The sequence below is a fragment of the Pleurodeles waltl genome, chromosome 11 (genome assembly GCF_031143425.1).
Source record: "Pleurodeles waltl isolate 20211129_DDA chromosome 11, aPleWal1.hap1.20221129, whole genome shotgun sequence".
In the NCBI taxonomy this organism is placed as follows: Eukaryota; Metazoa; Chordata; class Amphibia; order Caudata; family Salamandridae; genus Pleurodeles; species Pleurodeles waltl.
The window spans coordinates 434,682,552-434,754,640 of NC_090450.1; positions in this window are offsets into that span (position 1 = coordinate 434,682,552).

Below are 72,089 nucleotides of genomic sequence, written 5' to 3' on the forward strand. Positions count from 1 at the left end.
TAGAATGATCGAGCACACTACTTCTGGTACGAAGTGGAGTGACATACTGTATGATCAAGGCAACAGAAGCACGACTTGGGGATGCCTGAAGAGTGCTCAATGATGATTTGCATATATATATGTTTGACCTGTTGTACCTCCTTTGAGACAAGGTGGTTGGATATTAGAAGGAGGTAAGAAGATGGTGATAGAGGGTATACCCAGCATCAAGTGCAACTAATACATTTCATATTTGCTTTACTATGGCTCCCTTGATAATGCTGCAGGCATTCCATACATACATACAATCAATGTTATTCTCATAATTGTGTATTGTGATGTGGTGAAGTTAAGAGTGGCTTTGTTTGCTAGTTATACATTCAGTCCCAGGTTGAGTTAAGCAAACTTACCTAGTAGCCACCTGTCACCAAAGTCCCCAACTATCTACTGACCTGCAAGAGCAGACTGTCATAAAATCTAATTTTCTTGTATGCACCTGGAAAAGGCAGCGTACAAATCAGTGCAGACTCTTGCATTGCAGACAGTTTGCATGCTGATGGAGTGCCAGTCGTGTCTGTTGTGAAAATGGTGTTCCTGTGGTTAAAGTCACATCTGGGTGCAATCAATAGAACCTCACTCCCAAGGGAAGTAGGCAATGAAACAGAATTCTCATGTCAGATATTGCCTTTACATCAGTGACTGTTGCATGGTGAAAAACTGGTGACTTCACTAGCGCTGCATCTCAGTAACTTGTGCAGGCACCATGGTTTGCTTGCTTTGCTTGTGCAGGCACCATCATGTCTCCAGAGATCCTCTGGAACGATCCAGTTGCCAAGAAGTGGAGCACAGGTAGTATTTGGACATGTGGAGGGATGGCCTAGGAGATAACTACAACTATGTTAAGAATGACATCATGAAAGAAGCATTACCTACCAACTACTGTTTCCCTCAACATACCAAAACAGTTGATTCTCTGACTGCAAACCTTTTTCCTCTTTCTCAAGTAATTTTTCCTACAAATGAAGGGCACTTCAGCAAAGACATTCTCTGACTTGGTGAAAAAAAATGTTTGACTATGGTTTGCTTTCTTACATGATCTGGCTGTGTAGGGAGGTTCTCTCCTACTGATGAATATATCTATATAGGGAGAGAGACAGAGAGAGAGAGAGCGAAAGAGAGAGAGCGATACATATATCTGTAGTCATTTTTCTTACAAATACATCTAAATAGCTAAATATATTGTAATAATCTTATGGCCACCTTCCCTTTAATTGTATTTACAACCTGTGACACAGAAAGAAACATAAAGCTACATACACACACTCTTCCACTTATATATGCATTTTAAATAAGATTAATTTATTATGTACTATGACATTGTGAGAGGGCTGGGCGGATATAAGGCTTTAGAGGCATGTTTGATGTGCAAATGATGTGGTTTTAGTACTACTTTTTTGAAGTAACTGCAATATTTAATCATGCTGATGATGGTCTTCAGGTGAACTACCGATCTGATGTCTTTTCTCCTTCCCACCAAGTAGGGTGTGGGGATGGACTGCCCTCTCCTTTGAGATGTCTCTCTCAGATGACTGGTGTTCGTAATAGAGTTTTGGGATGGACTAACCTCTCCTTTCAGACCTCTCTCTAATAAATGGGTGTGTGTAGTAGGGTGTGGGGATGGACTGGCCTCTCCTTTTAGATCTCTCTCTCAGATGATAGGTGTGCATTGTAGTGTGTGAGGAGGGACTGGCATGACCTTTTAGATCTCTCTCTCAGATGATGGGTGTGCATACTAGGCTGTATGGGGAGTGACTGGCCTCTCCATTGAGACCTCTCTCCCAATAGTAGGCTCTGATAAGCACCATCGCCATTAACACTTCTTTCTACAGTGTGTACCAGAGTGTATTAAAAGATCAACATCACAAAACAAAATAAAATGATGGACGGAGTGTTGAAACTTTTCAAACACTCACCCCCAGTCACAGATCTGGGTTTAATCCATTGTTATTTTGCTTGCCACGTCACCCCAGTTTGGACCCAGCCATATGTAAATAAGTCTTGACCCTGTTCCCCATAGGAACAGTCCAGCCCGAACTGCTAGGCCAGGTCCTCCCTGGACAGGAAACAAGCATCCTGGGACCAGTATCAGGGTGTCACCCTTCATCAACCAGGCTAGCTTGAATCCAGTGGCGCAGCGAGCAAGGGACCCACGTCTGGGCATACCCCTGCCACTTAGGGCACTCAAAGCAACATCACAAAACAAAATAAAATGATGGTTGGAGTGTTGAAACTGTATTAAAAGATCACCTACTCCTTCCAACTTTTCAAGATCCGCGAGAATCTTGCAAAGTCGTAACAACTTTTAGAAAAAGAATTAACAATCTATTCATCACAGCACTTTTACTTCACACATTTCCTCTGACTAATGAGGTACACAATATCCATTTCTCCTCATAGAGTGCGAGAGTCCCTTGGGATCATAAACATTTTTTTAAACAATATAGATTTACTTTCAACACAGCACGTATACTATGCAGTCCTCCTCTGAAAATTTAAGAGTACATGATGCCTTTATGAAGCCCCCTTAAACAGCTTTTTTCTTCATTTCCACAACACCTGCAATTTTTCATAGGAAACAGTAATGGTGGCCATTTCTTTTCTAAAACTCCAACACCCAGCCAATCAGACTGCTCCCTCTTGGAAGACTTACAGGAGTGAGTGATCTAAGACCACTACCAAAAATATCTAAGGAGGTAAAAAAAAACTCAGAATTACCATGCTCATCAAACTGTCAATAAGTGCCTAAGTGGATGAGATAACTGAATCAAGCTTTCCTACAATGAAAACTCTGTGAGGCATCTTCCTGCACCTAGGCTTCTCCCACTGGGGTCCTGGCAAGAAACTCTTTCATCCTATCAAAACTTGATCACAATAATGGTCTATATTATGTCTCACCTTTAACTATGAGAAGATTGGAGAGAGTTCAGAACTTTGCTGCTAGACTACAACCACACGTACATGTAAAATCACAAGCACACATCACCCCTATTCTGGTTATCAATTGCCAGAAGATCTTCCTTCAAGCTGCTTTGTATCACCCACAAAGCAACAGATGGCAAAGGGGCCACTTTTCATATGTAAGAAAATAATCAATACATACAATAAAGGAACCTGGGCTCTAGGAATGGCACCCTGCCTCAAAATTACAGCATGTAAAAAAAAACACAAGGATGGAACATCTTTCTCTGCTGATGCAGCCAAACTATGGAATTTCGCTGGGACACCAGCACAGGCTCACCAGCAACCTGGAGCTGCTTACATGCTAAACATAACATGTAAGCAGTGTCAAGATTGGCAGTCACTGGCAGTCCGACACAAGCATGGGCTCTGTGCCGTTTCTCCAGCCCGGCTGTGTGTACAGCAAGGTTGGAGAAACCTAATTGTGAATGTGTGGTTATCCGGCCTCAGATGGCCGGCCAAACACACATGCGCACTTCTTGCACTCTCCTCTCTGCCCACTTTCCCATGGCCCAGCCTTGCCCCTCCCTGCACCTGCTGGGTGAGCCAGCAGATGTAAAATTATGAAAAATGAAACAATAGCAAGCTATCATTTTATTTTTCATCTGCTGGCTCAGCCAGGTGGGTGACGCCCCTCCGCCATTGCGGAGGAGCTGCCCCTGGGGCACATTACTCCAAGTCTTGGCTGGAGTAGATTTCAGTCATTTTCGTTGTTACACTACTGGTGCAGATGTGGGTGTAACTTCGGTAAATAGAGACTGGCTTATTTTTTTGTAATTGGTGTGTTTTTTTATTTGATGCTCTTCCCTGTGCCCTTCCTTATTTTTCATCTTCCTTCTCCAATTTTGTAGTAAGTATTGCCAATTTGTATACCACCCCTGACACACCAAAAAGAATCCCTCTGCATGTAGAGTTCATCGCACTTCTAACAGAGAGCTCCTCACAGAAGAGATAGAGCAGTCGTAGGTGGAGATCTCCCTCACACGTTAGTGAATACCTTTTTTGAGTATACAAAGTAGTGCTAGTGAAGTACTACTACAAATACTCGAAAAAGCTTTATTGATTAGACTGTTTAATGAGCTTAAATCTTTGTGCTTATTGCCTGCGACAAAATACATGGGCTTAAAAGTAGTCAACATATACTTAAGGTTTCGGAAACTCAATTACAATCTACTCAGATGTCCCGCGGGATAGGTAAAATCCATTACCTCCTCCGCCGACCAAAGATTTATTTGAACCAGTATGCAGCAGCACATCAAAACACCGTAGGTCATGTCCTTCGCAGAACACTGGCACCAAGCATCTAGAGCAGTGCTCAGGAATAAGAGCAATCTGAGTGCTCTTTGTCTCTCAGTTCAATAGCATTGATTTGTTGTTTAGGTCTGAACAGATCTTACAAAAACCACAAAAACATCACAGTCGCGTGAATTCCACGTGACCCACCTCACCATTAATACTAATTCGTTGTCCGATAAAGGAGAATAATCACGCAATTACCTTTTAAATTATTATAGAAACTGAATGATTAAACTAACAAACTGCTCACAACAAATACAAGACAAAGATATTTTGTTCCATTTCATACTTTTCGTCCTGTCTCTCCAGATAAAATCAACTATATTAATTTGTATTTCATGAGGTTGAAAACAACAATCGGAATAACCTTTTTTTTTAAAGAAAATAATCTGTTTTCGAAAACAAAATCTCAAAAATGCAGGTAAGCACATACTCTATATTATACCACCCACAAGTTAACCAATTGAGTTCGAAATTAACCAATTTCTTCTCACTACTTTGTCACCCTGTCTCCAACCCAGATGTGAGCTGGAAACCTGATCCTGTCAATAAACCCGCCATTAACCATCACACAAATAGTAGCCCTAATCTGTTTTCTTTAAATGGCATTTCATAAGAAGACAAGCACCGCATGTAAGACACAGCAGGCAGCACATAGATAGTATGAAACATTGTTAGAGGGAATTAGTATGAAGGAGAATCACCGCTAGTCAACATTTTAAGTAGGAGGGCCTACCCTACCTCAAACTCATCACTACCAGTGACTCTGGACCTAACTAATCATACCTAATACTGATTCTATCCCAGTCCCAAACATCACATAATCCTAGTGCTTACCGAATGGGAACCAATTAGCAACCATGAACACTAACCTCCCAATTAAGTTGACTTAAAATGACTTATTTTTCAACCTTTTTCCAATACGTATTCTCCAAACCTTTTTCCCAAACTAAAATATTCAGTTACACCAAACACAGCATATACATGTATTAGTTATGGTGTAGGTATAGTTTAATAAGATAAACATAAAAAAATGCTCACCATGCAACTAGAAAAAGTGCAATCAACTGTGTGCTGTTTAGATCCGACTGTGTGACGTTTGTAAGCAGCAACATGTTCTTCACCACTAAAAATAACAAGTCGAAAAACTATGACCATAGAGCAAAGAATCAGACACGAAAGTACAGGCGAAATTCCAGAGATACCTTTCGCACCATGAAATCCCAGCAATCGCCGTAGAAAAACATACCTGCGAGTGAGCTCCCATGATATATTATCAAAAACACATAACATGCCTTTCTCTTAAACACTGATATAGACAGTGGCCCTGCTTCAACACTTTGGCTTACGGTACCAAACGATCTAAAACAATGAACTAACTACGAAATACAAAACCCTCCATTCTGGAACACACACTAAAAAAATCTGTGCATCCCAACAATAGAATTACACTGCCTTCAGCAGTGGCACCAATAAACTCGGAAGTAGATCAGCGGAATGAACCATTCGCCACTTGCAATGGGAGTATTTGCCATGATTGCAAGATACACTTTCACACTCAAACATAATAACATGAGAACGTATCTGGCAACATAGCACCCAAAACACAGGGGTACAGCCGCAAGGGGTCATGGCGAAGACCAAACACAAAGCTGAAAAACAAAGATACATAATAAGCACCAGAAGCATAAACAGAGAGACAATATTAGAAACAGACTGCCAGCAACAGGGACAGAGTAAACATTGGTCATATACATTTTCCAGTGATAAGTTTCAGCAAAATCGATACGACCTATCTTCTACATTTAAACATACAATAAGATTGAAACAATTACCATTTACCTGCCACTCATCATATTGTCACTGTCCGGCAAGGTGTGCCTCCTGCTGATACCATCAGCTCTACACTGGGATCACAGATGACAGAGATGCCACAGCAGAATGTAGCATCCTGACAATGATACCTGCAAACATCTATTTTAGGGATTTCGACAGATGTCCAGGAAGGTGGACCAACACTTGATTTTCTGTTTGAGTTAATTTATCTTACTTGAATGTAAGTGGGCTTTATGTAAGCACCCTGAAAGAATAACATGTTTCTGGCCCTCCAGATTCTACGGTGAATACATCTCTTCCGGCAGCATCAGCCCATTGTTGCAGACAATATAAGTGCTTAAGTACCAGAAGCATTGACTCAAAAGGAGCATGCTAGCCCATAATCCATTCAACACTACATCAGGTCCCAATCCCACACCATTTCAAATTCTTTCATTTGTATTTATTTGTTTATTAAACATATTCATATAGTACTGACCTAGACTCACAGGAAGAGGAATACTTCCACATGGTTAAGCAGATGTGCAAGACAGAGTAATAAAGTGATAGAAACATAGAGGGTGGTACATTTGGATAAGAGTATCCCAAGGCGAACATTTAAGAAGTCATTTTGCGTTTGGCAGATGAAGGAACAAAAAAATGACTGATCCCCACCAAACTAACAATTTCTCATACCTCATTTAAAGTTGGGGAATCATAGAGTTTCTGACAGGAGAGATCTATTTGGCTCTACCTGTGGAAACTCATGACCTGACGACAGCCCATCCACCACTGGACTGGCAGGTCACAGTGAAGGTCTCCCCATCCTATTTACAGTGGAATTAATGTTGTTGCCAGTCAAGAACATCAATAAAGGCCTCCAGGTGGAAGAAGAACACTCCCTGTGCACCAGGGGTCAAAACACATGGTTCCTGCTTGTCAAACTGTGGTACCTTCACTGCATCTGCTGTACAAGTAGATATACTGTAGCCAGTGACATCCTGCCAGGAGGGTTAGGCTCTGAAAATATGGTGGACTTCCCAGTGAAGAGGAACAGAGGCTTTGGTGGGACACCTCCCGATGTCTAAAGGACCTCGTTCGCAGGGCTGGACTGAAAACTTAAAACAGCCCTGGCAAAAATTATAAATTCAATCCCCATGTGCAGACATGCTAATGAGAGCAACTGTTTCAAGTTGCCAACTGGATTGTGTGACATGCACCACCGCTCCTAGAGGCCAAAACTGACTTCCAAGTGAGTGTCAAAACCGGCCTCCTGGGGCTCCTGCCTCCCGGGGGATTGCCCACTTGCTAGTCTGGCCATGCTCATTAGTCATACAGATAATATTTGAATAGGCAGGTCTTCAGGTTTTCCTCAATGTTAGCAAGTTGTCCTTGAGGGACTGATTTAGAGTTAGGGGACGTTGAAGCTTCATGGTAAATCAGTAGTGCTCTTGCACCACCACATTTACAGTTACTGATGGTCATTTATTGGTGTGGGAAGCACAGGGATTCTGGTAGTGAAGCATCAACTGACTCTGTTATTGAATATCTTTGACTGGTGACGAATCCTATAGAAGACTGAAGATGTCTGAAGGAAAGATCTATTTTGACTGCCTTTATTAAGACTTACCTTCTGCCCTAAATTGACCTACGAGAGAAAGGGTATCATTTCTGGGCAGTAAACAATAATAATGGCGACTTACTGGAAGAAAACTCTCATAACATCAGTGTCGTATGTCTTTTGTTTTTTAGACAACCTCCCCTGTTATGGTGGTTTGTTTCTGAAAAAACATTTTGGTGTCCACTTGGTAGACATTTCTGCCTTTTATGCATCTGCTGCAGTGCTGTTTGCTCAGAAGACAGTGCAAGTTCAGCCAGGGAGGTTGAGGTCTCATAATCTGGTTGGTGGTTCTCTGCCCAGGAAGTGGAGGTCAAGACTTTTGATGAACTGGTGGACTGCCATGCCTAACAGTTAATCAGGGCCTACATTTCATATTCTTAGGAAGCCTAAAGTTTAAAGTCTTGGCACCAGGCAAAATAGATCTGTTTCATTGTTTTGTTTTTTCTTACTGTTTGAATTTCTAGGATTAACATGATTTGCTTCTGGTACTTCTCTTCTCTTCATCATCAATTGAATAGAGGTTGTTTTCCATTTAGCTGTGTTGGTCTTAGGATAGAGCTTTTTAGGTGATGTGTGCCATCTTGAATTTAATATTAGCCTCTAATGGGAGCATATTGGGTTTTTTCCTTAAGGAGAGTGAAAAGGTGTGATTTGTTGCCACCTTTGCAAGAACAGCCACATGTAGGATGGTTCTGAGAGGGGTTAGCTCTGTTTTGGGAAGAGATGCAAGTAAAGCATTGATGTAATCAACGTGTGAATGGACCAAGGCCTTTAGAGTGAAGTCTTCATGTGAGCTGATGCATCTGGACTAAGGATGACTAGATCTGTTTTTACTGGAATTAGAGTGTTTCTGGGAGTTGGTGCTCCCTTTTGACTTTTGCAAGGAGGAGCAGCAGTAGAGAGTTGTATGTAATACAGCTTCTTATAGGCAACAAAGTCAGTGCAATACACCCCTTGCCTAGTGACACTTGAGAAAAGAAAATTAGTCACTTCAGTATTGTTGACCAAAAACCTGAAATGCCACCCTGGTTTAATACAATTTTGTCAAGCTTCAATGCCTCGTCATGGGTAGTATGTGCTATATAAATGCAATTTTGTTTAAGTAATTCGCAAAAAAAGACAAGTAATTCAGATAAAATAACTCCATATAATGAGCAAATCGACCCATGATGCTCACCAAACCTATGGCTAACATGAGACTAGCATGCATTATTTTCTGATCCTACAGTTGAGGAGTACTCATGATTAGCCCTCACACTGCGTAGAGATTTGTTTGATTATGTGGGGAGACTTGGATCTGCCAACTCCAGCACCGGCTGCCCACACCTTGGCCCTGTGCAATAAGGTGAGGGACCCAAGACAGGCCATAACTTAATCCTCTGGCAATAGGGATTGTAAGGTGCTCAGTTAGGACAGCAATCTAATCCCGGCCCATGAAACAGGCCAGAGCTTCACATTTACAGTACATCTGAAATACATCAACCAAGATACATATAAATACAGTGGTTGGTAGTCACAATTTAGGAAGCCTTTCTCCACAGTGTATGATTTGGTATGCTTCCCAAGAGTAGATTTTAGGGGTGCAATAATGTGAGGTGGATGAAAACCTAGGTCCATTCAGGGACCCATATAGTCCTCTCAAATCCAGGTAAGATTTTAGGATCTAGATGGAATTGATTTGGATGCCAAGGTGAACTGTTTTTGAGGGACTTTCCATCTGGGACTATCGTTGTTTTATTACCATGAACTGTTCATATTAAACTCCATTTGTGTAGTCAGATTAGTAATGGATAAGAGTTAATGCTTGGTGTTGAGCCCCAGGTTTTTAGCTCTAATCCCTTCTTGTTGTATTTTGCCATCTCACCACTGAGCCTGCAGCCAACCCCTGAATTACCATCACTTGGAGTACGGGCCATTTGTTCATAGCTGTTGCCTGGTACTGAAGTCCATTTTTATCAGCAGAAGTGACTAGCTGGCTTTGTTCTCTGTCTAGTGTCCCCTAGTCTAGTGACAGATTCATCACATTGCACACCATTCACTGCCTTTGCTGTCCTTCAATGCCTTTCATATCTTGTGTCTGTGGCTACAGCCTTTTAATACTGCACCAACACACATTCATAAAGGGTGCCAGAGGGCCTCATTCTTTTGACTTTTTTAGAGTTCACTGTCTTGTTGTGCTCGGGGGAATATTTAAAATGGTTGTAGTACCGAATATAAAGTAGGAAATATTGAAATATTACCCTGCATCAATGTCATAAGCAAAATATAGAGGATGAAAATAGTGAGCCAATAAGTACAAGTACGTACAGATTCACTGTACTTTACATTTGAATAACTTGAAGATATATATCATCATGATACAAATATGTGAGGTTAGTAGACCTATACATACTTACCTGGTTGATGTTTTCAACCTCAGTATTTTACCACAATGTTATGATGGGCTATATTTTCTACTCAATATTATATACCTCCACCTTTACAATGACATCTTTAAAGCAGATACTTCACTATTGTTCGTGCAGCAATAACATATATATGTGTACATTGTTTAAGGCAAGTTGTCCGCTAGTAGGTAAGATAATAAATCATTTTAAAGAATTTTCACTGATTACCTCTTCAGTATTGTCCATGGTTCCTTGCGGTGCAATGTACTAGAAAGATGAATTGTAATCTCTCCTACAGAGCCCCAGCGCAGTTCTCAGCCAAACTGCTCTGCCCTCCTCTCTCAGTTCTAGCTGCAGCCTCTGTGTAGGGCATACCTACCACCTAGGAACATGTCCCTATTTTCAAAATTCCCTTGAAGGCATATTTGTTCTATGCATGTATTCCCAGAATCTTAGCTCAAAACCATAATGAGGGCACTAGAAATTGGACAGGTATGCTACACCTTGCCATCGGAGATACCGATTGTAGTTTCATGTGAGTAGTAATGACAGGACCCCTTTGGTTCCTGAAGGACTCTGTAGAACTGTGATGTGAGTGTTTGGGTGTGGTGACTGGATTTCAGCTGTAGAATGTTGAGTATGTGCTTGCATGCAGCAGAATAAAGACATGTAAGACAAAGCTCTGTGTGTGGTGTGTTCAATTAAGAGTGCCCAGACTAGGGAGGATGCTACAACTGGTAACAAGATATGGGATATGTAACCTGAAGAACCAACAGTGCTCTCACAGAGAGTTTTTCTAGGCCCAGCAAACTGCTCATGTGTGTCAAATGCTCCTCAGTCACAGTGAATATTGATGTTTGGCATATGTGGAGTCAAAGCACCACTTCAGCCAGTGCTGAGCTTTCGAAGAAGATGAAGGCCTTACAGAAAAACGTATGTAATATTGGCCAGGAACCTGTTGGTACAACCGTAAAAGAGATACTGCACCACAACACAACACAACACAAAGCTATAAGATATACAGAATGATAATGCTAAAGGCAGCGATCACCAGGTACAGAAAAGCACCAGGCCAGCAATCTTTGAATGCAAATAAGTGCTAAAATCAGTGATAGCGCGATATAACGAAAGGAAGTGTAAACCAGGTACATTACATCCAATGCAACGAGGCAAGAAGGGTGAAGAGCCCTTGCAAGAAACAAAGCAACTACTCACTGTTAAAGAAGAAGGCAGTTCCTCACAGACGAGGAGCAGGCACGATGATCCTGACGCTAGCACATCACAGGGCCTGGCCAATGGTATGAATGGAACAGGTCCTGGTGGACAGCAGGTGATACTGGGAGAACTCCGATATCAATGTCAGTAAGTTCCACAAATGTCTATAATGCTGCTTCCTTCTTAAAAGCTCCACTTCTTTTTGATGCTGTCAAAAAGCAAAATATTGGTGACAGATGGACTGCCTGGATAGAGACTTTTGATGATTTCATTATTGCACTGGAAAAAACAGATGACAAACGATTGTTAACCCGTTTGCTGCCAGGCTTTTTCCCTCTCAGGTGCCAGGCCTTTTTTTGGCTATTTGGGGAGGTTTGACTTAGGCCCTCATAACGTTTTGCCCACATAAGCTACCCATGCCAAATTTTCATCCTTTTTTCCCAACATCCTAGGAATTATAGAGGTACCCAGAGTTTGCGGGTTCCCCTGAAGAAGACCAAGAAATTTGCTAAAAAGTTTTTAAATGGGAAAAAAGGGCTGCAGAAGAAACCTTGTGTTTTTTTCCCCTGAAAATGGCATCAACAAAGGGTTTGCGTTACTACAATCACCATCTTCCCAGCCTTCAGGAACAGGCAGAATTGAATCAGAAAACCACATTTTTTAATCAAAATGTTGGTATTTTAATGGGACATACCCCATTTTTGTTATTTTTCCTGCTTTCAGCCTTCCAGTTAGTGACAGAAATGAGTGTGAAACCAATGCTGTATCTCAGACAGCTAAATATTTCTAAAAAGTAGAAATAAATCTGAATTCAGCAAGGGGTCATTTGTATGGATCCTTCAAGGTTTGCCTACAGAAAATAACAGCTGAAATAAAAAAATATTGAAATTGAGTTGAAAAAACAGCCATTTCTCTCCACGTTTTACTCGGTAACTTTTCCTGCAATGTCGGATTTTCAAAAGCAATATACCGTTATATCTGCTGGACTCTTCTGGTTGCGGGGATATATAGGGCTTGTAGGTTCATCAAGAACCCTAGGTATCCAGAGCCAATAAATGAGGTGCACCTTGCAATGGGTTTTCATTGTATACTGGGTATACAGCAATTTATTTGGTAAAATATAAAGTCAAAAATAGGTATCAAGGAAACCTTTGTATTTCCAAAATGGGCACAAGATAAGGTGTTGATAAGCAGTGGTTATTTGTACATCTCTGAATTCTGAGTCCCCATACTAGCATGTGAATTACAGGGCATTTTTCAAACAGCCGTCTTTTTTACACACTGTCTTACATTTGGAAGGAAAAAATGTAGCTAAAGACAAGGGGCAATAACACTTTTTCTTCTATTCTGTATTCCTCTAGGTTCCCTGATAAAATAGGTACTTCACCTGTGTGGGTAGGCCTAATGCTCACAACAGGAAATGCAATATGGACACAACACATTTTTACTTTGAAATCAGAAAGTGACTAGCTGTGGATTTTGGCCTCTGGCTCAGTTGGTACCTAGGGAAACATAACAGACCTGCACATTTTTCAAAACTAGACACCTAGGGGAATTCAGAATGGGGTGACTTGTGGGGCTCTCATCACGTTCTGTTACCCAGAATCCTATGCAAACCTCACAATTTGGCAAAAAAACATTTTTTCCTCACATTTAGGTGATGGAAAGTTCTGGAATCTGAGGGAAGCCACAAACTTCCTTCTACCCAGCGTTCCCCCATGACTCCCGATAAAAATGGTACCTCACTTGTGTGGGTAGACCCAGTGTCCACACAGGAAATGCCCCAAAACAGAACATGGACTCATCACATTTTCCCAAAGAAAACTGAACTGGTTTTTTGCAAAGTGCCTAGCTGTGGATTTGGGCCTCTAGCTCAGCTGGCACATAGGGAACCCTAGAAAACCTATACATTTCTGAAAACTTGACACCTGGGGCAATTCAGAATGGAGTGACTTGTGGGGCTCTCACCAGGTTCTGTTACCCAGAATCCTATGCAAACCTCAAAATTTGGCAAAAAAACACTTTTTCCTCACATTTCGGTGATGGAAAGACCTGGAATCTAAGGGAAGCCACAAACTTCCTTCTACCCAGCCTTCCCCCAGGCCTCCTGATAAAAATGGTACCTCACTTGTGTGAGTAGACCCAGTGTCCGCATTAGGAAGTCCCCCCAAACACAACGTGGACACATCACATTTTCCCAAAGAAAATTGACCCGTTTTTTGCAAAGTGCCTAGCTGTGGATTTTGGCATCTTGCTCAGCCGGCACCTAGGGAAACCTAGCAAGCCTATACATTTATTAAAACAAGACAGCTAGGGGAATTCAGAATGGGGTGGCTTGTGGCGCTATCGCCAGGTTCTGTTACTTAGAATCTTTTGCAAATCTCAACATTTGGCAAAAAAAACACTTATTCCTCATATTTTGGTGATGGAAAGTTCTGGAATCTAGGAGGAGCCACAACGTTCTTTCCACCCAGCATTCCCTGAAGTCTCCCGATAAAAATGGTGCCTCACTTGTGTGGGTAGGCCTAGTGCCTGCAGCAGGAAATGCCCCAAAACACAACATGGGCACATCACATTTTCCAAAGAAAACTGACCTGTTTTTTGCAAAGTGCCTAGCTGTGGATTTTGGCCTCTAGCTCAGCCAGCACGTAGGAAAACCCAGCAAACCTGGACATTTCTGAAAACATGACACCTAGGGGAATTCAGAATATGGTGACCTATGGGGCTCTCACCAGGTTCTGTTACCTAGAATCCTTTGCAAACCTCGAAATTTGTGCCTGCGCAGTGATCGTACAAAGAAAAGTGAGAAAAGCCACACCTCCCTGGACTCCACCAGGTGTCTAGTTTTCAAAAATGTCTGGGCTTTGTAGGTTTTTCTAGATGACCGCCGCACCCAGGACCAAAAACACACGTGTCCCCCTCCCGGAAAAAGATGTCGTTTTCTAATAGATCATTTTGATGTATACACTTCCTTCTATGATGTTCCAGACACTAAAATTGTGAAAAGAGATGCCCTTGGGTTATTTTAAAAGAACCCTCACCCAGCAACCAAGTTTGTGGCATGCTTCATCACCGGGGAGACACCTAGCATGTCACAGATGTGCTTTGACACCTAGTTACAGCGGAGCAGGTTTTGTCATTTTTACCACACATACTGGTTGGATTTGGCACGAGGGTGAATGATGGTTCAGTAGATCAAATTTTATTAACAAGAGATTTAAAAAAATGAAATGCACTGTTAATAACTGAAAGGCCAAAAAATTGAACCAATGACTCATAGCTCATGAGCTGTGAAGCCACGTCAATGCACCATTCAGACACCTTTCATACATGACATGCACAAGACCCAGGCACGGGCCCAGCACATTCCAACACTTGCATCAACAGACAGCCCACGTGCCTGATGCAGCAATCACACCAGCTGATGCGAGTGTATGGACTGGCGTTTGGCTAGCAGTGTGTTGTAGTGGCCAACAGCATGTCACTATTTACACCACCAGCCAAGTGCCACTCCACACACACTGCCAGCCAAGTGCCACTCCACGCACACCGCCAGCCAAGCGCCACTCCACGCACACCGCCAGCCAAGCGCCACACCATGCACACCGCCAGCCAAGCGCCACTCCATGCACACCGCCATCCCTTTTATTTATTTTTTAACAACAAAGAAACCACTAACTAATTATAAATAAGTACAAAACTACAAAGACAAAAGCTCAAACCAAATACAGGACAGTAATGGCAACCGTGAAACTTTATACATGAAAATATAAAACAGGCAGTTTACGCTCATGGTAGTGCCCAGTATTTCTTCTGGGTGTGGTAAATCCTGAAACAGCCAGCCACACACAGCCCAGGCTTTGAAGGACAATCTGAGCAGTACATCCGGTTCTCCCTCCAGATACCTCGTCGGGAACAGACTCTACATTTCTTAGTGGGTAAGTATTTTTTGGGAGTGGGAGGAATGTGATCAGGAAAGTGGCGATCTTTCAATCTAGCCACATCCACCACCATTGCTTCTCTAGCAACTCTTGCATGTTCCACCACAATAAGGCCCACTATCATTGACTCCTGAAATTGAACACATTTCTTCCTTGACTCAGGGGAACAATCCTTGAACACAATAAAAGCATTAAAAGTTGCTAAATTAAACAAATTGATGGCCAACTTTTTATACCACACATAAAACATATGAACAGCAGTGTAAGGTTCCAACCTCTGATCTGCTCTATCAACACCACCCATGTGCTTATTGTGTCGCAAAATGCATGCAGGTTTGCACACTTCCACAACCTGACCCCAAACAGTCACAGGGGAAGTACTCTCATCATGGATGGTAGTTACCATGTACACATTCCTCCTGTCTGCGAATTTCAGAGCTAGCAGCTCATTATCAAGCAATACACTGCACTGTCCCCTCTTAAGTTTTTTACAGAAAAGCTCCCTTGGATAGCCTTTCTGGTTGGAAGGGATTGTGCCACAAGCAACAGTGTCTCTGAGCAATTCCTTGAACAACTGCACTCCAGTGTAGAAGTTATCTATGTACAAATGGTGACCTTTGTTAAACAGTCATTTACCAAGTTCCCACACAATTTTCTCACTCCAAAACTGGGCGGACAACCAGGGGGGGTCAATACTGGAATCCCTACCAGTACAGACCCGGAAATTATACACATATCCTGTACTACGTTCAGACAGCATATACATCTTAATTCCATACCGTGCCCTCTTGCTAGGAATGTACTGCTTAGAAACCAAACGCCCCTTGAACAGGACCAAAGACTCATCTAAGATATTTCTTTCCCTGGAACATAGACCTCTGAAAATCGATCTACAAAATGATCAAGGACAGGCCTAACCTTAAAAAGATGGGCACAATCAGGGTGATCTTGTGGCAAGGCGAAAGCATTGGCAACAAAATGCAAATACTGATTATGAGTAATGGTTGCAGGAAATATAGCTGTTTGATCAAGGGACTAGCAGACAAATATGAAGCCAGTGACGGCTTCCTTATCAACCCCATCAAAAAAGTCAAACTCAGGAACTTTTTCAACTCTTCCAGATTTGTGGGAATGCACTGGGTAGCTCTAGACTGTGGCCTAAGTCTGGCAGCTTTGTCCCTCAAGTAGTATTCCGCATACAAATTAGTCTGCTCAACAATCTCTTCCAAAAATACTTCATCCATAAACGAATGAAAGAAATTGACAGGCAAAACGTTTTCTGTATTCACTCTACACCCTGGGAGACCAGTAAAGGCAGGCAACTGTAGCTGCACCATGTTTGGGGCAACCCAGAGTTCAGGTCTTCCAATAGGAAACGTTTCAGCCCCCCGGCTTCTGCACTATTGGCACATCAGTGTCCTCCTCTAAAACAGGCCCTTCATCTGCACTGAGAGTGGCTTCCTCATAAGAAGATTCCTCTCAGACAGAAAATTCACTGCCAGAATCTCATACTTTACCGTCTGCCTCAGATGCAGAGTCAGTCTCATAATCATGGTCAGAAGACAACTCAAAAAGCATGCCAACAACCTGCTGAGCAGTCACTCTGCTGCTAGCCATGATCCTTTCTAAGAAGTGTAACTAGACAAATGTGCCAACAACAACCAGCACTGTCTAAAATAAGTAATAAACAAAGTGTGGCTTTATCACAAAGACTTATGTACTCAAAAACTATACCACTCACTTGCCTGAAAAAGCTAGACTCACTAGCAACTACTCTGCACAGACACAGCAATCACCAATGAAATCCCACTAAAAAGAAAAAAGAAAAGCAAATAAGACATACGACAACACAAATATCACTGTGCACAAATCTAAGGACAATTTCATACACAATCCTGCATTTAGTACACCACTACCTGCAAACATGTCATTCATGCATGGCAACAATACTGTTTTGGAGTAAATTGTTTTTACATACCTAAAACATGCAACTATGCAAACTGCAGGTCAACCACTGCCAAAACCGCAAGGAGCAACAGCAAATAAAGCAAAAGCTTTGAACTAGAACAAAAAGGAGAAATTAACTGTTATAAGCACAAATGCAAATACTTTGCCAGTTGACAAACACCCCTCCACCACGCATTTAGAAATTTTCTCTGTTGCCTAAGTGGATTCTGCCTCCCTTGGGGGCAGATGGGCCTACAGAAAATAGGCTGATCTGCCCCCATGGGGGGCAAAAATGGCCAACAGTTCTATTCCCCACTTTGGGGGCAAAAGTTACCCAAGGGGCTGCCCCTCCACACAAAAAAAACAAAACTTTAAAGAAACCTTATGTCTTGATGGCTTCTGCCCCTGTTGGTGGCAGATGGGCCCCCAAAAAATAGGCTGGTCTGCCCCCAAGGGGGGAAGAAATGGCCATCAGTAATGTGCCCCCTTTGGGGGGGTGACCCTTGCCAAATGTGCTGCCCCCCCACACAAAACACAGACACAGACACACACAAGATCCCTGGTGCCTAAGTGGATTCTACCTCCTTTGGCGGCAGAGGGCCCAAAAAACATAGGCTGATCTGCCCCCAAGGGCGGTCAGAAATGACCAACAGCTTGGTGCCCCCTTTTGGGGGGTGACCCTTGCCAAAGGGGGTGTCCCCAACACAAAAAAAAATTGGCCAATCTGCCACCAAGGGGGGCAGAAATGGTCATCAGTAATTCCCCTTCCAACCCTGATAGGGGTGTGGGGGTGAGGCCCACGGGGAGCGCTAGCTGGTCTCATCCTCTGGTACACGGCAACCGTGGCCGAGGACTAGACCAGCTCGTACCAGTTATCCGAGGGGTTAAATATCTTAAGAATTGTGCAGCTGAAGGAGTAAAAGAAGTAATAAAGAAAATACCACATGCTGATTGAGGGGGTCATTCTGACCCCGGCGGGCGGCGGGAGCCGCCCACCTGGAGGGAACCGCCAGAATACCTCTGCGCGGTCAAAAGACCGCCGCGGGTATTCTGGGTTTCCCACTGGGCTGGCGGGCGACCGCCAAAAGGCCGCCCGCCAGGCCAGTGGGAAACACCCCTCCATGAGGATGCCGGCTCCGAATGGAGCCGGCGGAGTGGAGGATGTGCGACGGGTGCAGTGGCACCCGTCGCGAATTTCAGTGTCTGCTAAGCAGACCCTGAAATTCAGGGTGGGGCCCTCTTACGGGCACTGCAGGGGCCTCCAGGGGCCCCACGACACCCCATACCGCCATCCTGTTCACAGGATGGCGGTATGGGGGTCAGAATCCCCATGGCGGCGCAGCAAGCTGCGCCGCCATGGAGGATTCTACAGGGCAGCGGAAAACCTGCGGTCAGAATACCCTGGGGAGCACCGCCAGCCTGTTGGCGGTGCTCCCGCCGACCCCGGCCCCTGTCGGAATGACCCCTTAAGTCTCCTACCATCACATCAAAAAAGCATTGAATGTTAAATTCAATGCAATGCTGAATGTTGATTATGAAAGATATATTTTCAGTCAAGAAAGGCAAAGAGGTGGTGAAACAATTGAGAGTTTATACGCTCACCAAACATTATAAGTTCAGCAAATTCAATGATGAAGAAGCCATAGATCTTAGGGTCATAGATGGTTTGTTTGTCAGATTCTGTCAGGTGACGGATGCTGAGAGAAACTCTTAGGGTCTGGTTTAGAAGTTGGTGGAGAGGAATACTATGTCACAAATGTGCCAGTCCATTTTTACAATCCATTTCTATCCTATGGGGATCGTAATATGGGAGATGGGATATCTGACACGTTTGTGATGGAGTATTCCCTCTGCTGAATTCGAAATCAGGCCCTCAGTCTGGAGCGAGTACTCATAGCTACCAGCACTGAGGAACATGCAGAATGACAAGCTGCTAACATCGAGGCTCGAGGTGCCCAAAGTGAGTCCGTCATGAACATGAAAAGTAAACAGAAGCACAAGGCTGAAGGACACAAACTGATGTCCCTGAAAAAAAAAGAAACTGTGATTTAGATGTAGATTTTCGTTTTCCACATGAAGGTAAATGTCCCACTATTGGACAAATATGGAAGGATTGTGGGGCAGAGAATCATTTTGTAATAGTTTGCAAGGGGGATGAAAAACTAAGTGTGTCAAGCTGAGGGAAAAAAACGAATGCCAAACCTTCCAGAAGCGATGTTCTGTGCGCGCCCACAAGGCCAAACAGTCGGTCATCATCTAAGAGTTTTTCAGTTTCAGTATCAAGTGATAGTGAAGAAGATGGATGTGTGATGCCAATATTTACTTCAGAAAAACATGCACGTCAGGCTAGATGCATTTGAAGAAAAATACGAGCTGAAGAAAAGTTGACAAAATCACAAAAGTCAGTAATGCCTTGTCCAAAAATCACACTGAAGACAAGTGGATAGTGGTGTGTTGATAAACATTATGCCTGAGGAGAACTACAATGATTTGTCTCCATTACCCTGTTTCACACCAGTGAAAACTAAAGTACATACATAGGCTGCCTCAATATCAATAAAGAGTCAAGGTTCATTCATAGCAACTCTGAAACATAAAAAGAGAAAGGTACAAGCACCCATTCATGTACTTCAAGCTACTGTGACAAGTTTGTGTTTACTCAGTTTCAATACTGCTGACATGCGTCCCGGGCTCACTATGCCACTGGATTCAAGCTAGCCGTGCTGATGAAGGGTGAAACCCTGAAACTGGTCCCAGGATGCTTGTTTCCAGACTAGGGAGGTCCTGGCCTGGCAGTTCGGGCTGAACTGTTCCCATGAGGAACAGGGTCAAGACTCATTTGCATATGGCTGGGTTCAAACTGGGGTGGCATGGTGAGCAAAAGAATTGATGGATTAAACCCAGATCTGTGACTGGGGGTGAATGTTTGATTGGTTCCACATTCAGTCCATCATTTTTGTTTTGCTTTGCTTTTGCCGCCATAAGTGTGCCGGGTATGCCGAGACGTGGGTCCCGGGCTCACTATGCGACTGAATTCAAGGTAGCCTGGCTGATGAAGGGTGAAACCCTGAAAACGGTCCCAGGATGCTTGTTTTTGGTCCATGGAGGTCCTGACCTGGCAGTATGGGCTGGACTGTTCCCATGAGGAACAGGGTCAAGACTGATTTGCATATAGCTGGGTTCAAACTGGGGTGGCATAGTGAGCAAAATAATTGATGGATTAAATCCAGATCTCTGCCTGGGGTAAATGTTTGATTGGTTCTGCATTCCGTCCATCATTTTTGTTTTGCTTTGCTTTTGCTGCCATAAGTGCTTTGGGTATGCCCAGACGTGTGTTCCGGGCTCACTATGCCACTGGATTCAAGCTAGCCTGACTGATTAAGGGTGAAACCCTAAAACCGGTCCCAGGATGCTTGTTTCCAGTCCAGAAAGGTCCTGGCCTGGCAGTTCGGGCTGGACTGTTCCCATGAGGAACAGGGTCAAGACTTATTTGCATATGGCTGAGTTCAAACTGGGGTGGCAGGGTGAGCAAAATAATTTATGGATTAAACCCAGATCTGTGACTGGGGTGAATGTTTGATTGGTTCTGCATTCCGTCCATCATTTTTGTTTTGCTTAACCCTCTCACTCTTGTAACTGACCATCAAGCATTGCTTACTATCATTGGCAATCCAAAAGCCAAGATGCCTCCTAGAGTTGAACGTTGGGATTTGCGACTACAGGAATATGACTACACTATCGTGCAATGACCAGAGAAGGATCAAAACCCTGCTGACTACTTTTAATGAATGCCAGTACAGCGTCATGATACCCCTTCTAAAGCAGCTGAAATCTACATTACCTTAATTGTAAAATCAAATACCTCTGCTGCTATTTCTTTGGAGCAAATTATTCCTCCAGTGAGCAAAGATAGTGACATAGTGATACTAAAAGATATCATTACACACCAATGCTGCAGACAGCACACTCGACCTCCCACATGTGACTGTGAATATAATTTCAAGAATGTAAAAGATGAACTCAAGAAGGCATTGTTTTGTAAGGTTCAAGAATTGTCATACCAGAGAGACTGGGACAACAGGTGATTGAAGTGGCCCACAAAGGGCATTGTAGAACAGTTCCTACCAAATGAGCTCTTTGGGGGTCGAGAGAGAATTGAAAGCCTGTCATTTGTTTAGTTGCTTATCTCCCAAAGTCACTCCACATCCCTTGATTATGTCAGTCTTGCCAAAACATGTATGGAAGAGAGTTGCTGTGGACTTTTTTAGTCCTCTTGACAATAAACATCACTTGATGATGATTATCAATGAGTGTTCTTGTTTTTCACTTGTCATAGATCTTTCATCGATTACTCAAGAGAAAGTAATTGAAAGATTGAATGGAATCATTGCATTAAGGGGTGTCCCCGCAATTATGAAATCTGACATTGGTCCACCTTTCAACAGTCGAGAATTCAGAGACCTTGTTACACAACTCACTGTGAAGCATCAGAAAATCACACCTCTTTGGCCACAAGCAAATGGTATTGTCGAACGCTTTATGAGCACCTTGAAAAAGACTCTCCAACATACAAAATTAGAGAAACTTAGTTTGACGTCAGCTCTTCATGCTCTTCTAGCAAACAGATCGACTCTTCGTTCAATGGCACGTAAAAGTCCTGCCACAATGACGTTTGGGAGAGCCATGTTAACCAAGTTACCACAGTGGACCAACAGGAGATCTACCACTGATGGTGAACTTCGTCAGAAAGACTTGGGTCGTAAACAAAAGATAAAAGTGTAGGCTGACAAGCATAGAGGTGCCAGGAACATTACTTTGTGAAGGAGATTGAGTGATGGTGCGACAAAAAAGAAAATGTAAATTTGATGCTCCCTTTGATGCTAAATCGTTTGAAGTCGTAACTAGTTAGAGACACATGGTAACTGCTCACTGTCCTGGGAAGTCCATTACATGACACTCTTTGAAAATCAGACCTCTGCCTTGACCTTCACCAGTTCCTAATGTCCTAGCTGATACTGGTTCAAGTGAGATGGCAGAGCAGCTTCTGACTGCAGCTGTCCAGATGTCACCTGTGTCATTCCTGGACACTACTCGTGTCTCTTCCCATTTTCAAAGGACCTGATCTGGGAATTTGGTAAAAGCTCCAAAGAAACTCATGGAACAGTTCGTGTGAGTAGTAATGATGGGACCCTTTTGATTCCTGAAGGACACTGACGAACTAGGACGTGAGTGAGTGATGTGAGTGTTTGTGGTAATTTTAGCTTTAGAATGTACAGTTTATGCTTGCACACAGAAGAATAAAGACAAATAAGACCAAGGGCCAGATGTATCAAAGACCTCTTTTGCATTGCTTAAATAGTGAATTTTAAGAAATCGCTGTTTGAGAAATGCAAAATGGAATGTAAGAAAATAGCGAATCCCTAGTAGCGATTTCTTAAAATCCGTAATCGCTGTTAGGGAATCGCTATTAGGGAATTGCTATTAGGGAATGGGACTCCCTTCATCCCTATGGGCCTGAAGACCCGTAGGTGCAAATGGTTTTGCATTTCCTAATTTGTGAATTCCTGTTAGGAATGTGCAGCTTAGGTAATGCAAATCCAAGGGTGCTGGGGGCCTAAAGCCCCGTTTGATGGACCCTCCCAAAAAAAAAAATGGTGCACATGTAAAGCACACACATGCCCTACAGGCATGTGTGCACTGCACAGCACTTAAACAATGCATTCATTAATGCATTTTAAAAAATTGCACATGGTTACAACCAAATTTGTGGTAATTGCATTTCCTAAATGCCCAGTTCGCATTTAGGAAATGCATCATACATGTGCATAGGTAAACGCAAATAGGTATTCCCTAGTTGCGATTACCTATTTAGGGAATCGCAAGTTGCAATTCGCTAAATAGAGTCACAATTTTAAGGAATCACTATTTTAGCGATTCCTTAAAATTGCACTGTGAATGCCTTTCATAAATCCTGAAATGCTATTTTGCATTTGCAAACGGTGGAATTTTGCGATTCGCACCGTTTGCAAATGCAAAATATTTTTATACATCTGGCCCCAAGTTCCATGTGTGGTATGTTCATTTAAGAGTACCCAGGCTGGGGAGGATGCTACACTGATACCATGGGTATTGTTAATTCCCAGGAGGAGAGTTATCCACTTTTACAAGTTGGACCCTCAAGGATCACTTAAGAAATGGGAAATTACTGGAGAAATCATGAACTACGCACCTGATTCCCATGGTAATTTCCATTTTTTTCCTGGAGTTTTGTGAGGACATTTTTAGGAGCAGAAATATCTGGTTGAAAAACATTGAAGCAGCGGAGTTCCCAAAATTCTTGAAATCCCAGTGGTCCTGGTAACTCCCATTTACCAGGTCCAAATGAAATATTGTGGGATTTGTAAAGAGGCTTCAAGCATGGATGTCCTTGCCTTTTGCAAACCCTTGCAGTGCCCCAGTGACCTCTGGTTTTTAGTTCAGCAGCCAGGATCGGAAAGGGCTTGCTTGCTGAGTAATGTTTGATTTCTGAAAAGAAAACGTGTGGGACAGCTTGTTTTTAAATTATTTAATTTAGTTTTCACTTTTTTCTGTTGACAGCAGGGGTGTATTTTCTGGCAGAAGAGGAGTCTGAAGTGGAACACCCTCCCAATGCCTTTGCAGTCTGGTCACATGCTCTGGGAGGGTCGGCCCGGTTCTATCATTCTTGTTTTTCTATTTTGAAGGCGAATGTTCAACCTGTTATCAGCAAGTCTGTTTTATGCAGACAGTGCCAGGGAAACCCAGGAAACTACTGAATTTTAAATGACTGATTTGCCACCTCTCTATTACATAACGTCTGCCACTTTTACCCAGTGATCTATCGTTTGAACTGTTCACCTTGTTCCTGGACCACGTTGGTGGTCAGGAATTGAAACACTACACTGTAGCAAAGTCAAGTTGAGAGTTTCAGAGTGTTTCTCCTCTTTCAGACATTGGCGCCTGGGAGACATCAGATCTTTGCAGTGGTGACATCGTTCAGGCCAGAGAGTGAGGCACAGACACCAAGTAGTTAGGTCTATGAGTCATTGAAGCAATGGCAGCTCAGGTTCAGTGTGTTTAATCACCACTTGTATGTCCCTACACATATTGTTCTCACATGGTCACAGGGGCTGGTTAATGCGGGGCCTGCCTTTCCCAGGCATCTTGAGATTGATTTCCACATTATAAACAAGCTAAAGTACACCCTGCAATACATTATATGGATATTGCAAGTCATCGAGGAGTGTCATAACCATATAGAGGAACAAGGCCAAAGGCTGAATTCCTTTATAAGGTTATGCAACTCTGAGGTGACTTGCAATATTCTTATCATGTATTCCTTGGGGTCCTTTAAGCCATAAAATACATGGTCACACCATCACTTTGCTCACAACCCACTAAAACCTGAATGCGTAGCTCTTTAACATGAAAAAGCAAGCATGTTTGTAAACATGAAGAAGAAAAATAAAACCTTTAGTGCAAAATTAAATACATCAAAAACTGTTAGATATTTGTGGCAAACAGATATTAGCAACTGTCCAATACAAATCAGTGTTTAAAGAAAAAAGCTGCAGTAGCTCGGAATGTGTAGAAACATGCAGAAATAATTTTAGATTTTCTGTACCTAAGGAGTGCAAAACAATATTCTCGCTGCTTGTCATTGTAAGCTATTTAAATAGAGCCGAAGAAAGAAAAGCAATGCTCCCTTTTCGTTGCTTTCAACAGCTACTTCAGTTATGCTCCATAATCTGATTTGCCTTTCACCTCAGCTGCTGGCTATGGCAGCAGGCATTGTGACATCAGAACTTGGCTATAATTACTTACAATCGAGGTCTGATGTGTTTTCTTCATAATCTGTCACTGAGTGTGTCACAAGTCCCCAATTATAAAGAAATCAGAGACCATGGCCATTTATACAGGATTACAGAATCCCATGTACTATAAAATACTGTGTTGTTTCTGTAGTAGCACTTCAGGCCACAGTATGATTATAAAGCTCTGTAAATAATGGGTGTTTATAGTGTCCAATGATGCATAGTTTGGAAGGTTAATGTGCCTACTTTTGAGTACTGTATGTAACATAAGGTCACAATTTGGTATTGTTTTTTTAACTTAATTTTTATTGTAATTACAAATAGACGTTAATATAAAAGTAAAGGAAGAGTTTCAAAATCAGTCACCTACTCTGCTGCATTACACCCCTAATACAAATATGTTTATCTTTAATCTGTAGCTCTTCAGTTGATTCCCAGCCCTAGTTGTAGTCTTGGAATGTGATTGCCTAAGTAGTACAGACCGCCCTCTCACTTCAACCTACTTGTATACAATGTGGTGTCACTAAAGAGCCTTAGACTTTGAAAGAGTATTCATTAACTAAATTGGGGAGGAAAGAAGGAGTAAAAGTTGAAGGGTGAGAAGGAAGGTTTAGCTAAGTATGGATTATAGGGGAGGATGAAGAAAGAGGATAGTTACACTCCTTCCCTAGAAGTAGAAATAAGGATGGGGAAGGTGTGGTGGCTGGGCTAGTCAGTGCTTCCCTTTGCAGAAACAACTTAACAGAGTACTTTGAACGTTCCCTCTATTAGACCACTCCTAGGTCCTTAAAATTAAGTTGCAAGACCCTCACCCCTTTTTGGCCCTTTTTAGGAGCTGGGTAATGCATAGGGTAGTGCAAGAAATTACAAGGTCAAGAATTACCAGCACACTTTGTGCCAGCAAGATACAAGCACAGTGTTCTTGTGATAATGCGCCCTGTGCTTTAATTTGCCTATGGAACATGGCAGGTTTGGATTTCATTCTACTGAAAAAATACATCTTCATGCCAAATTCAACAGGCTTTATTTCTGGAAGAAAATAGTTTGTGTATGTTTTCCTAGTGCATCTATTGCATGGTGTCCTGAAACCCTACATAGATTACTGAAACACTGCTTAACTGCTCTTGCCAAGGAACATGTCAAAAGAAACCATTATACTTTTTAGCATGTCCTGATAGTTAATACTGATAATACAGTTGTGAAAAAGTGAGGTTTGACATACATTTGAGGATACCCCTGTGCAAGAGAAGGTATAATTGGGCACTTGTCATCTAAAACAGTGACTGTGCATAATAAGGACATACCACTGTATGGGCTTGTCTTGATTGAAAGGGGCCTATGATGCCTGTAACTAGTATTTGAAACCAGTCTCTGTGTCTAGACATATGCTGCTTTTATGATGATGTTTGGCTTGTTCCCTGAGAACTTGCTGTGAATGAGCATTTGTTGCAGTGCCCTTTTGTACTTGGCCATCTTCCTGTTTATTAGTACTGTGCCTGGGCATTAAAAGCTGTATCTAAGAACTTGAAGTAGTGCTTTTGTAAAAGATGCTTGTGCTTTGACATTTGTACTTTATCAATGCTATCATTTCCTGTGATGTGTCGCTTCTTATACCCCCTGAAAGTTGGTGAGTTGATCTCCATGGCTTCAAGAGTCCTCTTGGCCTGTCACATTGAAGTGTCACTGTTGAATGCCAACCACCCACAAGAAACACAATGGGCCTCATTTACAAGAATCTGATGTATTGGCTCTGATGCGTCATATTTCTTGCGCTCCCCTAGGACCCTCTAAGGGTGCCATGGATGCACTGTATTTGCAATACAGTGCAACACAGAACACGTTTTCATGGATGCATCTGAAATTCTGATGCATCTGTGTGGCTAAACTGACACATTGCTAAACTGACACATTGCTGGACTAGACCTGTGTCAGTTTAACGCACCCTCCAGAAAGGAGATATTTAATACATTTTGAAAGTGCTGACAGTTTGCTACCTGCACAGTGAAACATGGGAAGACTTTAAAGCAGCCGCTCCGTATTTCACTTAAATGCACTGCCACCAAAGCAGAACAAGTTGTCGGCTGCCCTGAGGACAGCGCAGTCAACATGCTAGGGTGCACTTTTCCCGTTTGTGCACAACAAACATGTTAGAAGGTGCATTGTGGCGCAAACAGGGAAAGTGCCTTCTTGTTATAAATTGGATCCTTTTCTACCTTGTGCTTCTCTGGTGCTTCATGGCTCGATCTCCCTTAGCCACTCCCCTCAGTCCAGCACATTTGATCTCCATTCCCACAATCCATTGGGCATCATAAGCTTTCAAATCTGATCATGCTCATATCACAGAAGCATATGGTACCAGATAGCACCATAAGTTGCAGAATAGTAAATAGCACACTATACATCACATTTTCCTTGATTACGTACACTCAACAGCACACAACATGATGCACCGCGACTTTTTTTTTATAAAAGCACAACAGAACATGCTATGGCACTCTCACTCATGGAAAACACACTAACGCAAGATATAACCAATCTCCCTGCTATAAAAAACATAGAACTCCAAAAGATGCAACACATCACCACAGCATTAGATCCAACAGATCTTTCTTTTTGAAAGATTAGTCAATAGCATAGGATACAGCACATCGTAAGCTTTCTTCTAGCACAGAACAACACGATATGCAATATATCGGTAATTTTTATGTGATACATACACAACAATACAAAAGGCAACACCTCTACTGACAATGTAGAGCACACTGTAGCACAAGATACAACACATCTCCTTCTTTTATGGACCACTCTACGGCACAGGATACAAGCCCTGTGACCGATGATTCACAATAGCAATGCCCACGAAGACATACATACACACAAAGAAATACAAGTCCTCCAGGTTCCCTGCATCTGCAAGATACTTATTCCAGCTTTGGATTTGCCTGGCACCCCGTTATCTATTGTCCTTCCTTTTTAATAGGAAAGAATTAAACCACAAATACCAGGAGGCAAAATAAAAACCCAGAGTGGAACGATCTAGAAGTTGTGTTTACATTTAATGACAATCAAGATCCAGATAAACAAACTCTCAGTCTTCTGTGTTGAAGTGGAGTGTCGAATCTCCATTTATTGCTCCCTAAAGCTCACCCTTCTGATCGAGGAGGATGGCAATAAAATTTCCTAGTTGTGCTTGACAATGTCTATTTACACCTACTAATGCATTTATTGTTTCTTTATACGTATTAATGTGATTTTAATTAATCATCAATTAAAACGTCTTTCTTTTAGGTCATTTCAACTGCAAATCTGTCAAGGGCCAAGTGTCCAACCAGTAATCAAAAACACTGTTCATAGAGATTAAAGAAGGCTTAAATACATTATGGGGCATATTTATGAAAAAGTGGCACACCATTCATAATGTGCCACTTTACTAGCGCCCCATTGCGTCCCCCTAATCCATGTGTGCGCTGTATTTACAAAACGGCACCCCATGACTGTCGTGTCCAGAATAGCGTCATAATTTATGTCGCTAATGTGGCACTTTACTTGATTAGTGCCATAAATGATGGGGCTAATGCAATAAATCACAGTGAGGCCCATTGTTTTCTTTGGGCAGGCATTAATAATGACGCTAAAAATGGTGCAGTGAAATCTAGTAAATTTCACTGCACCATTTTTCTTGGCCTCTCTAAGTCAGAACACCCCTCTTGTATACATTATGTCTGACGCAGGCATAATGTGGTGCAAGGGCTAACAAAGTGGTGCAGTGCTTGCATTGCGCCACTTTGTAAATATAGCGTGTGGGAAATGCAACCATAATGCCACATTTGCATAAAAACATTTCGCAAATGTGGCGTAAAACAGCACTAGGGGCATCATAAATATGCCCCTAAATGTTTGAGGAGTCTGGCATGAGTCTTTTGCATCTTCCAAAAAAACTTTAACATGTTTTACAAGATGTTTGTTGTATAATTTACGTAGCAAATATTTACAGGACTCGGATCGTGCACAGGCTCTAAGATTAAGATATGAGCCAGACCCTTGGCTTGACTGTGGCGTGGCTCACCTTGTTAATTTGTTGGCTCGACCCAGCTCTACTTTGTGCTAGTATTTGATATGAACATTTACAGACTGAAGAAGGAATCATGCATCTCTTGGCCTCTATTTTTCTCAAAGAAAATCCTCCTCCTTTGGTAAGCCCTATCAACATACCATCACTGATTGAATTCATTTGAAGGTCTCCCTTTGTTCCCTTTCCTATTCATAAACACTGCACTGCAATATGGGAAGATATTGCAAACAATTGAAAACATATAAAGGTGGTGGTGAGGAGATAATTGTTAATGGGTGCAACAGGCATTAATAGCACAATAAAAAAAATGTACATGCTATGCATATGTGTACGTGGAGGTGACGATGTGGTGGGCAAGAGGCCAGGGCACTTTCCGGACTGAGCGTGAAATGGCATGATGGTGTAGATTATCAGTGGTGGTTGGTCTTTAGTCAGGAAAAGACGGGTTTTGAAAGCAGCTTTGAGGTAAAGAGTGGTGGAGTGTCCCTTAGTTCACTAGTTTGACACTGAGTTTAAGTTGAGAGGTTCTGGATCAAAGCAGGACTGGGAAACCAAAAGAGGCCATGGTAAAAATGCTCAAACCAGCCCTGCTCCCTTCTGTCTCTCTCTTTCCATCTACCTATTCTGTTGCTCTCCTCTCTCTTATGCCTCTCAGACCTTTTTCTCTCTACCATCTACCATGCCCACTCCCTCCCACCTTGCGTGGCTCTGCGTGCCATAGTACATTTGGAGGAAATCAAGACAGTGGAAGTCACTGCCTTGCTTTACTCTGCCCTGGAAAGGCATTCTATGGGTGGAGCATGGGTGCTCCCACGCATCCACCCTTCAGTTTTTGCACATTTCAAGAGTTACCAACACTGGCAAACATGAGAATGAGTCAAAATGCTAGGCCTTGCCAGGGGAGGCTGACGAGGAGATACTTATTTATTTCTCCTAGTTTATTCCTGTTTTTAAGTGTGCTGTATTCTGCAATATACAGCAAAAGAGGGGAATGTCTTTCAGATTTGTCTTTGTGCACGAAGGTGTCTCTTCCTGCACAAAAAACAATCCTACCTGCAATGCAGGCATCCTTGCACCATATCCTATTAGACATGGCACATTCGTGCTCTCTCTATTTGATGTAGCGCAGCAAGTTGTTTTGCTGAGTTGCGTTGTGTCAAATGTTGGTAAATCTGCTCCTTCGTTTTGAGGATTCATCTGCAGACCCAAGTGTGAATCAGCTTGTAATCATGCGCGATAGGTGTTGCCTTCCTTATTAGTAACCAAGGGAGCATAAAGTTGACAGACTCGATTTCAATCTGGTTTAATAACATTATTGTTTTTATACTCTTCCGTGTATAATTTCACCAATGGCGCTTCCAGTGAAATGATCACAGTTGAAGCGAATGGAACATCACTTCGTGTAGCTCACTGCAGCACATCTGATATATCATTCGTGTGGCTCACTGCAGCACATCTGATATATCATTCCTATGACATCATCGGGTCTCAAAGTTTCCGTGGTGGCCCTTTTACTATCTCTAGTAGTTTGGTAAATTGTGTTATAAAAGGTATCTTTAATAGCGCTTGAATGTCTGGCGGTCTAGGAACTGTAGAGGTATTATTTATTTGCAGAGCACACATCCACATCTCATACATGCCAATAGACCCGATTCCGGGGGACTCCCGGTTTTAAAGCCAAAAATGACTTTATTAAGGCTGTAAATCCTGCCTGAAATATCCTATCCTTCAATAGAAGTGAAAGGGTGAAATACATTCTCCCGATTATGCTTTTTAAAATCTCCCACTTCCCACTTCTAAAATGTTGGCATGTATGATATCTTTCTTCACGTAAAACACTTTCCTTTCCCTCTGTGGTTTGTTCTCCGTTTTTAAGGCGGCGTATTTTTTATTTGTAGCTATTTAGTCTTTTGTGAAAAACGACTACCCTTTCCGGTAGGGAATTGATATTCAAAGTGATATCTGTGTGCCTCTGTCGTGATAACTTCCTGGGTGTGCGTTTTTGGCTCCAAACCCGCCCCCACTCCTAATAATGTTGGGATTGTACTCTGAGCATAACTGAGCACCAGGTGTGTTTGCAAAAAGCTTGAATTCTTGAGCTGCTTTGGAATTGAGGACAAGATAGGGCTTGTTGCCTGGGTGCTCTATGAGGAGAATGACAGCTTTGTTTTGCTGCTCTCTGGTGGTCGTTTACATACTTACAGCTTTTTTTCTCAGCTCAAAATCTCCTTTCTGTTTTCAAGCCGGTATCCAAAAGTCGATTTTTGTTTTTCAGTATTCCCTTATAAGCATGATTTCCGTTATAACAATATAAATGTCCTATTCTTGAGTTGGTGCAGTCGGTTCATGTCAGATCAATACCCTTTTTGCGCACAGTATCCTTTTTTTTAATTGGTACAACCAGTTCCCCATACGTTTTCTTATTAAGATATTTATATTTGTATACTATATACATTGTGTTCTGTGTAATTTATACTTGTAAAATAGTTTAAATAAAATCAAATTCGACCTTTACATAGCCAACCCTCAAATTCCTTAAATATCGTCCGCTATAAACGTTTCTGTTTTTCATATGCTTTCATTTAATAAACAACAGCTTGTGCATTAGTGCAAAAGCATCATTTGCAGCTCGTGAAGGAAAAATGGCGAAAGAGATTTTTGCCTTTGGATGTATAAAAAATGTAGGCCCAGATTTAAGAGATTCTAGAGCCTCCTTGTGTCACGTTAGCATCATTTTTTATGACGCTAATTCGTTGAGCCACATTCGCTCCTCCATATTTACAAAGTGGTGCAATACATGCATTGCGCCACTTTCTAACCCCTTGCGCCACATTGTACCTGCGCCAGCCATAATCTATGCAAGAGGGGCATTCCCCCTTTGGGGGAACACAAAAATGGCACGGTGGAATTTATGAGATTCCATTGCGGCATTGTTTAACGCCTGCACAGACCAGGCATTAAAAGGAGGCACACCATTAATTTATAATGGTTCTACATGTACTTTGCAGGTTTAGCGCCAACATTTTTGGTGCTAATCCTGCAAAGTACAACAATAGCGTAAAAAATGTTGACGCTATTGTCCCTAACCTGCGCCATTGTGCACCATCGCATGTTTAATACGGCACACACATGGTGGCGTTAGGGGAGCGCTAAGTGGCGCAAGAAAAGTGGTGCTACATATAATGTTGTGCCACTTTTCATAAACGTGGGCCTTAACCCCAGTTTCTCTCAAATCTGAGGCAAATATTAAGAATTTAGAGCAGCCATGGCTCGTCCTTTGGGGCTGAGGAGCCACATACCCCACCTTTTGCCCCTGAGGAAGAGTGTCTGTCCGGCTGAGCAAAAGTCAGCCTGACAGACACTCTTCATTTTCAGGTCAGACATCCAGGAGCTAGACATGCGCTATTTACGCAGCCTCCTGGCTGCCTGAGCTGAACCTTGCTGGACTGAATAAGTCAGAGCCCTGTGGGAGTGACCTCTTCAGCCTAGCAAAGGCGCCTCAAGGCCCTCCCCCTCATGACAAAGGGGAATGTCACTGATTGCTTCAGACCTGAGCTCTTCCATTTGAAATCCTGAAGCGCCCAGGACCGAATATCAATCAGTGACACCTTTTCACAGAGTGGGGTGGGGTGGGGTCAGCATTCTCACTGACCCCTCCCTACTCTATGATGAGTTAGATGCTGCTGCCTTCCCTTATTGGCTGACCTTAGGCAACAGTCCCAACCCTCCTGTGACCTCCGAGGCAGGTAAGTGTGTATGTGTGTTTTTTTAAAATGACTGTTTGGTGCATGCATGCATACATGTATTTTTAGTTATTTGATAATGATTGTTGTGAATGGATGTGTGTGTGCACGCGTGTGTGAATGAATGAGTGTGGGAGTGCATGTGTACCTGTGTGTCCGCCCGCCCCCCTCCCTCCTAAAATTGCAGGCTGCCATGGATTTAGAGGATATACCAGTTGCTGGCTGCACAAAAAGACCCATTCTTATTGCTATCAAATGGACTCCTGTCTTTTTTGCAACTGTCTGGCAGTTCAGGATGGACTGTTCCCATGACTACTGATTTGCACGAGGTGGGCCATCATCTAGAGTGTCATGGTGGGTGAATAATGATGGAATGGAATAAGGTCCGGAACGATTGCCGGTGGCTAAACTTATTTTAGGTATTTCAGTAATCACCTTGAGGATGGTGCAGTTTTCGTCAAAAGTGCAACAGGTACTCCGAGATGTGGGTTCTGTGCTCACTGTGCCACAGGACTCAAGCTACAGCTCATTGATGAGATCGAAGTGAATTGAAACTGAGGTGGGGTTGCTTGTGGTCCCTTTTGAGAGGTTCAATACCCTGTTTATAAGCATGGGCTGTAAAAGACTATCATTCAAAGTGTTTTGTTGCACTTGTAAGTTTATAGGTAGGAATATGATCAGTTTATTGCTTCGTGTTCCAAGGAGATTGCCCAGTAGGACTTCCAGTGTGGCACATGAAGAAAACACCAGCAATGAATGATCAATTCACACAAGGTGTGATCAGCTTCAGATCTTTGTGATTGGTCAATTGGAAATTCGTGGAACTTTTCAAGTGGTCTATGTCCCTGTAACTAACACAGGCCTGGTACAGGGTCACTAAAATGCCAGACATATGCCTGACAAGTCTATTTCATTTCAAGAGTCAGTTTCCCAAAGGAGAACAATATTTTTCCTCAACAAATCTGAGACCCTCCAATGAATTTTTTTTAAAGGGGTGTTCGAAAATAGCACAATAAAATGGCTAAGGTTCAAAAGTCAGAGGAATGATGGAGGGGGAGGAGAAGAGTTACTAGGGGATACTCTGAGTAGAGGGTGTACGATTTATGGCAGTGTAGATACTGGATTATAGACAGAGATAGTGGTTGTAGGGTACAGGCATGGATTAAGGTGCTGAGGTATATATAGATGTAAAGGTAGAGGTATAGGTTGTAAGCATGGTGCAGGCAGGAGCAAAAGTATTAGGATATAGGTATAGGTATTAGGGTACAGAGGTAGATGTGCTAGGATATAGGTATTGCTAGATGTCACTCCAGGTTGTAGAAAAAGAGGAGATACTAGGCATAGGCAGAAGCAGCGATACTAGGGTACAGTAGAGGAGTTAGAGGACCTGGGCTATAGGTAGAGACAGTGGTACTATAGTGTAGGCGGGGGTACTAGGATAGAGTAGGGGCTAAAGGTACCAGGCAAGGATTCTAGATTGCAGTCAGGGGTTAGATGCCTTGGTTATAGGTAGGGGTAGAGCACAGACCCTAGCTTAAAGGTAGGAACATAGGTGCTACGGTGTAGTTAGGTTGAGAGATAGGTGAATATCTTCAGGGGCCGAGATACTGGGTTAAAGACAGTGAAAGAGGACAGGGTAAAGAAATGTGCATTAAGAGATGAGGAACAAACACAAGCATAGGTGGAGGTAAAGAAAGGTGGAGAAGAAAGATGGGAATCAAGTAAAAGAGGTCTGGAAGAAAGTGAGGTACAGGGAAAATCCCTCTTAACAAAAAAAACAGGAATGTCCATAAGCCTGAAAAAATGAAACTCAGGAAGTTTTTTCCATGTGAAAAAAACTCACCAAGATGAATTTCACATATTTGGACAGCCATTTGTTTGAAAAAAAATGAGCAAACATGGTAGTGGAGAAAAATTCTCTTGAACAGGCTTCCATTATCTATCCTCTTCTCCAGAATCACATACAAAGGTGGTCAACTCAACACCCGCTTTACTTTCCTTTGATAGGCAGTGGTCGGCACACAAATCCCAGAGTTTTCTTATAGAGTCAGTCGGTCTTTGAACGACTTGCTGAAAACACCAAAATGAAAATACCCTTATCTGACATGGTAATAAAGACATTTCTTACTGACAACCTTTATGAGGGCTAGGCTGAGAGCCATAAAGTCATGTAAAATGTTTTTTTCTGTTCAAATATTTTTATTTAACCTCTTGTAAATACACCAAAAGAGGGAAAAACTATATACCGTATCATTATATATGCCAAAGTATAAAAATACTGTTAAGCATATTAACAATTAATCTTGCTATAAGAAAATGAGTTAACATAAAAATGGAATAAAAAGACGTGGGCTAATAATATTAATGAAAGGCAGATATATAAAGAATGGTATATGTTGATTATGATTTAGGACTCGAGTGCATGAGAAGGGAAAAAACTTGAATTAGAATATTCTTTAATGCATTTAAATATTATTTGAAATATAATCATCTACAGGTTTTCAGAACAATTAATGAGAGCTAGCTACGAGGTTTCATTAATTTGGATAAATATACTTTAAAAGATTCTATAAAAAAAGACCCATGACCACCATACGTTTACAGATACATTAGCAGCCTGTTTCCAATTGCAGGCTGTTAAAATAGTTTTAACAGCCACAGAATAAGGAAATTCAACATTTTAGAATGAGAAATAAAGAAGCAATTGGTACTTATAGGTGCCTTGCATATTACTAGGATGTGGGAGATATAGGAAATATGTAAATATCTTAAAATTATTGCCCAACCCTTGTCCCAGAATTGTATTATAAGGGAGCAATTTCAATAAGATACGAGCTAATGAACCACTGGCGTTAGAACAATGCCAACATAATGACGATTCAATTAATTTAGCTTTATAAAGTTTTTGGAGGCCCAGAAGCATTTACATAAAATCTAAATATTGGTGTGATAGAGACCCACAGGGTCCTGAAGTATTGTCTAAACCACATTTTTACCAGGTTTCCAGAGAGAGATGTATTGATAACTTTTAAGTCATTTTATGAAATTCGCTTTGTAATAGTAGTTAATTAAGGGAACTACATTTTTTTAAATTTTAGATGTTAGGTATTCCGAATTATGGGAAGGAGCTAGAAAAACTATGGAATCTGGACAGTTATGCTTGGGTACCCTCAAAGGAAATACATTTAATACGACATCGTAAAAAGTTTATATTTACATAAAACATGGGAGGATAGGTGATAACATGTTTAAAGTTCTTCAAACTAACTTAAAAAAAACATAATTATGGTAACTACCATGAGGGCAAATATACCTGCTTTCGTCCATGCATTCCAAAGGTATTTAATCACATTAGGGACAAAGAACAAAGCTGATAATGGAAGAAGGTTAAAATATTTCTGTCTATAGTAAAACATTATGTTCCACCCAAAACCACTATCACCTAACCAAAATGTGCCCGTAGCAATCAAGAAAGATATATGATATTTTGAAAAATCTAGCAATCACAGCTCGTCATTTATTTTAGCTTTATTACGTTTTGGTAACTTATTCCAGGCATGTTAATATTCTGAATAAGCTTGGAAAAGGTTTTTCAAGATAAGAGAAAAATGTGGTATGGCATTGGACCGGCAACATAGATAAAAAATACAACACTTGCAGCATCACAATCATTTATATTGCTTCTATTCTACCCCACCATGAGAGAAATAAAGGTGACCATTTTTTAATCTTATCCTTAACCTTTTTCAGAATAATGTCCCAATTTTTGTCATCAGTGTCTTTAATTGTGTTATAGAACTTAATATCTAAATAATACTTTAAAAAATGCTGGTGAAAGTGGTCACACCTACACATAAGGAGTTGTCTTAGACAAAGCCAACAATGTGAGACCGGCTGCACAGTTCATTAGACTCTGTCTTGAGGTTTTCTTGAATGTAGTGCTTACAGGATGCCCTACTAAAGGTCCCAAGGTTTCACAGTTTCTAGGAAAGTTTAGTCAGATGACTTTTGCTCAGATGAGACTCAAAGACTAACTACAGGTCGAATCATCAACATCCCCTCCCATAAAAACATGTTAGGGTTTGCAAGGAGATACCATATTTGAACAGACAGAATCTCCGCTTATGTCTGATATAAAATCCTATGCAACCTTTAGATCTGTTCAGTGTCTTGTTCTCTGTTGTTATCTATATACTTATTCACTGCCTGAGCACTGCATCTTCTGCACTAATTTGGATACATAAGGAATTGTATGTTGGCCTTACACTAAAGATGTCAAAACAGTCATCATACAACATATTGATGGCCATTACAACCCTGGCGGTCGGTGTTAAAGCGGCGGTAAGACCGCCAACAGGTCGGCGGTAAAAAAAATGGAATTACGACCGTCACTTTAACATTCCGACCGCCACGGCGGTACAAACAAACACAGCGGCGGTCACCGCCAACAGACAGGCGGAGGACAATGTACCGCCCACAGAATTACAACCCACCAATCCGCCACCTTTTCCGGGGCGGATTCACCACAAACAAAAACATGGCGGAAACAGGACTTTGAAGGGAAAACGCTTCACCCCACCCCACGAGGAACCAGGACGCCATGGAACCAGAGCTCCAGATTTTTCCAGCCTTTATCTTCCTGCTCCTCTACCAGGATCACGAACGCCGGTGGCGAAGACCACTCTGAGTACTGCACCTACGACACAGGGGAGGGGGGGAGGGAAAAAACAGTGACACACACATGCAACACGCAAAACCCCCACTCCCAACCTCACCCACTACAACAAACACGCTAAGACATCATGATACATCGCAGATACACCCCCTAACCCCCCCTGGAAAAATGCAAGGACAAAAGGAAATGAGTCGAAAAATTGTGATATATTCAAGTACATACATCCAAAATATTTTCAAATATATACATTTATACTATATACAATTAAATACACCAAGAACACAAGTCCAAGGGAGTCCACCATCATAGTCCGTGGATCACGGGGCCCAAAAGGCATGGGCGAGGCCCACACAAGATAACCGAACAAGATGGAGAGAACACTGCAGGGGCATCAGATAGAAATAAAACAGGCACCTCAGGGGGAAGGGAAAGGGTGGGCACCTCAGCCGGTTGAGAACACGACGCCAAATCTATGAGGGGGTCCCATGCCCACTGTTCAATCCTGGGGAGTGCAAAGCCACAGTCTCTCAAGTCTCTACAGTGGGTGGTTTGCCCACTGCCATATCCTGGGGAGTGCAAGGCCACAGTCTCTCAAGTCTCTACAGTGGGTGGGTTGCCCACTGTTGAATCCTGGGGAGTGCAAAGCCACAGTCTCTCAAGTGGATGTCAATCTCCACTGGTTCTGGAGGGGGCCTTGTGCCCAGAGTGCTTCATCCTGCCAAGGACTGAGGTAGTGGATAACAGTCTCCACAGGTTCTGGAGGGGGCCTTTTGCCCAGAGTGCTTCATCCTGCCAAGGACTGAGGTAGTGGATGTCAATCTCCACTGGTTCTGGAGGGGGCTTTGTGCCCAGAGTGCTTCATCCTGCCAAGGACAGAGGTAGTGGATAACAGTCTCCACTGGTTCTGGAGGGGGCTTTGTGCCCAGAGTGCTTCATCCTGCTCGTGGCGGCCTCAGTAGCGTCAGAGCTTTTGGCGCTCATGGGCCTGCGGTGCTTGTGGCGGCGGTGTCTTTGGCAGCGGTGCTTGTGGCGGCGGTGTCCTTGGCAGCGGTTCTGCTGCTGGCGGTCCTGTCTGGGGCAGTGGGGCTGCTGGCGGTCGCCTCCTGGGCAACGGGGCTGCTGCTGGCTGTCCTGTCTGGGGCAGTGTGGCTGCTGCTGGTTGCCTCCAGGGCAGCGGGGCTGCTGCTGGCGGTCCTGTCTGAAGCAGTGTGGCTGCTGGCGGTCACCTCCTGGGCAGCGGGGCTGCTGCTGGCGGTCCTGTCTGGGGCAGTGTGGCTGCTGGCGGTCGCCTCCTGGGCAGCGGGGCTGATGGCGGTCTTCTCCGCCGTGCTGATCTTCCCAGACTTGCCGGTTTTCTTGTGCCCCTTCCCCACCTTGGAAGGTGTCGCAGCTGACTCCACAATCCCAACTGTACCCCTGGGAGTGGCTTTGGTGGCTGGTGTCTTCCCCCTCTCCCGCCGGGCACTGGCCAACTTTTGATGCTTGACAGGTGGGGGACTGTCCGTGCTGTGGCTCCGTGCCACACTGCCTGCCCTGCTGCTTGGTGCACTCCATAATCCGGTGACTACTGGCACCACTGGTCCCGCCGATGTTGTGGCTGAGGTGCTAGGTTGGGACCTGGAGAGTCGGGCCCGAGGAGACTGACGGGGTGGGGGAGGTGAGGGAAAGAGGTAAAGGGTGGCCAGGAAAAGTTTCTTAGGAACACTGGGACGGGTAGATGGAGGGGGTTTGGGAGTGGAAGAAGAGGTAGTGGTCGTAGGAGGTGTACATTTGCTGACTTTGGGTGACGGTGCTTGGGCTGTCGTAAGGTAGATGGCTGTTGGGTGGGTGTGTAGCTGCGTTTGTGTACCTTGGGAGGTGGCCTCACAGACACACTGGGAGAGGACACAGGGGGTGTGTGAATGGTAGTGGGGGTGGTGACTGCACGTGAGCGGGGTGTGGTGGTGGGTGTGCTGGTGATGGACGTAGTGGCTGAAGATGTAGTGCATGCAGGTGTGAGTGGAGACGAGACAGGGAGGGATGAGGGAGATGAGGAGGAGGGGGACACAGTGGAGGCAGTGGATGTTGGTATGTCTGCATGTGTCAGATGCTTGCATGAGTGCCTGTGGGATGTGTGGTGCTTATGTTTGCCTGAGCTTCCTTTGTGTGTTGAGGTGTGTGCATGCTGGTCTGATGGTGTGCTTGGGATAGGCTGAGGTACAGAGGTGTGGGTCTGGGTGGAGGAAGTTGGAGGGGGGAGGCTAGAGACAGGGACAATGGCTGCCATCAGTGCTGAGGCCAGAGTCTGAAGGGATGCCTGACCAGAATGAATGCCCTCAAGGAATGCATTTGTTTGTTGCAACTGCCTCTCTACACCCTGTATGGCATTCAAAATGGTAGACTGCCCAACAGTGAGGGACCTGAGGAGGACAATGGCCTCCTCACTGAGGGCAGCAGGGGTGACAGGGGCTGAGGTGCCTGGGGCGAAGGTGATGCCCATCCTCCTGGGTGAGCGGGCACGGGGCAAAGGCTGAGGGGCTGCTGGGAGGGCGGTGCTGGTAGGGGGGGTGGCGGTTGTACCTGTAGATGCGGGGGGCACAGATGGGCCCACCACCGCAAGGGAGCTCCCATCAGAGGAGGAGTCCGTATCGCTGGTGTCAGCTCCTGTCCCCACCGTGGAGCTCCCCTCGCCTTCCGTCCCACTGGTGAATTCGGAGTTCGTAGTCTCACCCTCCAGGGCCATGTGGGATGCAGCTCCCTCCTGCTCCGGTGCCACTGCTCCTCTGCCTGATGATGCTAATGCACACAAGCACAGGGAGACCACAAAAAGGGGGGGGGAAGACAGAAGAAAGACATGTTGAGTGCATGCAATACCGCTACCGTTGGCGGACACGACAGACACAGAAGCCCACTGCACTACGCCGCACACTTGGGGTCCACTATTCAATCCCTGGGACATGGCTTACAAGGCTATGGTGATTTCTGCACACATGGATGTCACAGGAGCCTGACTAGGTGTAGTTGGCACTGTACCCAGATGGGGTGGGGTGCCACAGGGTCTGCCTGAAAAAGGGGTCTTAACTAGCAAACTTGCCCTGGCCTAGGGGAACCCACAGCCCACCTCCCCCACCCAGACACCTACAATGCACGCTGAATCAGCTGAAAGAGAGTGTACTCACCCCTTGTTGCTGCTGTGATGCCCTCAAGCACCCATCCAACTCCGGGTACGCCACCGCCAGGATCCTGAACATCAGGGGGGTCATGGTGCGACGGGCACCCCTCCCACGTTGGGAGGCCATCCCCAGCTGGGCCTCCGTCGTCTTCTTGCTCCAGCGGCGAAAGTCCTCCCATCTTTTCTGGTAGTGGGTGCTCCGTCTGTGGTAGACCCCCAGGATCCGAAAGTCCTTGGCGATGGCACGCCAAATATCCTTCTTCTGGTGGGCGCTGACCTACAGGAATTGTACAGGGGAAAAAGAGAAGTTATTACGAACTGCACCGTCACAGTCATTGGCCCGCATCCCTACCCTTGCCATGTGCCACATGCACTCACCGTCGTTTCATGCACGCCTCATTCCCCCCCCATCTTTCATCCACACCCCTCCACACAGGCATTGCCCATACAGCATGCTCCCAGTGTACTTACCTGTTTGTCTGGAGGACCGTAGAGTAGCGTGTACTGGGGGAGGACCCCATCCACGAGTTTCTCCAACTCCTCCGTGCTAAAGGCAGGGGCCCTTTTCCCAGACGCACGAGCCATTGTCTCTTCCAGACTGAGGTCACACCAGCACTTGCAGTGTAGGTCCTCTCCTGTTGAAGATCAGGTATCGAGTGATTGAATAGATAGAAAATGGCGGTCACGTCCGCGGCGGTGCGTACCGTCACCGCCGGCGTACATCGTCATTGGCTCCTGGGACCCATAGGGTTCAATGTTAACCAATGCAGAATTGTGCCGCAGTCTTCGACCGCCTACCGCGATGGTATACAACACCAGCGCAGTTACCTCATATCCCATTGTCCCACTTTACAGGTCAGGCAGCCGCCATTTCAGGGGCCCACATGGCTTTATTTTTAACTGTGTCATACATACCTAGGCCTTGGCTCAACACTCATACAGGCAAATTTCGGTTTATGAATAGTTTTCTGAGTAAACTGTGTTTACGTACCTCAGAGTTGGTTGACTCTGTGCTCGCTGTTCTCCATAGGCACCGTCCGCTGGGGTATGTGAGGAGATGGCGGCATCCTCCGGTGTACAGACCGCTGGTGGACATGTCGACAATGGAGGAAAGACATGTGATCATCCCCTACAGGCTTGATCGTGCCACAATCCTGGAACTGTGTGCCCAGTTGGAGTCAGACCTTATGTCAGCTATCCGCCATCCCACAGGAATCCCCCCTCAAGTGCAGGTGCTGTCAGTACTCCATTTCCTTGCAAGTGGGTCATTTCAAACAACAGTGGCCATAGCATCAGGGATGTCCCAGCCTATGTTTTCCAACGTGTTGTCCAGAGTGTTGTCTGCCCTGCTGAAACACATGCGGAGCTACATCGTTTTCCCTCAGGTGGAGGATTTGCCTACAGTGAAAGGTGACTTTTATGCCCTGGGACATATCCCCAACATCATAGGTGCCATTGACGGGACACATGTGGCCTTGGTCCCCCCCGCAGGAGTGAACAGGTGTACAGAAACCGGAAGAGTTACCATTCGATGAATGTGCAGATGGTGTGTTTGGCATCTCCCATGTTAATGCCAAATTCCCTGGCTTAGTGCATGACACTTACATCCTGCGGAATAGCAGCATCCCTTATGTGATGAGGCAACTCCAGAGGCACCGTGTGTGGCTATTAGGTGAGCACCTGGAACCAAATCAGTGGGAATAGTTGTCTGGGTCTGGGGATATCCCTAAGAGTTAGTGTGTGTCTAACAGTTGTCCCTCGCCATTTGCAGGTGACTCTGGTTCCCCCAACCTGTCATGGCTACTGATCCCAGTGAGGAATCCCAGGACAAGGGCAGAGGAACACTACAATGAGGCCCATGGGCGAACTAGGAGGATTATAGAGCGGACCTTCGGTCTCCTGAAGGCCAGGTTCCGGTGCCTACATATGACAGGTGGTTCCCTATTCTACTCACCAAAGAAGGTGTGCCGGATCATCGTGGCCTGCTGTATGCTTCACAACTTGGCTTTGCGACAACAGGTACCTTTTCTGCAGGAGGATGGCCCAGATGGAGGTGTTGTGGTAGCTGTGGAGCCTGTGGACAGTGAAGACAAGGAAGCAGAAGAAGAGGACATCGACAACAGGAACTCGGTGATTCTGCAATACTTCCAGTGAGACACAGGTAAGAAGACAAACCTGCCTGCTACATGTGCTTTAACACTACTACCTCTCTATTGTCTGTCCTTTTCACCCAGTGTATGGTCACTGAGTTTTCACTTTCCCTTACGATTTCACAGATGTGGGTCCCACTGTGTGACATCTGCTTTGTTTCCTCATGGACTAGAGCTGTGTGACATAGGTATGTTGACATTACATTTGATAGAGCATTTTGTCACTGTAATTGCTAATACACTAATTCGAAATCACAGACAGACTCCAGATTGTTTTGTGCTTTAAGGGTGTTTATTTAAGTGGTCAATATTGGAGGGGGTTGTAAAATGGTGAGGGGTGATGGTGCAGGAATGTCCATGACAGAGTCCAAGCTATTAGTCTCACAGGTGCATTGTCCAAAGGGGCATAGGAAGTGGAGCTGGGGCAGTTTGAGGATGGACAGGGTAACAAGGTGGGACAAAAGGATGACAATCAGGGTGGTCTCATTTCTTGGCGGGGGTCTTGGCATCGTTCTCTGTCTTTGTCCTGTATCTCAGGGACTGTTTGCGGGGTGGTTCTCCATCTGCAGGGGGTGGGGTGGGGTGGTGGTCCTGTGGCGGTGCCTCCTGTCCACTAGCACCAGCGGAGGTGGTGGGTAGTTCATCGTCCAGGCTAGTGTCAGGGGCCCCTTGTTGTGCCACAGTGTCCCTCCTGGTGTTGAGGACTTCCTTCAGCACCCCTACGATGGTGCCCAGGGTGGAATTGATGGATTTGAGTTCCTCCCTGAAGCTCAAATACTCTTCCTCCTGCAGCCGCTGGGTCTCCTGAAACTTGGCCAGTACCGTTGCCATCGTCTCCTGGGAATGATGGTAGGCTCCCATGATGTTGGAGAGGGCCTCGTGGAGAGTGGGTTCCCTGGGCCTGTCCTCCCCCTGTCGCACAGCAACCCTCCCAGTTCCCATGTTTCCCTGGGCCTCTGTCCCCTGAACGGTGTGCCCACTGCCACTGCCCCCAGGTCCCTGTTGTTGTTGGGGTGGTGGGTTAGCCTGGGTTCTCTGTAGTGGTGGACACACTGCTGATTGACGTGTCCTGGGGACAGAGGTATGGGCCCGCTGGGTGGGTGCTGTGCTGGTGTTTCCAGAGGGGGGGAAGCTCTGTGGTGGCCTGTGACTGTGTCAGGGGAACCGCCTGTCCCGAGGCCCCAGATGGGCCGGGCTGGTCGTCTAGATCCAGTTGGACAGAGCTGCTGTCATCACTGTGGGCCTCTTCTGTTGGTGGAGTGGACATGTCTGGACCCTCCTGTCCGGTGACGTTAGGTAGGGGTCCTGCAGGGGTGTAAAAGCATGATTATTGCCTCTGTGTGTGCCATGGTGTGCAATGGGTGCGTGACCGTGTACCCCAGTGCTTGCATTCCTGTGTGGGACCTTGTGTGATGATGGTTTAGGGGGGTGTAGGGGTATGTGCAGTGGCCATGCTTTGGTGATGGGTGTCCTTGCTTTGTTGTTGCATGTAGGGCTTGGTGATGGGATGGGCGGTTTGTGATATTGAGACATTTGTGAGTAGTTGGAGTGATGGGGGTGAGGGCAAGGGTGGGGGTATGTGATGGCATGCAGGTAGGGTGGGGGATATACTATTAAAGATTTGACTTACCAGAGTCCATTCCTCCAGCTACTCTTGCGAGGCCCTCAGGATGCAGAATAGCCAAAGACTTGCTCCTCCCATGTTGTTAGTTGTGTGGGAGGAGGTGGGGATCCGCCGCCAGTCCTCTGAACCGCAAGGTGGTGTCTTGAGACCACGGAACGCACCTTCCCCCGTAGGTCATTCCACCTCTTCCTGATGTCATCCATATTTCTTGGATGCTGTCCCACTGCGTTGACCCTGTCCACTATTCTTCGCCATAGCTCCATCTTCCTAGCTATGGAGGTGTGCTGCACCTGTGCTCCGGATAGCTGTGGCTCTACCCGGATGATTTCCTCCACCATGACCCTGAGCTCCTCTTCAGAAAACCTGGCCTGTCTTTGCCGTGCCATGGGGTGGTGTGGGTGATGTTTGGGTTGGTGTGTGTTGTGATGTGTGGGGTGATATTTAGTGGTGTGTTGTGTGAGGTGCGTGGATGTTATGTGGGTGATGGTGTTGTGTGCCTGTGGATGCTTGTTTGTAGATTGTGGTGTCTCTCTCTGGCCTTCTTTTGGAATTTTTGGTAATAGGGGTTTGTGGGTGATGTGGGTGTGTGTTTTATATTGTATTGGGTGTGTGGGAGTGGTGTGTGTATGTGTATCAGGTGTGTGTATTTCGAATTGTCCAATGTGGTAGTGTTTTATAAATGTGTGTGTATTTTGAGCGCGGCGGTGTGTACCCCCAATGGAATGCCGTGGTTGAAAGACCACCGCGTGGATTCGTGGGTCGTGATAGTGTGGGCGTATTCCTGTTGGCGTGACAGTGGAGGTTTTGTTATCGCCAGCTTATCACTGACCTTTGGTGTGGCGGACTTGTGTGGGTGTCTAAATTTTGGCAGATTCCGAGCTGTGGGTCATAATGACCGTGGCGGAATTCCACAGCCGCGGCGGTGTGTTGGCGGTCTTCTGCACGGCGGTAAGCGGCTTTTACCGCCAATGTTGTAATGACCCCCATTATGCCCTGTACCTTGTTTAATACATTCAGTATGATACAAGTTAGTAATTGAGTTTGCACACTTTCCAAATAAAAGTAGAAGTGTTGTGAATGAGTCCCACAGGACATTTGTTTGGCTTGTCACTTTAGTGAACTTAGGCAGTATTCCCCAGCATGTTTGCCTTAGTCAAAGGTAGATATACACCCTCAGTTTGAGTAATGTAGGCCTCAGAAGGCATTCTGGGACACCCCAACTTGCACCCACAAGCCTATGGATTCAAACCCATTGACGCTGCACTCAACCCGATACTGAATTACCCCCCCACTCAACTAAGCAGATTACTCCAGACCATGCAGAATGCAGCAGGCAGCCTCCTCCTCACATCATGCACAGACCTAGTACTTTAAACTGCTTTACTGACTCTCCATCCACAGCTCTTTTCACACTCCTGAAACACACATTCAAAGCCTTACACAGTACTGTCTAGCATACCTCAATACCACATTAGATTTTCAGAAACCTTCCAGACACCTTTGCTTATCTTAGGCAGCACCAGAACAAGGAGAATAGACTTCTCTTAACTTGTTCCAAAAGGGCAGAATGACCTACCTCTACACACATGTATGTGCCATCTCTATCACAAGTGCATTCCACACGAAGCTGCAAGCTTGGCTCTTCAACTGGGTTACTCCATGGATCAGCCTTAACTGCTTTTAAACTGGCAACAAGATACCCTCTTGGGTGATAGTGCATTTTACAAAAAAGTCATAACATTACAGAGAACTCTGCACCCAACACCAAACATATGGGTAAAATGTTTATCCTCCTTGCCATATTCATCCTCCATCAGAACTTAGTATATGTTCAATTTACTGTATGACAAGTGTATTACAGCAACAGCACTGCACATAAAATTGGACCTGACCTATGCTACGTTCTCACTTACTACCCTGTGTGTCAAAAACTAACATTCTTCGTAGTTTATGATGTTTTCTTTAGGGAACTTAAGCAGTACTCCCCAGCATGTTTGCCTTAATTTTAAAGGTAGGTATGCTTTCTCAGTTCAAGCAATGTAGACCTCGTAAGGCATTCTCGGACAGCCCCAAATTGCATCCACAAACTAGAAGGAGTTGGTTTTACCAAAGTAAGTGTGTTAAAACCACAAGTAAGACTTGTCTTCCTGAGCCTCATGTGGCTGAAATGGGAGCCATTTGTAAAAGTTCATTAGACATGTGTTCGGTAATGTTCAGAATGGAGGCGGTTATGTGATTGGTAGTAAAAATGTAGTCAGACTGTTTTTTCATTCGTGAAGGTTATGGATGCATCAAACTGTCAACATGTCTAGACTTAAATGGGAATTCCGACCTGTGGTGTATGAATGTGATGGGCCCTTCAATGGCAGGAGTATGTTGAAGTGAATCCACTGATCTGTTTGACTGGACCCATGGCCAGAGGTATGAAAGTCTTGTGTGTGGTGTGTGAATGGCGTGTGAATGGACCATCAAGCAGTTGGTGCCTTGATGCAGCTTTATGGCTCACCTTCAGAAGTCTTGGTTTCAATAGTCAGATACTTTTCATGAATATTTGTGCTTTTCACAGGGAAGCATTGTAATGTTGCTTATGGAAACAATGGCAACAGAGCATCTTTACCATGAAGATAATGCCCTGGCCGCCTGATACATTTGTGGATGGAGCCCTGGTGTCACCGTGGGAAAGACTACTCGATCTGTGGCATGGTTACACCCTCCCATGTCCGGCCTGATTAAGGGCCATCTGCAGCTGACCTCTGGGTCTGCCACCTAATTTAGATGTGCAGACATACAGGTCAGTTTTCACTGCCTGTCACCACCTCGAAAACCATGGTGGTAGGGGGGCAGTGATAACTGTTTAATGCCACCCTTGCAATGAGAGATAACTCCCATGATGAGAGGGGTTTTTTTTCAGAAAAAATATGAGACTTCAAGATTTTGTTTTAAAAAATTACAAAAGACAATGGCTTCGTCTTGTTGCTCAAGGAGTGTGTAATATATAAAATGGCTTTGAGAGGAACAACTGTTTTGGCACCTCCTGTCAATGTTTTTGAATTGACCGCCAGCTTGCCTCTAAGGCCCATATTTATACTTTTTTTGCGCCGCATTTGCATCATTGCATCACCATGGGAAAGACTACTCGATCTGTGGCATGGTTACACCCTCCCATGCCCGGCCTGATTAAGGGCCATCTGCAGCTGACCTCTGGGTCTGCCACATAATTTAGATGTGCAGACATACAGGTCAGTTTTCCCTGTCTGTCACCACCTGGAAAACCATGGTGGTAGGGGGCAGTGATAACTGTTTAATGCCACCCTTGCAATGGGAGATAACTCCCATGATGAGAGGGTTTTTTTTTCAGAAAAAAAATCAGACTTCAAGATTTTGTTTTAAAAAATTACAAAAAACAATGGCTTCGTCTTGTTGCTCAAGGAGTGTGTCATATATAAAATGGCTTTGAGAGTAACAACTGTTTTAGCACCTCCTGTCAATGTTTTTGAAATGACCGCCAGCTTGCCTCTAAGGCCCATATTTATACTTTTTTTGAGCCGCATTTGCATAATTTTTTGATGCAAAAGCGGTGGAAACTTACAAAATATAATTGCACTTTGTGAGTTTGCGTTGCTTTTACGTAACAAAATGACGCAGATGTGGTGCAAAAAAAAGTATAACTATGGACCTAAATTTCTAAATTTGGCAGCTGAAGTAGTCCCAGCATAGCAGATGTTAATTCCCCCACCGGGGCGACAGAGTCTTCTTTATCAGTCAAAATGTAAAGAACTCTTTTTTTTCCCCAATGTGTGTAGCTGTGGCTTTGTGGACTAAGCTCAGGCAGCTTCTAGGAAAACCTGAGTTGGCACAAGACAAAATGACACAAAAGGCCCTAAATCGCTATGTTAAGTGATAAGCAGTAGGGGTAGGTGCCGTATTTGGGCCGTGCTATGGCGCAACCCATGCACACCTATGAACCACAGACAATTTTGAAAACTAGACAGCAAAGGGAGCCTGAGGTGGTGTGTGTATGAAAGTACCCTCTTTTTAGCATGGTTACCCCCACTTTTTGCCTGCTGTCAGTATGTTTTGACTGTTTTCACTGGGATCCTGCTAACCAAGACCCCAGTGATTGTGCTCTCTCCTGCTAAATGTGGTTGCCTAGTCCTTTGCATACCTCATAATTAGCATATATGTGTGCCCCCCATATAAGTCTTTATTAAATGGTACTTAGGTACCCAGGGCATTGGGGCACCAGGGCTTGCCATTGAGCTGCAGCACATATTATGCCTACCCATGGGAGCTCATGCAAAGTGCGTCTGGAGGCCTGCCATTGCAGCATGCATGAAAAGGTGAATGCACCCTTTCACTATAGGTCACTGCACCAGGTCTCTATAAGTCACTGTAGTAATGTTGTTGCAGATGAAAATAAGTTCACATGAAAGAGTTATCTTCAGTATTTAATTCCAAGTTTCTTCAAGAGATAAAAGGAACTCCAACCTCATCCTAGGCATCAGTACTTCCCAACAGTCATGCTCAGAATGCCCACACAACTCAGGAAGAATCTAAATGCCACAGGAGGAGATGGAATATACCATACATAACAAATATACTATACATAATACAGTAACACCAAAGAATGTGAAATACAACCCAACACTAAAATAATACAAAATGATACTACCTACAATATTATTAGAAACTATGTACAGTACCAAATACAATACTAATACAACACAATACTACAGTCACCTCTATGGTAGGCCCTCCTAGTACAGGGGTCAGGGTGCAGGTACCTGTGTGTGAGGGCACCCCTGAATGAGCAGAGGTGCCCCTACAAACTCCAGCTCCATTACACTTGGCTCCATAAGTGCAGGAAGACATTTTACCTGTGTACTGGACACAGGTCATCTGTATCCAGCTACATAATGGTAACTCCGAACCTGGGCATGTTTGGCATCAACAATGTCGGAGTCATACCCCAATACTGTTGCCAGTGTTTGTTGTATGATGCCATGCACTCTAGGGGCTCCTTGGAGGACCCCCACCATTGCTCCTACCATTCTTCTGGGGTTTTCTGGGCAGTCAGCACTGCTACCACCCCTCAGACAGGTTTCTGCACACCTGCTTCTTGATCAGGTCAGGCAGAGGAAGGCAGAATAAAGTATTTCCTATGGAGATGGAGGTAATACTCTCTCCCTTGGAAATAGGTGTTGCATTGCTTGGGAGGGGTAGCTTTCCCAAGCCACTGGTATGCTTTGAAGGGCACATTAGATGCCCACCTTGCATAAACTGGTTTGCCCCAGTCCAGGGACCCCTAGTCCCTGCTCTGGCGCAAAACTGGACAAAGTGAAGGGGAGTGACAACTCCCCTGTCCATCACCACCCTAGGGGTGGTGCCCAGAGCTCCTCCAAATGGCCACTTGATTCTCCCATCTGGAATCCAAGGTGGGCAGAGCCCCTGAGAGCATCTGAGTGGCCAGGTCAGGTAGGTGATGTCACAGCTCCCTCCTGATAGGTGGTCATCTTGCTAGATGACAATCCCCTTTCCTGGGATATTTAGGTTCTCTCTCTTGGGTGAGTTCTCAGACTTGATGTGCAAGATTCCTGTGCATCGTTTACTTCATCTTCTGGTCACTGGGACTGCAACTGGACTCTCCAGGAACCAACAATCTGAAACATCATCAACAACTCCGCTCTGCGACATTGTTTCTCCGACTCCTTCCAGCAATTGCAACATCCTCTGAGAACGACAAATCTTCTGCCAGCATCAGCAGTAAGAAGGAATCTCCCTTGGAGTGAAATAGTCACTCCCCTGCATCTGGAGGGACCAACTTCAACGATGACTTGCTACGTGGATCTCCTCTCCTCCGGAGCTGTGAGGCTCCTGCATCACAGGTGGTAATCTGGAGTGGTTCCCTTGGTCCTCTCTACCAGTTATCCAACTTGGGAGATGGTAAACCCTCGCCTTGCCTTGCAGAACAGTACCCCTGTGCACTGTGGTTCTTGCAGCTATCAAGGCTTGTTTGTTCTTACTCCAAGGGATCTTCAAGCACCATGTAGCTCTGGCCTCCAGCACTTCTTCCTGCAATGCACAGTCTCCTGTCTGCTACTCCAGTGACGTGGGACACTCCTCCAGGTGTGCTGAGTGGGCCTCACTGCAACTCCTGTGCCTGTTGCCAGTGGGTTGCCTGTGGGGGCTGCCTCCTCTTCTTGTGACTCTCTTAGCTGCTGCAAGTCACCCCGTAGTCCCCTCCTTGGGTTGATTCCCCTGGACCTTGCTGGTCCTCTTCAGCCTTGCAAACCTTCTTCTCTGTCTCTTGCATTTGCCAAGGCTTTTGTTGGTTTTCCAGCACCACTGGATGACTGCATCTCGACTGCCAACATGAGACATCACTTGCATCACTTCTGGGACTCCTCTTCAGGGCCTGTGCTGCACTGCTGGCCTTCTTCATCCACTGTCGACCTGGTTCTGCTTCCACAGAAGGGTGGGTAGTAGCTTCTGCCACCACCGGACACTTCATCATGAACTGGACTTGGTCCTTTTCCTTTGCAGGTCCTCTTCTGCCAGGATCTATCTTTGGGTTCTTCCAGTCTTGGTTGGGTCTTGCATAATTTTTTCCAAAGTCCTCCAGGGAAAACCAGGTACTTACCTCTGCTCTCCTGGTCGCTAGTGGCCACTTTGGTACTCACCTCTTGGGGTTCCTAGTTCTTCCAGCTTCCTTCTACTGATTCCACTTCCTTGGGTGGGAGAGTCCCTTTCACATTCTACTTTGTTAGTTTATGGTTTGGCTCCAGCCTAGGGCCCTCACTATTTGCTATTGCTTTTACCAGTGCTTATTGCTTTCTATGCTATTTACTGATTGCTAATGTGTATATAATAGTGTGTCTACTTACCTCCAGTTGGGGGCTTGTCTATTCAGTATTCTAGTATTCGTGTTACCATAATAAAGTACCTTTATTTTTGTAACACTGTGTGGTTCTTACGTGTGATTAAGTGCTGTGTGACTATAGTGGTATTGTATAAGCTTTGCATGTCTTCTAGATAAGTCTTGGATGCTCATCCACAGCTACCTATAGAGAGCCCTGGCTTCCTAGACAACGCCTACAGTTCACTAATAAGGGATACCAAGTATAAGGTGATAACACCATAGGTGCTCACCATGCATCAGGCCAGTTTCCTACAGTGTGCCTTGCATGGATCCCACAAGGTTTTCTTACCCACAGTGCTCTGCAAATCCAAAACTCTGACTGAAATCACACAAGTCCCTTCATTTCTGTGATGGAAACGCCCAGAATCTGTAGGAATCCACAAAATTCCGACTACCATGCATTAACCCACTTGTGTCGATAAAAAAGCTGCCCACTTGTGTGGCTGGGCTTTATGTCCAGTACAGGAACAGCTCAAACCAAGGTCAATGGGAGCCCTCACCAGGAGACTCCCATTGACCTTGGTTTGATCTGTTTCTGTCATGGGCACAGGCACTAGGCCTAACCAATCAAGTGAGGCACCATTTTTATCAGGAGGCCTGGGGGAATGCTGGGTGGAAGGACTTGAGGGAATGGCGAGTGGAAGTAAGTTGGTGACTTCGCACCCATATTCCAGAACTTTCGATCACAGAAATTTGAGGAAAATGTGTTTTTCCAGTCAAACTTTGAGATTTACAAGGGGTTATGGGTAAAAAAACAGGCGAGAGCCATGAAAGTCACCCCACCCTGGATACCTCTAGGTGCCTAGTTTTCAGAAATGAACAGCTTTGCTGTGTTTTCCTAGGTGCTGGCTAAGCTAGGGTCCAAAATCTACAGCCACCCACATAGGAAAAAGGGGTCCGTTTTCAGTAGAAATTTTTTATTAATTCATGGTGTGTTTTGGCCCATTTCCTGTTGCAGGTGCGAAGTCTACCCACACAAGTGAGGTACCAGTTTTATCTGAAGACTTTTCAGAGCATAGAGTAGTAGAACATTTGTTATTACCAATTGGATTTCGCTACAATTGCGCCTGTCAAATATAAGCCAGTGAAAAAAATACTTTGAATCATACCCTCTAAATCATACACTAGTATGGGTGCCCACAAATTTAGAGATGTAAAAATAACCTCTGTGCCCAGTTCATAAATACATAGGTTTCATCAATACTAGTTTTTCATTTTACCTTTTTCACTATATGAATTGGTCTGAACTTGATACTCAATGAAAAGTCATTGTCAATGCAGCTCAGTTGTTGGCTCTGGACACCTTAGGTTCATGGAGAACCTTCAAACCCTATGCATCCCCGTAACCAGAAGGGTCTAGTGGACGTAATGGTATGTAGCTTTTGCAAGTCGGTCATTGTGACAAAAAGGTTACAGATTAAAACACTGTCACAAGTGGCTGTTTTTTCCGACTCATTTTCAATGTTTCTTTATTTCAACAATATTTTCCTTGGGGAAACTTTGAGGGATCTACACATAAGACTCTTTGCTGAATTTGGAACTTTATCTATGTTTTAGAAATGTATAGCTTTCCCATGGGTGTTACACTGGCTTCCACCACAAACTGGAAGTAGGTTGAGAGCACAAAAAAAAAAGGAAAAATTGACTATCTCTTGAAAAATACCAAAACTGTGGTACAAAATTAGGTTTTTAAATTCAGTTCTGTATGTTCCTGAAATCTGGAAGATGGTGACTTTAGTACAGCAAGCCATTTGTGGATGCCATTTGTAGGGGAAAAGACACTTTTATCTGGAATGCTTTTTCCCTATTTTTCTCAGATAAATTAAAACCTTTACTATATTTTGCCTATTTTCTCTGTTCCCTCCAAGGGAATCCACAAACCATGGATACCTTTAGAACCCCCAGGATGTTGTAAAAAAAAAGAATGCATATTTGGTGTGGATAGCCTATGTGGAAAAAAAGGTATGGGGTCCTAAGCATGAACTCCCCCAAGTTGCCAAGAAAGGGCTCAGCCCTGAGGGGGGTGAGTGGAGGGGGTAGTGGGAGGAGTCCCAGCAGCTAAGGGGCTAATGTGTAACCAGAGATAACTGAATACATTTCAATGATTGCTAAAATATGTGGGGAAGTGATTGAGGGATGATCAACAAATAATAACAAGTTTTCAAATTAACATTCGCAAAATTAATTCACTTAATCAATGAAGATTTAACAATCATACATGAAAAAGGTTCAATAGACAGGAAAAATAAAAGTGGAGAGAGAGTGGCCAACCTTGCCTTGTTCCAGTATACAGAAGGGTCAACAAAAAGAGCTTTAAAGAAATGTTAAGGAAATTGTTACCAAAAGTAACATGCTTTAGGGAGATTTGAACAAAACTTGCCATTGAACTTTATTAAAGGCTTTTTCAGCATCTAAAGCAATACGCCCAAGGGGAGAGATAACCTTAATTGATTTTGAAAGCACGTGACAGACTATCCTAGCTTTGCATGATGAAAACCTTCCCTTTATAAATCTTGTTTGATCACTATGAATCTTTGAAGCCTATTTAGTATTTTACATACATTTTATAATCATGGTTTAGGAGGAGAGAAATAGATATATAATTAGCAACATACAAAGGATTTTTTATCTGGTTTGAGGAGGACGGATATATTGGGACATGTCTAAGTGAGGTACGAATATATGTGTATCTGTATATATAGGCATAACAAACGGGAATAGATAAGATGAGAACTCCTTAGAGAATTGCACTGGAATTTCATCAGGGCCAGGGGAATTGCTAGATTTAAGAGATTAGATACCTGTATTGTATTCTCAAACAGGGAAGGGCTCATCTAATGATAATTTGTTGTGTGGAGAGATTGTAGGTATACCACAGGATAGTAAAATGTTATGAAAACTTTGATTAGGTCATTGAGGAATTAGTTTATAATTGCTTGAAAGGATAAAAACTCATTGGCCGTCTCCATTGAACTAGTAAATAAACCCCTTTTGATGGACATTAGTGCATAAACATGGCGTCTTACCTTTTGTAATTCTCAGATAATTAGCCAATAGTTAACCAAACTTGTTAAAGACATCCTAAAATTTGTATTCCTGCTCCCTAACTAAGTAACCTAAAAAATGTGTGTCTCAGCTTTTGCAACTTACATTTGTAACTGTTGTCTCCTGAAGTTATGACATTAGGACTAAGACATATGTATATGCTTCAAATACATGCTTTAGTATCATCCAATCATTTAATCTGAGATAACTCCAATTCTTTATTATCAGTAAATAAATATTAAATTATTGTTGAGGTGTAATTTATTTTGTTCATGTAAAATTATTTCTTCATTCATTCTCTATTTAGGAGGAGGGATTAGAAGATCATGCAATTTAATGTTCACTGAGATTAACATATGATCAGGAATATCAATTGTTTCAATTTTAAGATTAGTACAGAGACACATATACTACGGGAAGAAAGGAGATAATCAATTCTAGAAGAAGAATGAGAATTTGAAAAAAGGTAAATTATTGCGAATAGGTTGAAGTAATCTCCAAGTATCAACGAGTTTAGTAGTAGTGGAAAAGTGGAAAAGGATTTAAAGAACAAAAGAGCTTTGAAAGGCTAACAGTTTAAAGGTGAAAGCATATCTAGTAACGGGTCATTCATTAAATCATTAAATAAAAACCACCCCCTAGAATAGGAAGTACATTACCCAAATTAATTATTTATTTTGTAAGCTGTTTCTAAAAGATAGTATTATCACTAGTCCTTGCAAGCAAAATAATTAAATTAACAGTATATCTATCAATTGTAGCTTGAACATATAGATTTTGGACATTTAACGTATTTGCAAAAAGTATCACCAATTGTTTTTGGATCCAATAGCATTTGATGCAATAATATTACAGATTCATCAGTTGTTCATAGAAGATAACATTTTATCATTAATATGTGTTAACTGTAAAAAATAATATCAGGCTCTTATCTATGTAAGTGTTCACTAATCGTCCTCCTTTCAACTCAATGACTCAGACAGTTAACATTTAAAGAATTTTTTTAAAGATTTGTACTTAGAATCCACATCTGATATCTAATAGAAATAAAACGTTACATTTTTGGATACCAGCAAAATAGTCTCCATGTATCAACAAAAGCCCATAGCAATATAAATACAAACAAGACATACAACATAAAAATTAGTTTACATACAGATTACATAAAGTAGGAATAGTTGGATACAAAGGAGTATACCAAGGATACGTAATTGCCTTCCTAAGGCAGAAGATGAATGGAGAACATATAGGAGAAAGCTTTAATGCTATAAATTATTGGGTACACATTTACAGAAAAGTAATACAGGTCTTCAGAATCTTGGGAATCTATTGGAATGTGCATGAAGATCTAAATATGAGCTAAGTTCAAAGCAAGATGTAAAAGGTTTGGGAATATTGCTTTCTCAAATCTTCATCATTGTGTGGTCAAATAGGCCATACTTATAGGTCGCATATTTGAGACATGGCCTCGGGAGAGAAAATTCTTTATGAGTATGCACAGATCAGTAGCATGGACTTGATAAATAAATACTGTGTGACCATCCATTAGAAGTACAGGAATTTTCTAACTGCTTTGCAAATTTGAATGAGATGGTGATAACACAGTGCTTTGAAGATCATTTGCACAGGTTTGACAATATTAGGTTTGCATTGGGAATTAACATGATGCTCTTTATCAATTTCAAATATGCCCTTGAGCTTAAAGTTTAACAGGTTGGGTTAAAGGATCTCCAAATAGATTTTATAGCTCTGACCTTCTATATTCTCTGGCAAATTAAAAATGGAGAGATTATATTGTCTATTTGTTTTTGTGATCATTTATCACTTTGGGCAGGGGTGAAACCATTTTAGCAATAGCTGAAACCCTAGGTGGACATGACTCAGAACAGTCAAGCTTTATTAAAGGAACAAGTATAACGTCTTAAGAAGTACCAAAACACTAAATAAGAAGAAAACACCACAAAATAAAAATCGAACACCAATTTACAAAAATAGCTTGTATTTTTATCTTTAGATAGACACCCCAACAACCAAAATTGACCAGTTTGTTCCAGAGATATGCATGATTAAAGAAACAATAAATCACTGCTTTTCACTGAATGCAATAAGTCTTTGTAAACTACTGCAATCACGGTTTAGGGTTAGTCACAACAAGCAAGTTGAAAAGAGCTATATGGACATTTTTGGGGTGCCGACTCTAAGAGGGAGAAAGTCACAGGGACCAATCAGGTCCAGGTCAACAGTTACCTGTTGGTTATAGCAGTCTCCAGTCTCGTTGCAAATCCTATGGTCAAACTATAATTGAAATCAATGGAGTGGCCCTGATGCAAGGGATACAGGATGCTGAAGATGCTCAAAGATGCTGATGTTGTGGGTACACTAGCACATCCAAGAGCTCGATTACAGTAAGGTGATGTTGCTTGCAACATTCAGACTTATTTGGTAAATATTCATTACATCCTTGAGTATTAAGTTTGCAACAACCAATGCTAGTTAGATGCCTCATTTATTATAATCAATGCTTGTTGATTTTGCACATTGTGTTCCACCTGCTCCAACTGTAACTGCCAAAACATGTGCTCTTCACGATGTGGTCTGTATTGAACATGTGCCACAATCAGGAGGATAATTGCTCACTTCCTTAACAAGCAATCAACTGCTAAACCACAAATGTGCACATTTGATTATATAAGGATGTTTGTCAGTCTGAAGCCTTGCTTGGCTTTGCATGTATTGCTCTGCCCACTGGTTTCCACTCAAATCAAGTTCCTTGTCCTCCAGCCTGCCTCCAGTCATGTTCCAGTGTAACTCAAATTCCTTGTTCTCCAGCCTGCCTCCAGTCGAGTTCCAGTGTTCCTTGTTTTCCGACCAGCTTCCAGTCAAGTTCCAGCATTTCTCATCCTCTGGACAGTCTCCAGTCAAGTTCCAGCAATCCCAGCCCTCCAGTCGTCTTTCTGTGGAGTCCCTACTGTCCTCTTCCCTCTTTTACAGACGATCCCGTATTTCCTGTAAAAGAGAGAAAATAAGAAAGATGAAAAAACAGTTTGGGTTCTTCTGAAATTTTCAAGCAAGTAACTTCATTTCAAGGTAAAGAAAGATTAATCACTTAAATGAAACAAAACAAAGCTCTGACTTTTAAATACTTTTTGACAGTAAGAATTAGCGTGATTTATAGTTTGGGTGGGAATCCAAGATATCAATAAACAGACATTAAGGAAAGACGTAAATTCTTTCACAAGCGCTCCCCTGAGAATGAGGATATTGGAAATAGAGCAAGTTTATCAAAACTATTATTGGCAAGAGATTACGCCAGAACACAAAGAAGCCTTTTAGTCAAGTTGATTGATTTTGAGTTTGGACATTGCTTCAGAGATTCTGAAAGTATTGTAAATAGAGGGAGAGACTTGTTCAGCCTTATAGAAATGTATGCACAATGTGTCAACAATAACAGACATTATGCAATGTACAATAGTTTATGCAAGTTCAATGTATCAATAAAGTAATTATTTTGCAGCCCAGAATACTAAAAGCCAAGAACCCAGTATTTTGAGAAATGAGAAGTCCTGACGCCCAACATGACATACAGTCCAGGGTCCAGTAGTCCATGAAGCAGAAGCTGGTATTTTCTATTCCCAAAACCCCTTCTCCTTGAGGACTTTTGAGAGGGCAATGTACTCTTCATTGCGGTCCTTACCAGGATTGGGGAATTGTCATGGCTCCCATCGGAATGCCTGGAATTCAGGTGAGTGGCTCGCACAGAACAGCTGAGCCAGTGGTGAGTCTCACTGCAGCCACCACTGGGTCCTCAAGCTTGGGGGGAGACTTTGGCCTCAAGGTTCGATCTCTCTCGATGTCTGGATGAAGTTCAGAGCAGGACCAGTTGCCACTGGCATCCTTGTCTCTGGTTACAGCAAAATCAGTGGTTTCCTATGATTGGTGATTGCTCCCTTGGTGAGTGACCAAACGCCACTTTGATGACTCTCTTGGTTCCAACAGACTCAGAGGCAACTTTTCAAAGTTAGGACTCTGTCTCCCTGGATGCAACTTGGCATCCAGCAGCAGTCAGGCTTCTTGGTACTGGGTATTCAAGGGTGAGGTCTTCTCAGTTTTTATAGACCTGTTGCTGTAACAGGGAGTTGGTCTACTGCCTCTTTGAGCCACTTCACCTGTCTGGCATTCAAGGGCAAGTCCAGTCTGTGGTGAAGACTCCCTTTGCTGTGTCCAGGGAGCAGCAGCACAGTCCTTCCTTGGTCCTCTCCAGTACAGATGTGATCTGAGATCTGGCTGCCAGGGGTGCCACTTTTATGCCCACTACGAACCTAGGGGAATGTGACCACTAACTAGCCAATGGAGTACTAGGTCCCCTACTGCCTGATGACCACTTTTTATGAAGTCTGGCATCTAGCTATCTCTAAATACACTATTCTGCCCACTTCCAAAATGGCAGGACCTGTTTTTTGGCAAGTGTAGCTCCCTAGGCCAACCCAGAGGAGTGGCTACCTGGGGGCTACACTCCCCTAAAAAGTATGTTTGACAAACGCTTTTCCCTCTCTGCCCAAGATGCCGGCTTAGCTGGCTAACCAAAAGAGCAGGCCCTTCTTAGAGTGACTGCCATTTGCCTTTCAAAAGTGGTTCCCCCTTTAAAGCTCACATTTTTAGGTTCACACCCACTCTGGCCATCCTGCAAGGAGGAGGTCACGCCCCTTACTGTGGCAGGCCCTTTGTTCCTCTTTCTGGGAGTCAGTCTCCCTTCCTCCTAGGAGGGAAGTAAGCTGTCTCAAGGACAGCAGTTATGTGCAACCATAAACAGCTACTGGAAAATGTGGGCAACAAACTAGAAACTTTTAAAGTTGTCATTGTGATGATTATTTTGATATCTTGAAGTGCATATTTAGTAGTCCCATTTAGAACTTTGCGCTGCTGAGTTGTCAGTTTATAATGCTACATTCACCAATCGGGATGGTAGGGTTGCTACAGCAAAAATGACAATGGTGGGTTTTCACTGGCAGAGCATGTAAAGTTAATATAAAATATGTCCTTCTTTTTATGATAATGCACACTGCCTTTGGGGCTCAGTAGGCCTGCCTTAGGGATGACATATAAATATGAAAAAGGAAGGGTTGGACTTTGGCATTGCTTAAAATGGCAAAGATGAGTTAACAGTTTAAAAATCACTCTGATAGTCTTCAATGGCAGGCTGGGTATCATGCTTTGCGCTCTTACACTACTGGTGGCATAGTAAGTGCTGCATTCCACAAGGGACACTTAACTCACAGGTCTTAGGTACCCCTGGTGCCATATACTAAGGACTTGGCACTGAGGCCTAATTGGCAGGTCCCACTGCACTACAGAGTCATAGCTCCAGTACGAATTCTAGCAACAGAAGGGCAAATGGGGCGGGGGAGTGAACCTTCAAAAATGGCAGGTTCTCACAGATTATCTTGTGGATAGCCCAATAGTTCTTTATGAATGCACTTAAAGTCATTACTGATACATACATTCATACTGCCTGGATGTCTTCTAAAATTGAAGTCAGAGAAGGTTCTTAAGATTCCACAACTTTTCACTTATCAGGAGGAGGAGATGACTGTTTTCTTTTAGCAAATTGGTAATTTAAAGATTCAGTCATTGTGAAGCATTATAAAGCAATTTGAAGCAAGACAGTAATAAAAAAAATACAACATATTCAATTCAAGTAAACAATGGTGTAAGGCTTCAAATATTGAGGTAATTATAGCCAATAGATTAGCACTTTTGAGAATAAATGTTACAAAATGTTGCAGCCCAGTTTAAATATATTTTTAATAATAAGTCAATAATATAAAGAAGAAGGCCTGTGCAGCACCTATAATCAGGTTTGGAAGGTGCTTCATTGAAGCCACACCTCATCTCATGATGTGCTCTGAAGAAGGCAGGTGTGTCATGAAGAATGCTCTCCCAGGAGCTGAGGAATCACATTGTATATGTTGGAGTTTATAAATAAACTCAGAAGTAATAAAGAGCAAGAACAAACAGTGAGGAAGAAGGATACCGCCTTCCAAAGTAGAAATATGACCCAGGGACATCAGGGCTATTTTTTTCATTGGCGTTAAAGCATGTGGTTTGCAGATAAATAGAGAGCTTCAAGGAAGAGCCGCCATCTTGGCAAACCTTTGCTCTGCAATCCTCCCTGGAAAATGTTTTAATACCAGTGCTACATATGACAAATACAGCAGACATAGAGGGTGGGCCTAAAATGAGAGTTTTGAGGTATTCCATGCCAAAAGACATTATTATTTTTGAATCGGATGAAACAATTAGGTTTGGAGCTCAAATTTTAATAGACATTTGATCCACACCCTTTGGGTCATTTCTTGAGCGAAGCTCCTCAAACACCCCCACATTTCTGTGTCTGGCACAGTACACTGGATTAGCACAGCATTATGTATCCACAGCAGCAATTCATGTTGGTGCTATTGAGGAAATTATGTGCCACTCCCATGGTTGCTTGAGGAATAGATTGGCTGGGTATCACCTAGCCCATTTAGCCTAAAGGAATCTCTCTTGTAGACCATTCAACAGGGGGTGTCCCTTTGTCTGTACTGTATAGCTTGTACAGTCTGGATTCTCATCACTCCTAGACTGGCTGTATGACGTTATATTGAGCTCATTAATACTGACAGTCCAACCTGATAGCTTTAGGGTGATCCCCCCAGTCGTTTGCCTTCTTGCCTCCCATTTTGCTGATTTTGTTTTTGTAGGCTTTAGTACACTGTGCTTTTTACTACTGCTGACCAGTGCTGACATACTTGTGCTTTCTCCCTAAAACATGGCTAGCTTGGTATATACCTAACTAGCATATTTAATTGACTTACAAGCCCCTAGTAAAGTGCACCACATGTGCCCAGGGCCTGTAAATTAAATGCTACTAGTGGGCCTGCGGAACTGCTTGTGCCACCCACTTAAGTAGCACTTTAAAACATGCCCAGGCCTGCCATTGCAGCCTGAATGCAGTGCTACACTGCCAAATTGACTTGGCATTTGCAATCCCTTGTCAAGCCTTCAACTCTCTATTTATTACATGTAAGTCACCCCTAAGATAGGCCCTATATAACCCATAGGGCAGGGTGCTGTGTTAATATATGGCATGAAATATACTTTTAAATTTTACATGTCCTGGTAGTTAAAAACTCTCAAATTTGTCTTCCAGTACTGTGAGGCCTACCCGTCTCATAGGATAACATTGAGGATTCCATATTACATTTAATAAACTGTAATTCCTAATTGAGAGCCATAGATATGTCATCTTTAATACCTATGGAATTCTAATAATAAATCCTTTTTAATGGTAAAGTCAGATCTATTACTACAATTTTGAAAATGACACTTTGAGAAAGTTACAATTTTCCTGCTCTTAGCCCTGTGTGTCTGCAGTACACATCTGGGGTATCTGGGGTATCAGGAACACTGTATCGCCGACTCCGCAGCCAAAGCATCGCCTTCATCCTTGGGATCGATGCCAAGGCATTACCTCCTTTGCTCCTCGCATTTTGTTCTCGACGGCGGCGCAACTCCAAACCAAGGTACTGTTTCAATGGAACAATGCTTTTCTCTATATCTGACCTGCACTCCATTGGAGTAATGCACAAATACTATACAACTTGCCTCTTAAGTTAATTCTGACTGTTCTGTGCCAAGCTACCAGGGGGTGAGTGCAGGTTAAATTATAGTGTGTTGGTGACTTGCCAGACTAAGGCTCTCATTATGACATTGGCGGTAAATCCCACTTACCGCCATGCTGACTGCTGCCAACATACCGCCACCGTGGTGGATATCCATTCACCATATTATGACACACACACACACACACACCAATCCGTCACTATTTAGCCACTGACACAAGTCTGCCACACCAAAGGTCAGTGCAAAAGTGGCAGTATCCAAACCCACACTGTTATGCCAACAGAACAACGCCCATCACATTATGACCCATGAATCACCGCAGTGGACATTCAACGGGGGTAAACCATTGGCGGTACATACCGCCACCCTCAAAATACACACACACATACAAAACAACACTACATTGGTAAATTTAAATAGCACACACCTGACACGCATACACACACCACACCCTCACACCCACACCACCATAAAACACACACCCACATTACCCACATCTCTTTGCGACTACAATTAATTGCCACCAGAGAGTGAGACAGCAAGACCACTCACACAACCAGAGCCACATACCACTCACACCTATACACCACTCACATACCCCACATCATACACCCCAACACATTACCCTACACACCCTCAACTACACACCTTACACAAAAACCATGGCACCCCAGAGACACCCTCGATTATCAGAGGAGGAGCTAAGGGTCATGGTGGAGGAAATCAGCAGCGTACAGCCTCAGCTATTTGGAGCACAGGTGCAGCAGATATTGATAGCTAGGAAGATGGAGCTATGGCGGAGAATCGTGGACAGGGTCAACACCGTGGGACAGCACCCAAAAACCAGGGATGACATCAGGAAGAGGTGGAACGACCTACTGGGGAAGGTATGTTCCATTGCAGCAAGACACCAACTCGGTGTACAGAGGACTGGCGGTGGACCAGCACCTCCTCCCTCGCAACTAACAACATGGGAGGAGCAAGTCTTGGCAATCATGCATCCTGAGGGCCTGGCCAGAGTAGGAGGAGGACTGGACTCTGGTAAGTCAACTCTATACTACTACTACCCCCCTACCTGCATGCCATCACATACCCTCACCCTTACCCTCACTCCCATCACTCCACCACCTCCCACACACCCCACCATCACATCCCACTCATCCCAATGCCGAGCCCTGCATGCCATACCAATGCATGGACACCACTCACAGCCCTGCATGGACACCTATCAACAAAGCATGCAATCTAGAGAGAATCAGCTAGCCCACCATATACCAACTTACACAAGTGAAAGCTGCCAGGCCAAATACAACCAAAGAGGGCAAGCCCCCAATGCACAATATGTCACACACAGAACCAATAACACAGGTATCCCAGCCAATGTCACCGGAGGAGAGGTGCCAGCACTATCCAGTCCCCCAACTGAAGAGGCCCACAGTGATGACAGCAACTCTGGTCGCCCGGATCTGGATGACCATCCTGGCCCATCAGGGACCTCTGGACAGTCGGTTACCCAAGCACAGTCACACACCACCACAGAGCCTCCCCCATCTGTAAACACCATCACAGCACCCACCCAACATACCCACACCTCTGTCCTCAGGACACGTCAATCAGCAGTGTGTCCACCTCTACAGGGACCCCAGGGCACACCTCATACCCAAGACAATCAGGGACCTGGGGTCAGTGGCAGTGGGCACACTCTTAAGGGGACAGATGCGCAAGACAACAGGGAAACTGGGAGGAGTGCTATGTACCAGGGGGAGGACAGGCCCAGGGAATCGACTATCCAGGAGGCACTCACTGAGATCCTGGGAGCATATCAACATTTCCAGGACACGATGGGCCAGATCCTGGCAAACGTGCAGAAGAATAGGCAGCTGCAGGAGGGACAGTACCAGGGGATCAGGGAGGACCTTCAGGCGATCAACACCACCCTGGTCTCAATAGCAGGGGTGCTGGCAGACATGGCCAACATTAGGAGGGAGGTAGTCTCACAACTGCGGGCCCCTGCCACTAGACAGACATCTGAACTGCCTTCCACCTTCACTGCCGCTAGTGGCCAGGAGGTCCCGCCACAGGACTCACAGGCCACCAGCCCCCTCCCCCTGCAGGAGAACCACCCCACAAACTATCCCTGCGATCCAGGCAGAAGCCAGAGACTATTGCCAAGACTCCGGCCAGGAAATGAGACTTTCCTGATTGTCACCCTTGTGTCCTACTCTGTCACCCTGTCCACCTTGAACTGCCATTGCTCCACTTCCTATGTCCCCTTGGACAATGCACCTGTGCTAAAAATAGAGTGGAACAAAACCATGGACTTTCCTCCATCACCACCCCATCCCCTTGCCCCTCTTCTTCTTAGCACTTCAATAAACACCCTTGGAAAAAAAACAAGTATGGAGTATGTTACATTTTAAAGTATGTATTCGCTTATCCAGGTTCAAACATTGCAATTCAACTGTACAGTAATTGTGCACATAGGAAAGACCTATATTTGGCTGCAGTGATCACACCAGGAGCGATAGTGGGGCAGCAACATCTGTAAAACGAATTGCTAAAGGGTACTGTAAGTGGGCATAGAAGTGGGAAATAACAGCATGCCAGTCCCAAAGATATACAAAATATTGACAATGAAATGTGAAGTAACACTGTCTTACCTGTGTGTCATTGGAAGTATTGTTGTATCACTGCTGTTCTGTTGTTCTCATCCTCATCCTCTGCCTCCTCATCCTCACTGTCCACAGGGTCCACTGCTGCCACACAGCCATCTCAGTCTCCTCCTCCTGCAGAAAAGGCACATGGCGTCTCAAGGCAGAGTTATGCAACATGCAGCATACCACGATTATTTGGCAGACCTACTTGGGTGAGTAGCACAGGAATCCACCTGTTAGATGGAGGCACCGGAACCTCGCCTTCAGGAAGCCAAAGGTTCTTTCGATTATCCTTCTTGTTCGCCCATGTGCCTCATTGTAACGTTCTTCTGCCCTTGTCCTGGCATTCCTCACAGGGGTCAGTAGCCATGATAGTTTGGGGTAACCAGAGTCACCTACAAATATCGAGGGACAACATTTAGCCACACACTATCCCATATGGCCCACACCATACCCATACACCAACACCTACTGGGTGGGAACCAGGGCTCACCTATTAGCCACACCCTGTGCCTCTGTAGTTGGGCCATCACATTTGGGATGCTGCTATTCCTCAGGATAAAGCCATCATGCACCAACCCAGAATACTTAGCATTGACATGGGAGATGTACTGGTCCGCCAAGCACACCATCTGTACATTCATGGAGTGAAATCTCCTACGATTTCGGTGCACATGTTCATTGTGACGAGGGGCACAAATGGAATATGAGTTTCATCAATCACCCCAGTTATGTTGGGGGTATGCCCCATTGCATTGAAGTCAGCCTTCACTGTGGCCAAATCCGCCACATTGGGAAAAACAATGTAGCTGCACATATGTTTAATCAGGGCAGACAACACTCTGGTCAGCACTATTGAGAACATTGACTGTGATATTACTGCTGCCAAGCCCACTGTCACTTGGAAAGATCCAGTTGCCAGGAAATGGAGCACTGATAGAACTTGCACAAGAGGGGGATCCCAGTGGGGTGACGGCTAGCAGATATCCGGTCAGGCTCCAATTGGGCACACAGCTCCGTGACTGTGGCCCTGCCATGTCTATAGGTGAAGATGATGTGCCTGTCCTCCAGTGTTGCCAAGTTCACCAGGGGTCTGTACACGGGGTATGTCTCCATCTCCTATTCATCCACAGTGGTAGCAATCTAAGGGACAAAGTAGTGAGGAGCCGGTCACAAACTGAACATTGGAGCCACAACAGTACAATACATGATGTCAATTTGTATTGGGTAAGTGTGATTTGTCCTGTGAGTCCAAATTTTAACTGTGACGCAGTTATTATCCAGGGCCTGCCCCCCCCCTGAAATTACATCCGACTGTCCTGTGTGGAGGGACAGGTGGAAGTGCGGTAATTCCGCTGACATTGTGTGCCGTTAAGGGAGGTGGTCGGTAACCGCCGTGCACTCCTCATTTGTTAACATTGGGCCCAATGGGGTGCAGCGGCTAATGGTGACCTACGCCGGCGGTGACGTATGCACCGCCGTGGACCTAACCGCCATTTTCTATCTGATTCCTCATATGGTACCTGACCTTCAACAGGAGAGGACCTACACTGCATGTGCTGCTGTGACCTGTGTCTGGAACATATCATGGCCCGTGTGACTGGGGAAAGGGCCACTGCCTTCACCTCAGCGGAGTTGGAGCGACTGGTGGATGGGGTCCTACCCCAGTACGCACTGCTGTATGGGCCTCAGACCAACAGGTGAGTACACTGTGAGCACGATGCATGAGGCATGAATGCATGGAGTGGTATGTGTGAAGGCCTCGTGTAAGGGGGTTGGGTGGATGTCCTCTGGGCGGCGTATTGGTTGTATGCTGGGCCATGTGTGTGCAAATGGTGATATCAAGGGATATGGTGGGCCATAAGTGTAACAAGCAGGACTGTCTGACATACTATTTTCCTGTGTGTATTACCTCTGCAGGTCAGCACCCATCAAAAGAAGGGTATATGGCGTGCTATTGCCAAGGACTTGCAGACCCTGGGGGTCTATGGTAGGCGGAGCACATACTGTTCGAAACGGTGGAAGGACCTGAGACACTGGGCACGGAAGACAGCGGAGGCCCAGCTGGGGATGGCATCCCAATGAGGAAGGGGTGCCCATCGAACCCTGACCCCCCTGATGGCCCACATACTGGCGGCGGCGTGTCCTGAGCTGGATGGGCGCTTGAGGGCATCACAGCAACCACAAGGGGGTGTGTACAGTGCCCATCATTATAACTTACGCATGGTAGGGTGGTATCCAGGTAGGTGATGTGTGACAGTGGTTGCCCCTAGCCCAGGCCTGACATAGCAGAGTAGGTCCCCTGTTGGCAAGGGTCCTGAAGGGATAATCAGGCTACCTAGCTCTTAGGCATTCACAACTGGTCAGGGCTGCGTGGGTCCCAGGTTTGCTGCAGTTGGCGGTGTGTGCCCCTCCCTATGCCTTGGTGGCAAGCAAAATAACCTGCAGTGCAATGCATAGTGCTTAGGGCTGTTCCCTGTGTGTGAGAGTGGTGTGTACGCCAACAGTGGTGTTGGTGCAGCCATTGACCAGGTGTATCCTTTGTCTCTCCCCCCCCTTTTTGTTTTGTCACCCTGTCCTTATGTGCATTAGCATCATCTGGCGGAGGAGCAGAGGCACCAGCAACAGAGGAAGCTGCAACCCACAGGACCCAGGACGCAGAGTCCTCCGACGGTGAGGGCACCCGCTGGACGGAGGGCGAAGGAAGCACCACGGCAGAGACTGGAGGGGACAGTTCAGACTCTGATGCCTCTGCTGCTTGGGCTGAGGCCTGTTGCCTCAGACTCTCAAGAGTAGGACACTCCTTCTGCACCTTGCAGAATTCCTCCCTGGTTGGCCACCCTCGACTTGCAAGCCAGCAAGCTCAGGTAGGTTATCCAGGGTGGCAATATCTTCCCCAGTTAGCTCAGGGGCCTAGTCTTCTGGGACCACGTCAACCACAGCGGGAATATCCGGGGACGGTTTCCCACCCCCCTTGCCCTTCCTCTGTGCAGCTGTCTGGGCCATTGTTCCAGGCTCTAGACGCCCTTGACTCCCTTCCTGGGCAGCCATGGACTGTGTGGTCATGCAGCCCCATTCAGGTAAACCTAACATCTCCAGGGGGGATCTGAGCTCTACCTCCTTCCAGGCAGTGTTCTCAAGATCATTGCCTAACAGACAATCAGCAGGCATGGCAGGACTCACAGCTACTTTTAGAGTACCAGAGACCCCCCTCCCTCAAAGGGAACCAGAGATACTGGTAGGTGGCTCTCGCGATTGTCAGTGACTATGGCCTGATGGAATGTATTAGGGATGACCTGCTCTGCTAACACCAGCTGACCCCTGACAGTAGCCATACTGGCTCCTGTGTCACGCAAAGCCTCTACCCTTTGCCCATTAATGGTGACACACTGCCTATACATGGAAGTGTTGGCAGGCATGTGGGCTTTTGGCACCATTTCCTTATCTCCCAGGGAAACTAGGGACACATCTATCTGCTCCCCATAGCTAACTTGGACTGTCTCCCCCCGGAGCGCTACACTAGCCAACCCAGGTGTCTGCCCTCCAGTGGGGGGCTGTGCCCTCTTGGGACACTAGGAGTCACCCTTAGAGTGCCCATGCTTGAAGCACTCTAAACATTTGGGGATACACTTCCCTTTCTTCTTGTCAAAGAATCCTGGCCTTGTCTCAGACTCAGGCTGGGACTGGTTACTACCAACCCCCTGGTAATTGTTTTGGGGGCCTTTTAGAACTCCTTATTCTTAAGTTTTTCTCCCCCCTCTTCTTCTGGTGGAAACCCTGACCACCATTGTGGGTGTCCCCCCCAGATACCATTTTGGACACTCTGGTGCTAGCCCAGAGGTCCGTCTCTTCAGCAAGCTTTCTAGGATCAGTCAGCTTACTGTCAACTAGGTGCTAGCGCAACTCTATAAAGCAAACACTGAGCATATGCACCCTTAGGACCAGATTATACAACCCTGTGCAATCATTTACTTTGCTGCCCCACACCCACTCATTCAGTGCCTTACTGGAATAATCAGAAAATGTCTACCCAAGTTTGTGTGGAGTTTGGTGCTGTCCCTGAACCTCTGATGGTATTTCTCAGGGGTCAGCCCAAACTTGGCAAGTAAAGCTGTTTTCAAGGGTGCATATATGTTTTGATCTCTTGGATCCAGTGTAAGAAGTGTGTCCCTCCCACAGCTGTTACATACCACCACAAGGCCGTCCCCCATTGCTCCTTAGAAACCCCATGAGCCCCAAGTGCAACTTCATAAGCAGCCAACCACTTATCAATGTCATCTCCCACCACATAACTAGGAACCACATTTTTGGGTACATGAACCTTCCTCCTCCCAGCAGGTCATGCATGTATGCTGCCACCATCACTGCTGGACTCAGACTTCCTCACCTTGAAATCCAGTTCTTTGAGACTCAGTTCATGAGCCAGAAGAATCTTCTTTCAGCCAAAGATCTCTCAGCTGCAGCCTCAGCTCTCTCTGAGCTCTCCTTTCCTCTGCCTTCATGTTTAACTTTGCCATTTGCAATTGAAATTCTCTCTCCTCCCTCCTTTCCTCTGCGGTCAGGCCATGGCTAGAGACACTGCTCCCTGGTTTACCATGAGGCACAATTCCAGGGGTAACATCCCCCTCTGCTGGTGGCAAATCCTCTGAGTGGCCACTCTCTGGCTCCTCCACCTCACCATCCTCTTGTGAATGGGCTTCTGCCCAGGCCCTCAGCGACTTTTGGTACTCCTCCTTCTTGGAGGCACCCCGGGTAGGTACACCCATTCCGTTGCAGCATCCTTTCAGTTTGTTGACATTGTATGTCTCTAGCTTGACTGGGTCAAACTCTCCAGCTCCTGCTTGAGACCCAGCCAGAGACATGTTGAATGAGGATTAAGTTAAAATGTCAGGCAAAAAACAAAATTGCAGAAAAAGATAAAAAATCAAGTTGACCTTCAACTGTGGGTACACGTAGCTGTTGTATGTCACTGCACAAATACAAGTCCTATCCTCACCACTGATCACCAACGTTAGAAATGGGGTATTTAATTGGCAGTCAGGTTACCCCCTGTCCAAGCAAGGACCCTCTCTCTAGTCAGGGTAAGTCAAGCACAATCCAAATTATCCTGTGCCCACCCTCTGGTAGCTTGGCACTGAGCAGTCAGACTTAACTTAGAAGGCAATGTGTAAAGTATTTGTGCAATAAATCATGCAATAACACAGTATAAACATCACAAAAATACACCACACAGGTTTAGAAAAATATATAATTTTTATCTGGATAAAATAAGGTCAAAACGATCAAGATTTGATAAGTACACGTTGAAATATCACTTTACAGAATGTTAAAAAGAGTCTTAAGTTCTTAAAAGCAGTAAGTGTCTCTTGCAAGCACAAATTACCTTGTTTTGCGTCTAAATTATCCACAAGGGACCGCAGAGGAGGACATTTGTGGAAAACGGCGAAGTGTGCAACGGTTTCTCCGGACGCACATAGACAATGCGTCGATATTTTTCACACAGCCAGGGCCTTGCGTCGATTTCCGCCGTGCATACTTGGATCCTCTTTGGGTTGCGGGGTATTTGGACGCCCCAGGGGTGATGCAGAGAAATCCTGGGCGTGGAGGACAAAGTCACAGGAACTGCGTCGATCCGGTGAGCAATGCGGGGAAGTTTCTGTCACACGGCAGGCGCTGCATTGATTCTTCTTGCAGGAAGTCAGGCTGCGTCATTCCAGCTCGGGTATGCGTCAATCCAGTGGGCAGTGCATTGAAGTTCCGGTCTCAACGCTGGCGCTCTGTCGATCTCCACTCGGGGAGCCGGGCTACGTCATTCCGGTTCAGTGTGCGGTGATTTTCTCACTGTGATGGAGCCTGTGCGTCGTTTCTGGCAGGCTGTGCATCAAAATTTTGCCACACAGGAGTTCTTTGCAGAGATTAAGTCGTTTTAGCCCTGAGACTTCAGGAAACAGAAGGCAAGCTCAATCCAAGACCTTTAAGAGCACTTCTCAGCAGAGCCAGAGGGCAGCAAGGCAGCAGGGCAATAGCAAAGCAGCAGTCCTTTTCAGCAAAGCAATCAGGTGAGTCCTTTGGCCAGCCAGACAGTTTTGCTTTGCAGATTGCAGGTTCTGGTTTAGAGTTTCTTCCCCAGTGGTATCTTGTCCAGAAGTGTCTGAGTTGGTAGGGTCAGAAGCACTGTTTAAATACCCAAATGTGCCTTTGAAGTGGGGGAGACTTAAAAGAGTGGCTTTGAAGTGCACAAGGTCCCCTTTCAGTTCCATCCTGTCTGCCAGGGTCCCAGTAGGGGGTTTGGCAGTCCATTGTGTGAGGGCAGGCCACTGTCCTTTGACATGTAAGTGTCAGGCCCTCAACCCTCCCACACCAGGAAGACCCATTCAGTATGCAGATGTGTGCAGGTGTGACTGGGCATCCTGTGTTTGCGGTTGTCTGAGTGAAATGCACAAGGGAGCTGTGAACTAACCCAGCCAGACGTGGATTGTAAGGCACAGAAGGATTTAAGTGCAGAGAAATGCTCACTTTCTAAAAGTGGCATTTCTAAAATAGTAATATTAAATCCAACTTCACCAGTCAGCAGGATTTTGTATTACCATTCTGGCCATACTAAATATGACCTTGTTACTCCCTTCAGATCAGAATCTACCACTCAAACAGTATATGAGGGTAGCCCTACTGTTAGCCTATGAAAGGAGCAGGCATCACAGCAGTGTAAAACAATTTAGGAGTTTTACACTACCAGGACATATAAACTACACAGGTACATGTCCTGCCTTTTACCTACATAGCACCCTGCCCTATGGGTTACCTAAGGCCTACCTTAGGGGTGACGTATGTAGGAAAAGGGGAGTTTAAGGCTTGGCACAGGCCTTGAAATGGCAGGCCTGAGACATGGTTAAGGGGCTACTTATGTGGGTGGTACAGCCAGTGCTGCAGGCCCACCAGTAGCATTTAATCTACAGGCCCTCGGTACATGTAGTACACTTTACTAGCGACTTATAAGTGAATTGAATAAGCCAATTGGGTAAGAGCCAATGTCACCATGTTTTAAGGAACAGAGCATATGCACTTTAGCACTGGTTAGCAGTGCTAAAGTGTGGAGAGTCGTAAAACCAGCAAAAACAGTGTCCAAAAAGTGGAAGGAGGCAGGAAAAAGGTTAGGGGTGACCATCCTAAGGCTGTCAGGCCTAACAATTGGCATATAGGAAAACTGATTAAACTGTAAAGTTTTGAACTGTCTCTCCTGTTGAGGTGAATACTCTGCCTGCTTTAAACAATTTATCGCCTCAAGTTAAGAGAAGAATTGAGATTGTGTGCCTTATGTTACTATCACATATGTGCTGCATATC